Source organism: Astatotilapia calliptera, chromosome 6, assembly GCF_900246225.1.
Source record: "Astatotilapia calliptera chromosome 6, fAstCal1.2, whole genome shotgun sequence".
Classification (NCBI taxonomy): domain Eukaryota; kingdom Metazoa; phylum Chordata; class Actinopteri; order Cichliformes; family Cichlidae; genus Astatotilapia; species Astatotilapia calliptera.
Window position 1 is genome coordinate 23,323,183 of NC_039307.1, and position 72,089 is coordinate 23,395,271.

A 72,089-nucleotide genomic window follows, 5' to 3' on the forward strand; every position below is an offset into this window, starting at 1 on the left:
ATCATTTAGCCAAACTGTCCATTCTTGTTCAACAGTAACTGGCAACACATCATCCCAACCCCAATGACTTCTGCATAGTTTCTGAAGGATCAACTTAGCAGGCAGCACCACAGGTGCCAAAAACCCTAATGGATCGTAGATTGAGCTCACAAGGGACAATATCCCTCTCCTTGTTGGAGGTTTGTTTTTCAGTGTGATCTTAAACTTGAACGTATCCGATTGGATACACCACTGTACACCCAGTACTCTCTCTACCGGTAACACATCACTATCCAAATCCAGATCCTTCATCTCCTTGGATCGCTCCTGTTGAGGTATAGCAGCAAGCACTGCTCTTCTGTTGCTAACCCACTTTGTGAGCTTAAAGCCTCCTTTAGCACAAAGAGCAACAAGTTCCTGATAGAGCCTCACTGCCTCCTCTTCAGAACCAACAGAGATAAGGCAATCATCCACATAGAAGCTATGTAAAACATTGTTGACAACCTCTAGTCTAAAATGATCTCTGTTGTCCTCTGCACATTTCCTCAAGGCAAAATTCGCACAACTTGGGGATGAAGTAGCTCCGAAGAGGTGTACTTTCATTCTATATTCCACCAGATCCTGACTATGATCTCCGTCCGGCCACCACAGAAACCTTAACAGATCTAAGTCATCTCTTTGTACTCTGACCTGATAAAACATGGATTCAATATCTGCCATGAGCACCACATGTTCTTTTCGGAATCTGGTTATGACCCCGACTAGCAAGCTAGTGAGAACTGGGCCTTCCAGAAGTTGTCCATTCAGAGACACTCCCTGAAACGAAGCACCACAATCAAAGACAACTCGTAACTTCTTCTTCTGTGGGTGATACACCCCATGATGTGGAATATACCATAATCCTCCATCACAGCGATCGAACTCTTCAACAGGCACCTTCTCTGCATACCCTTTAGAAATGACTTCAGTCATAAAACTGGTGTATTCGTCATGAAATGAACCATTCCTAATAAACTTTCGTTTAAGGCTCAGAGCTCGCTGTTCTACAGCCTTCCTATTATTTGGCATGTTTACCTGATTGCATCTAAAAGGCAAACCAATGGTGTAATGACCATCAACCAACTTAGCAGAATCCATCACTGACTCCATAAACTGCTGGTCTTCTCTAGACAAAGCCAACTGCTCATCTTGAATACATTCTGGAAAGTCAGTCTTCATTTGACGTTTCCACAGTTCATCCAATCTTGCTACGGAAATCCTATTAACACTCACATCAAAAATGTCAGTATTACAATCCTCTCTGAGAGGACCATTCACCGTCCAACCCAGCATAGTTTTTACTGCATAGGGACCTCCATCTTGACTTCTAATAACATCCCATGGCTCCAAAGCCTTGGGCACATTGGTCCCGATCAACAGGTCTACCCCGGAATTTATCTCCAGTATGTTAATATGGCGCAAATGTGGCCATCTTTCGAGATCTTCCTGTCGGGGAATATTACGTTGATGAACAGGCATGCTTTTTTGAGTAAATAAGTCAGGCAAATCACAGTAATTATCTAAACCCAAACCAGCTACTTCCAAATCTGAAACCACATAGCTACTGACTATTTTCTCCTGACCCATTGTCCGCAAAAGAATGCCAGTTTTCCTTCCTGAAAGATTTAGCCTATTCATGAGTGCTTCCGTACAAAATGAAGCTGAACTCCCAGGATCCAGAAAAGCATAGGTTACCAATGACTGAGTACCTTTCTTAGACTTCACTCTAACTGGTATTACGGACAGAGCACTATTTTGCTCACCGGCCCCAGTAACACCACTGCTTTGCACAGCACAAGAAGGACCTTCATCTGATGGTTCTCTCCCTCCTATAGTTTGCACTGCGACACTTTCCCTCCGCTTGGAGTGAATATGTAAGAGTGTGGGGTGTTTCTGATTACAAACTTTACACAAGAGACGTTTCCTACAGTCTCTGCTTCTGTGCCCAATGCGCAGACAACCATAACACACACCATTCTCTTTCAAAAAAGATAATCTTTCACAGTGTAACTTTCTTTCAAATGAAGGACACAAATCCAACATATGCCCTGCTCCACAAAACAAGCAAGCCTTCGTCACAACTGAACCATTTTCTCGCCTCAGTGCTGGCTCAATCTTCCCTTCCACCTTGGCCACTGTAGTAGCAAAACTACTCCGCTTAGCCTTGGGGTACAACTGAGGCTTACTATTCCTCGCATCTTTTCTGGTGGCTGTCGGAGGATCCTGTATATCTCCAAACAATGGATCACTTGCAATCTTAACTTGCCTTTCAACAAACTCAACGACATCGCAAAAAGACACTTTACGTCGAAATCTCTCCTGTAGATCGCAGACAACATTCCTCCACTTATCCCTGAGCTTGTAAGGCAACTTTTTTATAACTGCTTGCATATTAGCAGAGACATCCAACTCATGCAAGGACTCAACGTCCCCCATTGCATTGCAACATTGCCTTAACAAAAACCCATATTCCTGCAAAGCCTTCACATCATCAGATTTTATAGACGGCCATTTACTGACCCTTTCGACGTAGGCAGCAGCAATTTTCAGCGAATTGCCAAAGTTCTCTTGGAGCAAAGATTTAGCTTTAGCATATCCATACTCAGCAGGCATATAATGACAGCTTCTGACCATTTCTCTTGGATGGCCTCTAGTGTATTGCTCGAGAAAATATAAACAATCCTTAGCACTGTGAGCTTGACTCTCCACCATGTGCTCAAAAGCTCTCATAAATGTTTGATATTGCAAAGGATCGCCATCAAATAACTGAATGTCACGTCTTGGTAACAAAAACAGAGACTGCTGCTCAGCTAATAAAGTTGTAATTTCATTTTGTTTCTTCAAAACTGTGACTAAATGATCATGACCCTCACCACCTTGCCCTGTATGTGTGAGAGGTTTTGATTGTGCGTGGGACTGTGAAATCATCTGAGTAGTTGAAACTGCACCTGGAAATACTTGATGCAACTTAGTCTCTGCCCTTTCCAACGAAACGACCTTGGGTTGAAAAGTATTTTTAAACTTGGGCCTTACATCCAATACCTGTGCTTGATGATCACTAGCATCCACACCCTGATATGGTTGTTCTGGTAACACAGGTTTGAACGTCGGAGCATTAGGATTTAAAACGGCTAAACGCCCCTGCTCTCGTTCTAAATACGAATTCATTCCATCGGATTTAACATTAGCAGCACTTGAGACTCGGGACATTTCAGAAGTTTTTAAAACATTCACCTTTGCTGCTGAGGCTGCTATTTCAGTTTCCAAGTCAAGCAGCTCCTTTCTTTTCTTAAGCTGTATTTCTTGTTCTTCCAAAGCATGCTTTTCTTTCAACAACCTCTGTCGAACAAGAAGGGCAGCCATGTCAGCCTCTGCCTTTATGCGTGCTGACAAGGCAGATGAAACCATTGAGCCACTGAGTGATGATCTGCTTTTCCTACTTTTGTTTCCAACATTAGAGATGCTATCACTTGGATTAACATCATCTATCGCAGCACCTTTACCAACATTCCCGGTCTGCCTAGAAACACCAGAACCATTTCCAGCAGGTAATGGATCAGAGGAATCAACACCAGGTGGATTTAAATCTGGCAAATCAAGCTCAGACACCTGATTTTTGCTCTGAGGGTTTCCCTTTGCATCATGAAGCCATTTCTTTATCTCCTCCATAAACTCAGTATTATGTGCTCGCACACTTATGAACCAAGCAGTTTGTTTTTCTTGCTCTGCTTGAGGAAGCAAAGGAAGCAAGGTTTCATGCAGATGAGTCGCCTCTTTAAGCAACACAGACAAATTCTCTAACTGAGCCTGAACAGTTGAAACATTATCCTCATATTGCTTTAACTCTTTAATAATTTTTATGACCTTTTTAATTTTATTAATCTTAGTGTGACGTTCTGTTTGCAGTCTTTCAATCTGATTCTCCAAAGCCTTAGCAGTCGGTTTTGGCTGTCTTTTCTTTCCATCCACATCACCATATTGTGTTAATTGGTGTGTCTCCATTTTTCTTCAAAACATTACGAAATCCAAACGCTGAACTGCACCTATGCCACACAGCCTCATTCCAACACCTCAACTTGATGACGTTCACTTCATAAACCCTGGCCATACACAATTGACAGGAGCAATATCCCCCACTAACTGCCTATTAAACCTAACTAACTTAACCTAGTCTTCCGTACATACTAGCGGTGGGTATTTATGTACCTCCATACCGTCAGCTGTGAGGAAGACAAACTGTCTTAAACACAAACTGCGGCGGTACTCCCAAGCCAATGGCTTCAGCCGCCTGATGCACAAATACTAGAAAGCAAATCAGTACAACGCCTTGTGCAGCTGTACTGCTAAAACCTAACAGGGGAACAAAACTCCTGAACAAAATGCGCTAGTGTAGCCAAAGGCTTAATCTAAAAGCGGGTGGACAAAGGCAACAGCAAACTACAAAACTATCATCAATAAAACTCAGCTCTTCATAAATAATCCAATAAAACCTAAAAAGAGAACTTTCTGTTGACATTTGTTGCGGCTACTCCAACCAATGGCCGCGGCAGGCTAAACATGAGGACACCTGATGACGCGCAACAATTAACGCACAAAACACTTCTGTAACATTTGCTTCTTTATTTACACATGCAACCGTCCAATATATACACATCGGCACATAGGATTAAATATCAAACAAACGCACAGATTGCACAAACAAATAACTACAACTCGTCGATAACTGTACTAACCATTATGTCCAATTACAACCTGGTTTATGGCATTAATTAGTACTCCGATATACAAACACCATCAAGTTCCAGTTAAAATACAACAAAATCATTCAAGTTACGCTCAAGTTGTGCTCTGTTGCGCTCTGTTGCGGTATGTTGCGGTATGTTGCGGTCAACAGAAAGTTTTGCCTCGTGCTCACCCTACCTTCTGCTCATCACATCAGGTGCTGTGTACAAGTGAGTGCAACCACCTTCACCTTATACCACACCCATGAGACACGCCCCACACCCATGCACCAATACAGTGAGTCCACTTAAACCAACCCATTTAGTCAGACGGAAACAACTCATATGGCTCCTACATTGTTCATCCCTTTTCCAATTTTACTCTTGATGAACTTTAACTTTTAACATGGCAGTTAAGTGTGTAGTGTAGTCCCTGTAGAAAAGTAGATGATTTTTTAACCTCATAGGACCTGGTGTCCACATATGTGGACATCACATTTTGGGTTATTTAGACCAAAATACTCAATTTTGCTCTACAAAGCCCTGATATTCACTTACAAGGACATTATACTGCTACTGTTCTATCGAAAATTTAAACGAATATCCTCATATATGGCTCTCATTTTTCTTAGAAAAAAAAAATCAGGTAATTCTTTGTTTTTACATTCACCAGGTCTCAGTATGCCCAAATATCAAAGAGAAATTAAAAATGCATGCCATGGAAGGTCTTAGGAAGTTAAAATAATCTCTCCGAGCACTGCATGTTCTGAGCTTGGGTGTAGCCTTTGACGTTCACTCCTATGAATACTGGGACTTTTTTAACATACGCCTGAATGGTCCAGACCAGCAAACTACCAAAAACAGAGGCGCTCATATTTGCTGACGAGTGCCTACTTGTTAATCAACTGCGTTTGATTAGCAATACCTGGCTGCTACTTACTCTCTTAATTCGTATGGAAACAGTAAGGGTGTACTTAGTTTTTCACAGGACGGCAACTTAGGGTTGCCAACCGTCCCTTAAAATACGGAATCGTCCCGTATTTAGAAACAAAAGTACACGTCCCGTATTGAGCTAATAAGGGACGCACTTTGTCCCGTAATACAGTGAGAATCAAAAGTAGTCTATAAATGTTTATGGAATTAACACTTTGTTTGAAAACATAATTCCCAGCCCCTCTCCTGCTTTGTGACCAATGAGCTGACAGCACGCTCATCTCATTGGTCAAGGAAAGGTCGCTTACGGAGAAAATACCGGAAGACAACAGATGACCACAACAAGAAGCATGGCCAACAGGGAAACAAACGCCGACACTGCGGTGCAAGTCTCGGACGACAGTACACCTAAAGCTGGGCAAACACTGTGCGATTTTTTCAGTCACGTTATTCAGCTCCTGCTCAAACTGCACGATTGACTCGCAGGGGTTAGAAGTTGGTAGGTCACGATGCAGGGTCTCACACTATACCGCCCGATGCTCTGATGCGACCTGAGTGCTCACACTGTGCCTCCATAACATGAAGGTTATAACAGAAAATCTGTCGCGCTCTCTCTCTCCGTCTTTCACTCACACACCACCACCATCAACTTTGCTAAATTGCTAATGAAAAACATTGATCGGGCAGCTGTGATTGAGCAGCAATGTAAATCCAACTATTTTCACGGTTGTGTGCCTCCATTGCTTGTGTCCAGATCACACGCTGCACAGCCGTGCTGCTCCGTCTTTTACACCAACGTTTACGTGTTTGCGCGCGAGCAGTGTGAGCGGCTGTGGTGACACCCTCACGAGCGATTGATGATCGGGAGCTGGTCGTGAGGTGTTAATCACTTCTCGTTACCCCACGTATACTACACGATGAAGGCCAGAGGCGGAGCCAGACATTTGAAACACCCGGGGCTTAGCCCAAAGAGTAGTATGCATGTGGGATTTTTTTTTTTTTTGGGGGGGGGGGGGGGGGGTGTAGAAATGACTGAAAGATTAATAGGCTCTGTTCAAAAAAGAATGACTTCATATAGGGAAAAATATATATCACATGTGCAGGACACCTTAAACTAGTTTTTTAATTAAGCAGCAAGGCAGAACAAGGTCAGGGCTGTATCAAGACATGAGGACTAAACCCCAATTCAACCAGACCCAGAACTGATCCAGAATTAAAACAGGACTACAACAGTTCAAAATCAGGACTACTGAGGACTTAACCAAGACAGAACCAGAATCAGAACTAGATGATAGCACTAAAAATCATCATAGACCTGCACTACACTTATTTTTTTAATTCTACCAAAGTCCACTATTTAGATTGAGAAAAGTTTATATAATTATTTAGCCTTGTTGTGCAAACAAGCCTGCAGAACTTAATAAATACAGAATTTGAAAAATAACAAACCTAAAAAGAAACACTAGGTACGAGATACATGAGGACCTGTGATACGGTGATACTTCTGGTAAACAACCATTTGACTAACATGTGTGTCTCACCTGCTCTTGTTCCCTCTCTGTTCTGTCCTCGTTCTCCTCTCTCTCCCTCTTTGTGCTGACAATCATCAAATATACAGTTGAAACCAGATATTTACTCTTCAGATAAAAACACTTTTTTAATTGTAACATCAAATCAGACTAAATGTTTATTTCTTTAGATTGATAAATATAAAAACATATTTGTTAACTTTAAGAGTAAAGAGAGAAACTATCTGTATTTCTTAATAGCAAATGGCACCAAATTGTATTCAAACTGAGCCACACTTATGGAGCTCCACAGTTCTTTTCCTGGTGTTTTGGTTGATATCTCTTGATTTTCCCATGTCAAAGAAACAGGCTCTGTGTTTTGCCTTATATGCATCCACAGCTGTGCCACCAGTTTACTCACATGGACTCTACTAACCTATCAGAAGCTTCTTCAGCTCAGAATGGAATCGTCTGGAGTTTTCTTATTAATTAACAATAAATTTAGTGTACATGTACTCCTAAATTTGATGAAAGTGATAAAAATAGCTCTGTCTCTCTTTATTCTGACATTTAACTAATTCAAAATATATTTCAATATTTATCTAAAACAAAAATTTACTCTAAATTGATGTTGTACAGTAAAAATGTTTTATGTTTTCTCCCTAAAGTGTAAATGTCTGGTTACAAATGTGAATATCCTGCTGTGTACTGAAATCCCTCTTGTTTTGCATAGAAATATACTGAACAACATACAAAGCATAATATATAAAATAACATTTACCTGAGTTTTTTCTTTGAAAGAACCCTCGAATGTCCATTCTTATGTTTCAGTACATAACTGAAACCGATTTAGTCGGGGAGGGTAAGAACTGAAAATATGAAATAAACACACGTAAGCTAAGACTCTAAAAAAAATAGCATTTGTTCGGCTTTTCATTTTGCCATTTGTTGATTCACTTGAAGAGCAAGTAAAATAATATTGGTCAAGTGATCAGTTTCATATCAATCTTTCGTGATGCACCGTCATATTTACATTATTTGTACGGTACGAATGATTTGCTTTGGTACCTGGTCAAACTTAAGCTCTCCTTAGTATGGCTGGCTCCGTCTCTCCAACAGCGCACTCACGGGCAGCAGCTGCCCCGCCCCCTCGCTCAGTCGCTTAGTGCCTGAGCTTGGATCATACCAATATCAGGGGGGGATTCACGCACAGTCGTAAATTCCCACAGTGTGCACTATGTGCTTCGAATATTGTGTGTACTTTTTGTTTTATACAGTTGTCAGCCAGGCATCTAACTATGAAAAAATTACACTCCAAAATACCCCGGGCTTCTGACAAAACAACCCGGGCTTAAGCCCCGTAAGCCACCCCCCCGCTCCGCCCCTGATGAAGGCCAAAATCGGTCCGATCACTCAAAAATCGGCTCAAAATGGGCCTAAAACCGCACAGTGTGAGCCCAGCGTTAGAGCAGCAATGTTTGTTCAGAGAAAGGGAAAAATGGGAAAAGGAAAACACCTGGCTGGAAAAAGTTAATATGGGCATGTGCAGTGAATATCAGCGCTATGTGGCCAGAAGTGTGATAATATAACTTATTTTGTGTAATAAACAACTGTAAGGATAGGTGATTACAACAAATTGATGACTAATACATAAAAGTAATACATAGATGAATAATGATGATGAGTTAAGATGCGTAATCATGGGAACAAGCGGGTTTACAAACAGGAGCAGCTGATTAGCATTAAGCCAATTGTACTAAATGCACTAAATGTGCACTGTTACAAGAATGTTTTTCTTTCTATTGTTTTCTATTATTTTAAGTTAAGCAGGACAGAGTTCTTTTAAAGAAAGATTTACTTATATTCTCAAAAGTTAAGCATGACAGGCTTCTGTTTAAGAAGGAGACCTGTTTTATTGTGTTAATGTTGTCATTTTGAGCTAAAAAATAAATGGCTAAATGATCATTTGTTTCACATGTGTTCATATCACAAAGAATACACATCTACTTAAATCAAATTCAAGTCAAATGGTTAAAAAAATAATTTCACACACAAAAAAAGAGCTAGAAAATTCACCACACTGGGAAGGGTGAAGACAACTGGGCCGCCCGGCCCTGGCCACAAGGTGTCCCTTATTTATTTTTCAGGGAGTTGGCAACCCTAATGACAGTACACCTAAAGCTGGGCAAACACTGTGCGATTTTTTTCAGTCACGTTATTCAGCTCCTGCTCAAACTGCACGATTGACTCGCAGGGGTTAGAAGTTGGTAGGTCACGATGCAGGGTCTCACACTATACCGCCCGATGCTCTGATGCGACCTGAGTGCTCACACTGTGCCTCCATAACATGAAGGTTATAACAGAAAATCTGTCGCTCGCTCTGTCTTTCACTCACACAGACACACACACCACCACCATCAACTTTGCTAAATTGCTAATGAAAAACATTGATCAGGCAGCTGTGATTGAGCAGCAGTGTAAATCCAACTATTTTCACGGTTGTTGTGGTCGTGATCATTTTGTGATGCCACATCGAAAAGGCTCGGATGAGCTTTCCAAAGTTCTACAAGTGCCTCCATCGCTTGTGTCCAGATCACACGCTGCACAGCCGTGCTGCGCCGTCTTTTTCACCAACGTTTACGTTTACGTTTGCGCGCGATCATCAATCGCTCGTGAGTGCCACGAGCGATTGATGATCGGGAGCTGGTCGTGAGGTGTTAATCACTTCTCGTTACCCCACGTATACTACACGACGCACGATGAAGGCCAAAATCGGTCCGATCACTCAAAAATCGGCTCAAAATGGGCCAAAAATCGCACAATCAACTTCAAGTCAAATGGTTAAAAAAATAATTTCACACACAAAAAAGAGCTAGAAAATTCACCACACTGGGAAGGGTGAAGACAACTGGGTCGCCCGGCCCTGGCCACGAGGTGTCCCTTATTTATTTTTCAGGGAGTTGGCAACCCTAACGGCAACTGTTGGTAAACCATAAGATATGTAAATATGAAACCAAAATGAAAGTTAAGCGAGGAAATAATATTTTACTAAATGGTTGTATACTCAGTGAACAAAATCTTGCATACCAACTTTTCATTATATACCTGACTTGTTTCTTTAATGTTGCACTGGACGTTTGACGTGGTCATATATAGATGTAAATTGTTTTGCTGAATACAATCATACGATTACTTCATTACTTGTTTTCTTTTTAATTGTGCATTTAAATATATAAACATCATGACCAGAACAAACATTACTATAACAGGGATGTTTTATACATAAAAATAATCAAACGTTGCTTTGCTTTTATTTTGGAAAAAAACCCCAAACAAACAGGAAGAGGAATTTGATGTCCCGCTTCCTTTCGGATGTATAAAAGCCGGAATTTGTCTAGCTCTACTGTTAACAGCAAGAAAACTGTCGTTATGGCATCCGCTGTACCTATTAAGGTATTAACATTTACTTTAATATCGTTTTAGTGATTGAATGCTGTGTGTTTGTCTTTGACAGAGGAGAAACATCCATGAAAAATGTAACTTAAAGGCTGCTGGGGCGCCGTTAGGTATGCCAGGAGAAGCCCTTAACCGTTAGCACCGTGTTAGCAAAGCTTTACAAGTCTGTAAAGTACGCTCCCTGCCTTAATAATACAAGATAAAATTCAGGTGCTAACGTACTGATTTCTGTTAAGGTGTCGTACTGTTAAAAGAAGCTAAAGAGTGATTATGTCAGGTACAGCTGGTATGGCACGTGGCCAGAGTAAGTGCACGCGGCTGCTGTACTGTTACAGCTGTCAGCAGGGTATCAAAAAATGTGTAAAACTTTGCAGGTCATAAAAGCTCAGTACAAGAAGCATGTTAAAACATTGCATAACTACACTTCTTATCAGAAAGATGAAGTGGGGAATGAAATTGATTGCTGTGTTTGTGCAAGCAGCTTTTCAACTGCTCATTAACACAAATGTGTAATTAGCAATCTAATGGAAGCAAGTCCATGCAGATGGATGTTCAAGATGACCTGCTGAGCACCAGAATATGGAAGATTGGGGGGATTTCAGTGACTTTGAACGTGACATTGTGTTAGTGCCACACAGGCTGGTCTACTGGGATTTTCCTCCACAGTTTACAGAGAGTTGTCTGAGAAAGAGAAATTATCCAGTGAGCAGCATTTCTCTGGGAAAAGGTGCCTTGTTAATGCTACAGGTCAGAGGAAAAAGACCAATCTACTTCGAGGTGATGGGAACAAGCTCACCAAAATGAACCATAGAGAACTGGAGAACCGTTGCCTGGTCTGCGTATTGATTTTTGCTCCAGCATTCAGATGATAGGATAGAATGTGGTGTAAACAACAAAAGCATGGATTCAGGTGCTGCTGGTGGTGTAATGTGATGGATATTTTCTTGGCACACTTTGGCCCGCTTAGTACTTAACTGAGCATCGTTTAAACACCACAATCTACATGAGTATCCGTAGTTTTCAAGTGAAATCGGAGGTACTGGGACACACCCATCAACATGCCTGTAGCTGTTCATACTTTGAAACCACAGATCCTGGCAGCAGTGTAAGGTGATCAATTCTCTACAAGTTGCAAGTAGATGTCACTGAACTGGAGCTTTGGGAGAGGCATTGCCACTTTCAACGATTTAACTAGAGCTGCTGAGGCACAATATGGAGTTTCTCTTCATATCTTTGTTTTTCATCCATGGATAGATGATCCAAGCAGAAACAGGTGTTCCCCCCTCCTTGTCTTGCGGTACATCTAACTGTCCGCTATTGGTTGTCACGACAAGGTATGTTTTGCCCTGTAGGGTAGTGAGTCACATACTTGGTTCATGGCGCAGCTGTGGGGCAGATAGACACACCTGAGCTCAATCAGCTCATCACGCCTCCCTATTAAACGCGCCGGGACCTGAAGAGTTGGTTGTTGTTGTGTGTAGGACGCAGCTGGAAAGCTGCGGGCTTGTTTTAAGGAAAACGACAACCGGAATAAACATGTATTTAAGAGCGAATATGTGGTCAGGTCTGTCCTTACTGCCACAATGACTTAAAACTATGGAATGTTAATGACCATGTCTATCCCTTTATGACCAGAGAGCAGCCACCAAATATGCAACAATAGTATTTATGCTGCAGGAGTTGCTGCACTAGCTATGACAGTGTACTGGTGTGTGCTAAGCAGTTGTGAAGTATATTCAGTTCTTGGTTGAAACTGATAGAGGGATGTTGTGTCAACCCTATGATTGTTTTGGACTATGTAGTTAGTAGGGGTGCAACGATACACGGTTCGGTTCAATACTTTGGTGTCACGGTTCGATATTTTTTTCGATACAAAAAAGGTTAATGCCTTTTTGATTTGTCATTTATTAAAATTATAAATATATATTTTAACTCAAAAGTACAGTTCACTACACTATACGCTTCTTCTGGGCTATATTCTCAGCAGCATATTAAACATATCAGGTCCCCATAAGGAGAATCATGTGCTAACGGCTGTCTAAATAACTCAGGTAAAGTTTGTAGCATGCCTGCTTGTTGTTTTTGTCTGCTTCCACTTGTCTTTGCACTAGGATGATGTCGGAGTAAATGTGCAGTCATATTCGTTGTGTTCCCACTAGTGCTGTCAGAGTTAATCTCGTCAAAATGACGTTAACGCCACAACACGGCTCGTTCTCCGTTAACGAGCTACCGCGGATCGCCCTGTGTGTCAGGCTGGACGACGTCAACGCGTTAACGAGCAAACTGCGCTAACGCACTAGTTCCCACCAATGTAATTGAGCATTGCACGGCACATCGACATACTGTTTTACTTTTGTCCATGACGCGCTTACCTTCAGGGTCATACGTCACATGAAAACCAAAATAGTTCCAAACGCCAGATCTGAATGAGGGTGGGGGAGGTTCAACTTGCCATGTTCCAACAAGAGCTTAACTTCTGTCTTGCTCGGTGAATCTGCGTTCGACTACTCCGCCTAGGCTGCACTGTCGAGCACAGATCCACTGAGCGCTCAACACAGACAGCATCGTCAGAAGGAAAGTTGATAAAATAAATTAAAAATGTTGTATTGTTCGATACATATGCATATCGAACCGAAAGCACTGTATCGAACGGTTCAATATCGATACGATACAACAATACGTTGCACCCCTAGTAGTTAGTGACATTCTTAAAATATTTCACTTATTTACATTTAAACATTTTCTAGACAAAAATTATAAATGAGCCACGAAATAAGCTGTTGGATGGAGTTTTTCTCCTATTAAAATATAGTGAAAGGTTAAGTATAAATTAAATCATTTAATAAATGGCAAATTTGGCACTATTGTTGGCGGCTCCTTTCTTTCGTTTTTTTGTTCTTTTTCCTTTTTTTTTTTTTTCTGCATCAATTCTGTGGTCTTCCTTTCAACATCCTTTGTCCAATATATCTTCTGTACTTCCATTCTTCACATGTATGATAGTAAATATGTAATTAGCTGCTTTGAGGTTTTGTTTTGTTTTTTTATTTTGAAACGTCTTTTAAGAAACGTGTTTCAAGAGATTCATTCTATAGACTGAAGTTATGAACTGTTCTCATATCTTTCAGATTGGAATAATCGGGGGTTCAGGTCTTGATGATCCAGATATCTTGGAGGGAAGAACTGAGCGCTATGTTGAAACACCATATGGGAAGGTTAGTTGTATCTTTTGAAGTCGTGCTCCAGGTGAAGTAGTATAAATATTAGACTCTATTTGGGTTATGCCCTGTCTTACTTGTGAAATATTGTACTGCCTTGACAATGAAGTTTGTGTGTGTATATATAAATTATCCTGGTCCTCCTTTAAACAGCCATCAGATGCCCTGATATTGGGGAAAATAAAAAATGTGGACTGTGTCCTCCTAGCAAGGTAATGTGTTCTTTTTTTTTTTTTTTTTTTTTTTTTCCCAATTGTGAAAATTTCCTCTCCTTTTTCTCCATCTAGTGGACAACTGTATTATTTGCACATACTAGTTATTTCATGTGTGTGTGGATAGATTTTTTTTTTTTTAAATTACACGTATTAAATGTTGAATTGTGCTATTCATAGGCACGGGAGACAACACACCATAATGCCATCCAATGTCAACTATCGAGCCAACATTTGGGCCCTGAGAGAAGAAGGCTGTACACATCTGCTGGTTACCACTGCCTGTGGCTCCCTCCGGGAGGAGATCCAGCCAGGAGATATTGTCATCATAGATCAGTTCATTGACAGGTTAGTTCTGCGAGTCCATTAGTAGGTTAAGATTCAGACATACGTTTTCTGACACATCATGAAACTAGGTTCTTTCAGGAAAAGTAGAGCATTAAGTGTAGGCGGTGTCCCGTTTTTGTAGGTGGAGTAAAAACCTGGTGATAATTCCTATGAACACTTCCTGTATAGAGTGTGGAGCTGATCAACAGTTCAGTACAGGGATGGCAAAAAAAGAATAGGGAAAATTGTTTTGATATTTTTTTATTTTCTTAGATAAACAAAGACCTCTACTATTCAAATATGAAAAAGGAGCTCTGCACCACACTCAGGACTTTCAATCAAACATGTAGATTAAACTCTTAACCCAACATTTTCATTCTTGCATGGCTAGGTGTATCTACTAAAACTCTCAGATGAGTTTGAATCCTCGTGACCTCAAGCTCCAGGTCAGATGTGAAGTTTCTGAAAATCTTGTGAATGCGATAACTCAAGGAAGTCTAAAAGATTAATATGGTGTGACAGCGCATTCATAGTTTCTGTGTACTGATTGAACTAAACTAGCAGAACAGATTTGTCTTTTGAGTATATAGACAGACCAGTTTTTGCTAAATGTTTATTTTTGTTCCTATATCTAGACTGACTCTGTCAGAAGTCATTATTAGTGGTTATCCTGTGAGTCTGTTGTGCATCCTCCCACATATCGCAGGGATTACTGCTACTGGTAATCCCTGTGATTGGGTTTTCTAATTATGAAATTAACTTCATGCTTGCAGAATTCTGTTGCGGAATACCATGTTTACATTGTATTCACATTAACACATTGGCCAGGTTACTGGATAAGCCTAGTTAAATGTTAGTCTAGTCTGCCACAAGTCTTACAATCGTCTTCATTATAACGTTCACATTAGAGCAGGGGTGTCAAACTCAAATACACAGTGGGCCAAAATTCAAAATGGAACAAGGTCGCGGGCTAACGTTAATATTTATTGAAAAAAAAAATCTTCCTCCAGATATAAGAATGAATCTTTTCTTATAGACTCAAACAAGTTTAGCTGAAAAACTGAATATGGAACAGCAAAGCTTAATACTAAACAATATATATATTAGCTGTATAATACCAGTAGGCCAGCTCTAATAGTAATTTGGTATGGCTTCGTGGGCCAAATGTAATGAGGCTGCGGGCCAAATTTGGCCTGCGGGCCAGAGTTTGACACCAATGCATTAGAGCATGGTGAGAGTGGTGTTTGAATTTGTTTTTCTTCAATTTAGAGCTTGCAGTTAGGAGGGAGAGGGAGAGATAAGTGGTTTTTTTTTTATTTTTTATTTATTTTTATTTTTTTTAAAACAAAATTAAGTGCATAACATGCTATATTTCAACCACATCCACAGTATCCCATTCAGGGTTCTCAAGCCTGTGGCTCTGTAGCAACTATTGAGGTTTTTGCCTGTTGCTTTGGCAAAAACTTGATGGAGATGGAAATGAACAATTGTTATATTTAAATATTTTTATTTCTATGTATCACTGCTGTAATTGACTCATGCTTGCTATGGCTTCCAAATTCAAAAATAGGTCACTGAGGAAACTAATGAATTTACAAGTGCTCGTGCTGATGCCTTTTAAAACTGGTCTTTTTCAAAATCTTATGTATTTATTTACACTTTTTTTTTAAAAGCAATTGGACCACTTTGTTTTTTTTTTTTATTAAAGTAGACTATTTCAAATTTGATTTATTTGCACACATAAATAGGCATCATGGTGGTAATTGGCCTAACCCTAAAAATATTTTTCTTCTGCCTCACAACACCGTTTTATAATTTATAAAAACTAAGAAAAAATAGAAAAAATAGTTCTGTAATTACATTGATGCTACAAAAACATTGGATCACTGTAATGAAAATGCAACTACAGCAAGCATGTTGGAAAGATTTTAATTATTTATTAATAACCTATACTTATGAGTATACAGGCTTCTAAGGTACACATGTTTTGCTGAGGGTTGTTTTACTATCAAAAGAGTGATTTTTGACAAAATTTTAAAACTTCTGACCTATAGACAGTTGATTACATTAAAATAAATAAAGAGTTCATATTTGTTTAACCATGACTAACGACATATTAATGAAGTTTGCTGTTTTGGCTTGGTCTGTAGTCTCCACACTAAGCTGTGGCCACCTACGGCACAATGTTCCAATTTTCCAATAGAAAGCATTAAAGTCTACCACAGGAAGCTGTCCTCGTAGTGCTGCAGACCACAGTGACAAGCACCTGGGGAGCCTCTCAAATGGACTGTTTGACTGTCCCCATCACTGCCTAAACAAAACTAATAACTGTCATTAAAGAAATTTCCTGTTTGAGTTCACCGGCGTTCATGATAAGCACAAATGTGCATTCTTATAGTATCAGATATTTCAGGCACCAGTCTCATTTATGCATATGACAACCCAGCTTTATCTGTTCATGAAGCCAGGTGACACCCACCATTTAAAGAGATGTGAAGCCCTGGATGACCTCTAATTTCCTAAATCTAAATCCAGGTAAAACTCAGGTAATTGTACTCGGCCCTATTACTATTATTACTCAGGATTATCATGTTGTCCTAAAAACTCTCTGTAAAGCCTTCAGTTGATCAAGAATGCCACAGAATAAGTATTGACAGGGACTAGAAAGGGAGACCGCATTTCTCCCATATTGCTTTTCTTTATTGGCATCCTGTTAAATCCAGAATCAAATAATAGTAGGATAATGGTAATGTTGTGGGTGCAGTGTTCCTTGACCTAAAAAAGGCTTTTGACACTGTCAGCCATGACATACTTCTTTCCAAGTTGATAAAATTTGACTTTTCAAAGCAAGCAGTTGATTGGTTTGAGTCCTATCTTCACAAAAGAGAGCAGTGTGTGAGGGTTGATAAAGATAAGTCGTTCATGTTGGAAAACAGAATGGGTATTCCCCAAGGATGTGTTCTTGGCCCATTGCTATTTAGTTTGTTTATAAATGATTTGCCTGCCAGTTGTCCAAAAGCTAACTGCCAACTTGATGCAGTTATACACGTACCAGCTAAGTCACCTGGCGAGGCAGCAGACACCTTAATGGTACATCTAAATGATGTCCAAAAATGGCTGGAACAAAATCATCTTGTATTGAATTAAAAACAAAAAACTGTTTGTTCTATTAGGAAACGAAGTTCATCTAATGATTTTAAAATCAAGTTAGGGAACGAAGAAATAAAGGAAGTCAAAGATTTTAAGTTTTTAGGAATAATTTTAGATTCACATCTTAAATTTGACATGTAAAGAAGATTTCTAAGACGGTCAAGGCTAATCTGAATTGTTTTAAGTTAATTCGGCACTATACCCACTTAGCAGCTCAGTTATTTATGCATTCCATGACATTCTCTCATTTGTCATATTGTATGACAGTTTGGACCCAAGCAGCACCATCTACAATTCAGTCTGTGGTATCCTTATATAACCAGTCTTTAAAAATAATGGATAAAAAAAATCTGTTCGGTGGCATCACTGTCACATTTTAAAGAAATATAATCTACTTAGTTTTAAGAGTTTTAATCATTTGTTTTCTTAAATTAGTTTTTAAATGTATAAATACGATGGCCCCAGAGTGTCTCAATAGATGCATCCAGAGACAAGATGGTAATTGTATTACTAGGAGCAAGGTGAACGGCAACTGCAAGATATTATATTGCAGATCGACATTCGGTCAGTCAGCTTTTTCCATAAAGGCTTGCCATCTGTGGAACACACTTCCAACCGAAATCAAATTGATTACAGACATCAGATCCTTTACATTGAAGGTTAATGTTTGGTTAAAGGGAAATCAGAGATGTAGTCATTTTAACTGATGATTTTTAATTTAATTTAAATTTATTTTCTATTAATTGTAATTGTATTTATGATGTAATTTGGTTTTATAAAAATGTATGTTTTATTGCTAAATGTACCTATTTTGATTGTAAGCCCAACAAGGGACAATTGTTGAAAATTAGCAATAGCTATAAACCTATGGGCGTTAGTTCAAGTACAAAACTGATGTATGTTAAACTTCACTGTCCCTTTTTAAATAACAAAATAAACAAACACATTTGAAGTCCTATTCCAAACAAACAAGCTCTTGAATAATCAGGTAGTACTGTTTTACCCCAGCAGAGCGCTTTGCTCTCAGACTGCAGGTTTACTTGTGGTTCCAAGAGTTTCTAAAAGTAGAATGGGAGGCAGAGCTTAAAATCAAAACCAAATCAAAATTTATTTCTATAGCACATAATAATACAACAAAGTTGACCAAAGTGCTTCACAGTCGGTCAGAGCAATAGCATAAGACAGAATAAAAAGAAACAGTTAAAAGGAGGGCAGGAAACGACACGGATTAAAAAAAAAACCAAAAACATAACTAGCCACGAAATAACATACTAGTTTGAATCAAAAGCCAGGCTAAAATAAGTTTTAAGACGCAATCTAAAAGACTGGATGGACTCAGAGGAACGAATATAAGGAGGGAGGTTATTCCAGAGTCTGGGAGCTACGACAGCAAAGACCTCGGTTGCGTCAGGAGCATTTAATTGGAAGATCCAAGTGCCTTATTAGGGATATACAAATGGAGGCATTCGCATAGATAACTGGAAGCCAAATTGTTTAAAATTTTAAAGGTAAGCAAGAGAATTTTGAAATTTATACAATATTCTACAGGGAGCCAATGTATGTTGGCTAAAACTGGTGTGATGTGGGCATAATTTCTAGTACCAGTTAGGAGAGGTGCAGCTGCGTTTTAAACTGGAGCCGGTGAATAGAGGAAGATGGGAGGCCCGAGTAGAGGGAATTACAGTAGTCTAACTTGAAAGTGATAAGAGTGTGAATAAACTTTTTTCCTACGAAGGGAGGTATGGCTTTGTCTTAAATATCTGACGCAGCTGGTAGAAACAGGGTTGTTTTTTTTTTTTTTTTTTTTTTTTTTTTTTTTTTTTTAAATTTATTTTTTCCCAACGACAGAGGAGATCTGTTTCTCGGGTTTGAAAGAGCTGTCCAGGAAAACACAAAGGTTTCTAACAGTGGGCGAGAGATGGCTACCAAGGGGACCTAACGCATCAGTTAGTTGTTCCAGCAGGGTGTGACTATCAAACACTACAACTTCTGTCTTATCCTCCTTCTGGCCTCTCTTCTGGGGAACCAGCTCCTAGTTTGGATTCAGGACATAAACTTCCTCTCTACCTTTTAAGATTAGCCCTAAAACCTTTGTGTTTTTTTCTTCTTTTTTTTTTTTTCTTTTTGATAAAGAATATAGTTAGGGCTGGATTAGGTGATTAGGCATTAAGCCCACACCTGCTCTAAGTTCAGACCCACAATGAACGAAAACATTCTGTGCATATCAGAGATACAAACTTTAGTGTGTGTGTGTGTGTGTGTGTGTGTGTGTGTGTGTGTGTGTGTGTGTGTGTGTGTGTGTGTGTGTGTGTGTGTGTGTGTGTGTGTGTGTGTGTGTGTGTGTGTGTGTGTGTGTGTGTGTGTGCGCTGCAGGGTTTCAGATGGAGGGTTTAAAATGACCGGGAAGCGCATCTAGTACATGTGGAGTGGGTGCAAAAAAATTGGCGGAGTGCAACAGCAAGTACAACACAAATTTTGGGCAATTTGCTCCAGCTAGCGGTTAGCACAGCAAATGCCGGATGCTGCTGTGTGAATGGGCCTTGACTCTAAAAGTGAGTCAGTCCCCCATAGACTCAATGTTAACTGTAACTCAAGTTTAGAACAAAAATAAGCTGATTTCCATCTGCTTCCAACTTTGTCAATGAGGTGGAGAATATATAAATGGGTTTTTGTGATAGTTCTTCAGTTAATTCATCCTTAGTTAACAAAGCGTGTGGGAGGTGGAGGAAGAGAACCGCATTGTGCTCTAGTTGCATGATTCATAAAATTGGCAGTGAGCAAATAAAAAGCAGTCTCCATTTTCATCTGGTGGAGCTACAGGTATGAAATTGATGTGATGATGGCACTAGAATTTAGATGGAATCATATATCATAGAGAGATCTCTCTATCTATAGACAGACTGAAAGGAATGTTTAGTATCCGTGCAACAATTACCGGTAGTAACAGGACAAGTGACTGAACACTGATCGTTGGCTTTTTAAAGACAGACTGGTATGTGCAGTAAATATTCATGGGAACAGGTTGAATTGGTTTATAACCTGTCAGTTTCCTTCTTGTCAACAGAGTCAAAGTGTGACTCAGAGTAACCTTGTTGACATAAGGATGACTCTTTTTAAGTGTCTCTGTCCGTGCACTGAAAATACTTGACTAAAAGAAATCATCTCCAAGTAATAAACTAATAAAGATCCAGTATTTTGAGGATTTTATAGATGTAAACATGCAAATAAATACACTCATATATGCACTTTGATATTTAGTGTCAAACCACTTTCTAAAACAAAAAAAAAAAAACTGAGTCTAGTATTGTTTTATCCCTCAAAATCCACAAGAATTTGCAGCTTCATCTTTAATGCTCATTATTTTGTATTGTATGGAAAAAATCCTACTTGAGAGAGAAAACAGCCTCTGGTTAGGAAGCACTTGGTGACGGTGGGGAGGAAGGGGCAGCCATGTTCTACAGTATTTTATTTATTTTTCAGGTGAAGGGAAAGAGCAGAGGGAGAACAAGCATTGAGATACGATGATATATGACAAAACAAACCGGGGGGACGTAGATAAAAGGGTTATGGCTTGCAAGTGATCGCTGGTATTGTATGGCTGTGGTTAAAACTGTAGCACGCGACTGAGTTCTTGCTTAAACACACTTGCTGGTAAACCTTGATAATTTCTTTCTGTTTCATGGAGGGGGGAAAAAATAGCTTGTCAGCTGTTTCTGACCTCAAGGCATACACACATACTTCTGCTGTAGCGTACCAAGAGCACGACCTTGTGGGAGTGTTGTTCTCTCAGTTAGCTGACAGCAGAGATTTTATTAAATGGCACAATATGTGCATTGAGAGGTGTAAAAAGGATTCCTTATGACTCATGAGTTGGCATGCATCTAGCTGAATTGAGGTAAGTTGTAGTCTGCCTTCCCTAATTTATGTCAGTGTGTTCTATTATGAATTTCAACATGAGTGAGTTTGCATGTGGGTTTGCCTGTTTTGTTGAAGTCGATAAACTACTAGTATCAAGAACAAACAAGATCTGTTTATCGGAAATGAGGAAGTTGCTTGTTGGGACATGCACAGACTTGTCCCACAGCATGTGACAGCATGCTGTGCTGCTGAAGGCTTTACTTCATGCCATCACCTCTGCTTATTTGTTGTGTGCAAACCACATGGTCACTATAAGAGCTTACTTTGTCAGATTCTAATCATGGCTAACACTGTGCTAAATTGTACTTTTAAAATGCATCTACGGACTGTCAGGTTCTAAGTTTAGCCTTTACAACAAATGCTTTTGCTTTTGGATGCAGCTCGTCTTATATTGCTTTATGCGCGCTCAATAATCCAGGAAAAAAGTTTATGTAGTTCATGTAGATTCAGTGTTTTCAGCACAATAAGTGTTTCATCACTGATCCAAACAACTTTTTTTTTGTTTTTGTTTAAACTAACTGCAGGTTTTCCCAGCCACATGAACAATTCCGTTGCATTATGGCCGACATTGGCACCATTACCTAATAATGGGCCACAAGATCGGTGCCATGACTGAAGAAATTAAAATTACCCTTTACTGCTTTATTTATTTTTTGTTCTTCTTTGGCCACTTATGAGTTTGGGTTGCAGGGTCAGTCTAAGCAATAATGTCCAGACCTGTCTCCGTCTGGCCACCTCATCAATCTCTATCCATCGGACATTTCTGACCTAATAAACAGATGGAATCTCTTCAGTTGTTCCTGGCTGTACCCTGGAATCTCCTTCCAGTTGGAAATGCCTTAAATGCCTCATCTAGGAGGCGTCCAGGCAACATCCTAGTCAGATTCCTGAACCATCTCAACTGGTTCCTCTTGATGGGTTCGGAGCAATGTTCCCTCTAATTTTTCACGTGTCTGAGCGAACACACAAACTCCCTGAGCGGTCCCTTGGACCACTCTGAACGACATCAGACGTGTGCACTGTGGTCGCGCCGGCATCTAATCCATCCAAGTTACATGGTTTATTAAAATAATCAAATTACAGCATTTACATTTATGTTAGACTTCTTTTAATTAACTGCTTTAGCCCACTTACAATGAAAATGTAAAAAATTCTAGTCATTCACCTGTGCAGTATGTTAACACTATTGGAAGTACAAATAACTAATCCAATTTCGAAAACACAACTTAATTTTTTTATTTTTTATTTATATTATAAAGCTCTGACTTGTATTATGAGTCTGTGGTCTGGGAGACAGTCCTGTAACTCTGTCTGCAAAATATAGTATATAATGACTAGGGATGGGTATCGAAACCCGGTTCCCACTGTTTCAATTCCTTGGAATTGTTTGCCATTTTTGCAAACGATTCCCTTATCGATTCCAGTTGAGGGCAACTTGCAAAGTAGATATTTCATTTAAGGGAGGAAACACTACGAATATGCAAAAGCATTTGCTCACAAAACACGCGATGACCTTAAATGAATGTCGTATTTTTAATTCCGCTCCGGACTCGTGAATCTCAACCCAGCAGCAGCGGTAACGTTTGCACGTCCTCTCCCGTTAATGCGGCAGGTAAATAATCAACTAACAGTGCATATTATGTTAACGCGATCTGCCTTATTACAAAACCTGCCATTACTGTGCATTTAGGTGACCATGATGAGAGAGACAGAGTCTGGCTCAGATGCTGGCAGTTCTCGCTGCAGTCTCCTTTCAGGCCAGGATAGACGAATGTCACCGAGCAGTGACTAAGTTTGTGGTAAAAGGCTGCCGCAGCAGATGCCCCCGATTTTCAGTAAGTGAATGTGTTTAATTGTAGGCAGGGACATTACTGGATATTCTTGTGTAATTGCTACAGAATAATTTATGTTATACTTTTTATTGCTACAGAAGAATATTTATTTTATTTTACATTTACAATGTTTTTTCCTGGGGACCCTGTGACACCCCATTGAAGAGCCGTAGGCTGGATCTCTTAAGGTCTCACTGCTGGGTTTGTAAATGGACTGTAGTTATATAGCGCTTTACTAGTCCCTAAGGACCCCAAAGTGCTTTACATATCCAGTCATCCACACACACATTCACACACTAGTGATGGCAAGCTACATTGTAGCCACAGCTGCCCTGGGGCGCACTGACAGAGGCGAGGCTGCCAACCTTCCGATTACAAGGCGAACTCCCAACTCTTGAGCCACGATCGCCATGTTACTCCTAAATTTCTATCTTGTTCAAAGAGAAGATATAAAACAAAGTTCTAAGCTAATCGACCTTAGTGTTCTCCTTTTTCAAAAATAAGAATCGATAAGAGACTCGATAAAGAATTGAATCGTTAAACAGAATCGAAAATGGAATCGGAATCGTGAAAATCTTATCAATACCCATCCCTAATAATGACCAATACTGGGCAATTAATTATATAGTTACTACTTCAAAAAGGTTACTCAGTTTGGCAAACAAAGATTTTTGCAGCTATGTTGTTTTTTTGTTTTGTTTTTTTTTTTTTTTGGGGGGGGGGGGGGGGGGTTTAATGCAGCCAAGGCAGTTTTAAATAAACATTTCAAACTATTTACAGAACAATCAGCTGTTCTGCATCAAATCTGATGCCACACAAATTATTTGTGCCACTTCAAAAAATAATTTCTGTCCACTATGAGATAAAGGAGAACAACAGCCTGGTACCTGCAGGCCTGACAACAGAAGATGTATCACTGCTGTAACACGTGTAACATTCAGCAGTCGCCTCATTGTTCTGACACACACAACAAAACTACACTACACACTAACTACATAAGATTTGCGCTAAACGTCTCACATCTCAAAGCACCGCCGTCACTCCTAAAACTTCCCCCCGTTTCTTAACAACTAGATGTCACGTTGCCATATCAGTTTTTTGATTGGTCGACATGGTACTTTTTTGGACGAATAGGAAAGGGAGAGAGGGGTGGAGTTTGTTTTTGCTCACAGGCGGAGAGCGCTTTCAAGCATTTTTCTCATAAAACGCCGTTTTTACAGTTTCTTCCCGCAGTAAATATAAACAACGATAGTATTCAGCAAGGAAACCAAACATTGCAGATATTTTTTTTTTTATCATAACTCTGGTTTTACGTGGCCCATCAACACGATTTATTAAAAAAAAAAAAAAACTCCACTTTTTCTGTCAGTAGTTCTGTCTGTCCTGCTCACATCTACAATGGTTGTCCACGTTGTCATTAACGTGGCTTCACTTCACATCAGCCACGCCGCTTTGTTAGCTAAAACACCGGTGTCGGCACATAAGGACGCTGTCATAGCCTGTCAACGACGTTGATTAGCTGCGTATATAAGAATGTAAATCGCATTATTGGCTGGACTATGGGATAAGGTGGCATCGTTCTAATCCCATACGGGCGCAGACAGTCACTCACTGACTAACACTGCAAAACAGAATTGTTAAAGTATTAATTTTAATTTCAATTCGGGTTAGAGATTTTTTTTTTTTTTTTTTTTTTTTTTTTTTTTTTTTTTGTGCGCAACGCACATTTTCTGTGCGCAGAGACCGTGCCAGCAGTGCGCAATTGCGCACATGCGCAGCTTAGAGGGAACATTGGTTCGGAGCCCATTACTGAGAACTATCCCAAAGGACTGAGCTCCTCACCCTGTTTGAGAGCCCCTACACCCTTCATCCATTCTTATACTTCAGATATGTTTGTACAGGAAATATTCAGGTGCAGGGTAACTGGTTAAATTGCTTTGGAACCTGATTGTTATCACTGTTCAAACTGACTCAAGTAGGGACTTTGGTTTGAACCTGAGGATGAACCCAGAAAAGGGATCAAACAACATTCTTTGTATAGTTTTGAAGTAATTATACTGTTTGATAATTACAGGGTGTGTGTGCCATTTTCTACAACGGCAATTGTGAAGTGAAAAATGGTAATGAAACACCAGACCATAATAACTAGATTTTTTTTTTTTTTGTAGCCTTGTGCATTGTACTAATCTCCTTGTTTATCCAGCACATCATTGTTTAATGGTTTTAAACTGAGACACAGATTTCTGGAGCTCTTTTCAAACACTGATTTTTATTCTTCCACTGCCAGGGTTATGAGTAAGAGATGGGGTTGGGCATCAGCTTAAAAGATTTCTGACAGTAGCATTCATATTTTGGATCTCTAAGATAATTATTTTAGGATTTGGTAATCCCCAAGGGGGGGGGGGGGGGGAAGGAACAAATAAGCTGTGCCATGAGTCAGCTGTATATAAAAAGACATTACAACTATTAAATGCCACATCTGGATTTATGCACAGAGTAAAAAATGAGTATTAGAAGGCGTAAAGGTGGGTGGGGTTTTTTTTTTTTTTTTTTTGTTTGTTTTTTTTTTTTTTTCTTCTCCTCTCATTCTTCAAAGCTGATGGTGTTTTGGTTTCTGCAATGTAGAACTCACAGCAATCCTCTGTGTATACACCATATATTTCTTTGTTTGTGCTGGGGTATCAGAACCTTTGGCTGGACGAGTTTTTGGCATAGCTTGAAAGTCAGATTTTTGCTATCATAAAAGCTCTGCACACACTCTTCTCTCAAACGGCTTCATAAGGCCATCACCTGGAGCATTTAAGAGACTTTTCATGCTCAGCATTTTTTCTTGCTTTTTATTTATTCTGTGGTCCAATTAGGCTCAAGTCTCAGGATCCCTATTAAGCACTCCTTTATTGGGATCCGTCAGGTGTAGCACTCTAATTCTCCTCCTTTAGTTCTTACACAGGCTGTAGGTGTGTTTTATGCTAATGTCCTGCTGAAGTAGTAACGAGATGGAAGTGTTCATTCACTTGTTCATTGAAGTGTTGAGATCTGAAATGAATTGCCAGCAATGTCACCAGCACGGCCCAAAGAACAATCACACCCACTTCAACTAAAACTACTCTTGCAGATGTCAACATTTCACCTTTAACTGCATTTTGTTAGAAACAACATTATGGCTTATTTGACCAACATACAGGTCTCCACTATTCATTGTGTTCCTTGTCCCAAACATGTCTTTCCTTATTATTCCGTGTAACAGTTAAAACAGTCACACAGCCTTCTCTGAACAATTGATGCGTCTACTTAAATCTTGGGAAGCACTGACATTAGCTCTAGTCATGCATGTTGAAAACAAAACCAATGATCTGCAGCCGAGGCAACTCTGTCTTCCATTTCATGATTTGTTTTTTTTTTTCCAAGTATGAGATTTCTCTTAAGGTGCAAAGCACACTGAGGCAAAGCAATGTGGAGTGTGTGCTGATACGTGAATCATCAGATTTGATGCATGGCTGGAATTCCCCTCTTTATTTTAAAAACAAGTGCTGGTGTCCCATTGACGAGCGCGTCATTTCATGCTGCATACCTTTTTGATTGGTTATTTGGTCAGTATCTTTCATTGCAAGTGTATTGCTGTATAATGCAGGACCACTGCTTGAAGCCACCATCAATGTATCATCACAATTCTTTCACTTACGTAATCTTTCACCTTTTGGATTACTAAAGTAGTCAGATGGGTCTGTTTGGTATATACCAGCAGAACCTCAGCATGATGCAGCTAATGCTTTTGAATACAGTTAAAAAGGAAATCATGTGAATGTGCACAAAGTCACTTCTGGCAAGCTGTACAAGACAAGTGCAAAGTGGCCATGAAGGCAAACAGTGGCTACTTTGGTAAATCAGTAATATGAAGTAAATTTCTTCTACATTGAAGAACATGGCTTTGTCCAAACTGCATCCACACAGAATTCCCTTTATACAAAAGAAGCTAAGAGGCTACATGGAGCACAGAAATCCTGATGTTTTCAGGTCACTTGGATAAGTGAATCAGCCTTTTGTGCAATCCTGACCTATTGCCATGAAGAACCATGGGGACACAGGCTGGCACTTTGCCTCTTGCAACAGCACTGACTCAGCGGAAGGGAAAACTTTAGGTCGGTTGTTATAGCGAAGCTTGAGACCTTCTTCCATTCTGTTGATGTTTATAGTCCTGACTGCTGTGAAACTGGTCATGCCACAAAAATTTGCAGATTTCTGAGCCAAATAGTCCTGATTATGAAATGAATGATTTCTGTACCTCATTCATGTCGACATGTTGTCTAGAATGATTTTGATGGCCATTCCCAGTATTTCTGCAGTTATTCCTCATATCTTTTCACACTTTTTCTCAACTTTAGGTCAGATAAACTCATTAAAAAGAAACAAAGTTATTAATCTTACATCTTTAAGTGTTTTTATATTTTTGTCATTGAAACAAATCTGCTTTTTTTTTTTTTTTCTGTTTTGTTTGTTTGGTAGGACAACCAAGAGGTCTCAAACACTCTACGATGGTCAGCCCACCAGTCCCCCAGGTGTCTGTCATATCCCCATGGCTGAGCCTTTCTGCAACAAAACTAGAGAGGTAAGTCTATAAATCTAAACACGTCCTACGTCAAACTTGTTATTTTGTAACTGACATGTAATTTTGCTCAGTACAGTGGTCCCTTGCTATAACACGGTTCACCTTTTGAGAGCCTCGCTGTTTCGCAGATTTTTTTTTTTTCTTTTTAAAATAGTGCATTGTGTTCTGAGTCCTGATCAGCTGTAGACCATTGTCAGTCAATCTCCTTCATGCCGTGTCTCCTGTACAGTACAGAATGCGTTCAGCTTGTCAAATTTACATAAATCTTCGATCGCTAGCAGTGTGTGACTGAAGTGCTGCACTGTGTGTTTTCTCTCCCCAACAAACACAATGTCGACAAAACGTTTTGCACCATCAAAAGCACCCGTGATAACACCCAAAAGGCAGAGGAAGATGCTAATCATCGCACAAAAAGTTGGACTTCTGGACATGCTAAAGGAAGGTAGAAGTTACCATATTTTCCGGACCATAAGGTACACCGGACTATAGGGCGCATTAAGCGAAACAAAACAGTCAGATAAGTCAAACTTTACTCATCTCATTGTTATTGCTTCCTCTACTTCCGTACCATTGATTCATTAATGTTGAATTCTCTGGCGGCTGCTCTATTCCCATGTTCTGGACCTGAGAATAGTGTCTGATCTTTGGTTTCATTCTATAATGCTGGACTTATTTTTCTACGAAGGTTTGAACTTTGAGTGTTTAAACAAGAGAAAATGTGAGTGTTCATGCCTGTCTGAGAAAAGTGTATAAAGTGTGTAGTGAGGGGTTTTACAGCCTTAAAATCTATAATAATTGTAAAAAAAATAAAGTTGACTACTTTGCGGATTTCACCTATCGCAGGTTATTTTTAGAACGCAACTCTCGCGATAAACGAGGGACCACTGTATACTAAATTCTCCTAAAGTGATTATTTTCATTCAGTGTAAGTATTGATAGCATAAAGTGCACATCACTGTGGGTCTTTTTGTCTGACAACGTAAAGGAGGTTTTTTGTGATGCTTTTCTAGACGTTACATGACTGAGGTGCATATGAGAGCACAAATATCCGATGCAGTCAAACTGGACATTAAATGGTCTTTAACCTGCCAGCTCTCTAGCACCAAGTCTAAGCGATGTCCTGTTGGATGGGAAAGTAATACAGGTAATTTGGTGGTGAGTTGTGTGTCCTGTCCTCTGCGGGCTCTGCTGTGGCAGCACCCTCGACTGAACCAACGTACCATTCTAACAAATATTAACCCCGCATCATTTCCAGAAATGGGAACCTCGACTAACGTGGGATATCTGCTGCTGTGTGCTGATGGAAAGGCTTTACTGTCTGATTGCTGGTTACCTACTGTTTGTTGTTTTGTTTTCGGGCCACAGAATGCACCAGGTTGAATAAAACCATAATTGTCTTTAAGTTTCCAATATTGACATGAAAAACTTCTCCTGGTCAAGAAAAATAATGGACCTTCAGAGACAGTGTTTTCATGGGGGTAGCGTCTGTGTTTAGAATGAATGTCTGCTTATCTGCAGTAGACTGAAACGGCATACAGATAAGCAGTTGCCACCCCACCTTGGGGGTTAGTGATTTATTCCAGAATGACGGTGATATTCCCTGCAGGTTTTGGTGGAGGTGGCGCGGAGTCTGGGGGTCAAATGTCATGTGCGAGGGACCATGCTGACTATCGAGGGGCCTCGGTTTTCTTCGCGGGCAGAGAGCCTGATGTTCCGCCAGTGGGGTGCTGACGTCATCAATATGACCACCGTGCCAGAGGCGGTCCTCGCCAAGGAGGCTGGCTTGTGCTATGCCAGCATTGCCATGGCAACAGACTATGACTGTTGGAAGGAGCACGAGGAAGCAGTGAGTGGCGGGCCAGAGGTCCTAACTGTCGTTTTTATTACTTTGATGTTTCAAGCTTTTATTTGTCTTGTGAGTCAGTGGCAGTGGATGATGCCCTGTTAAAGTGGGTCAGTTAACGGTGCATCGTGCCTCTTCCCTGGCCCACTGCACAACAAACGCCAACCTAAACATTTTAATTTTACACGACGAAATTAAAGAGCATTATTTAAGAGCTGAATGAATATGACTGATTTTAAGTGTAAGCTTTTTGATATTAGGCCTGAAGATAATTGCACAACTTTAAGAAAAGGGTAGCATAAAGCTAATGGCATTAGGTTGCATTTATATCATTTATTTGCAGCCTAATCATCATGTTTGTTCTGCAATCCTCAAACTGGCTCCCTTACTTTATCTTTGCTAAGCTGTGATCAGCAGAGTTTGCAGGTGAAGTTCTCTGTTTTTTGGCTTTGAAAAAATAAATCACTTTTTAACATTAATTTCTTAACAATACACTTATTTTTGGGAGATTAAGGAATATGCATATCATTCTCCTATGCCAAAGCTTAAAGACACAAATCGCACCTCAAAGTATGTAGATTCATAATACTGTGACTAAATGTCAACAAGCGCAGCAGACTGTTTTGGAGTTTACCTTTCAAACCCTCCTAAACGACAGTCACCCTGTTCAGCCTGATCCAGCACATGCCCTGATGACTTGTGTTGATACATTTAAAAAACAAAACAAAGACGACACTAGCAAGCTAAGTATTGCTTATCATAACATCTTTTTACGCATTGCAGACATGGTTTTGTTTCTTTACAATGGAAAACAAAATTTACCAACAAATAGAAAACTGCCTTATACCACAACATCAGCTCTGGGAACTTTCCTGCTGGCTGGCCGACCAGGTAGAATCAATGACAACCTTTTAACTCCATGGTGCTCTTCAGAAGCTCATTCAAAGGCCATCTTGGCAAGCTGTGCGAGGTCAGCCTTGGCCAGGTCACGAGTTCCCTCAGTTGCTTTTGTGCAACACAATTTAAACGCACGTCCACTTCTTGCGTCAAATAGCGCACTAAAATAATTTCAGTGCAATTATATCCAGTCCTCCCAGATTACCTCTGAGATAACAAAGTCTGATATGTTTATGATGCCAAAGCAATAAACACTCGTTTCGTACAGAAACATGTTGTCACGTCTGCAGTGTTCAGCTCTGGGAACAAAATTAGTCTTGCCTTTTTGTAATTAGAGTTAATGGGTTAGTTTTAAGCCATTTAATTTTAGTCATTCGATTCAATTAAAGTAAAAAAAAAAAAAAAAATGATATGGCCAGTTAAGTAGCAGAGGGCACTGTTTATCAGTCTCAGCTGCTTTGGCATTAATGAAATTAACAGGTGCACTAGAGGGACAACAGTGAGACAACTCTTAAAAGGGGAATGGTTTTACAGGTGAAGGCCACCGATTTTTTTGATTTTATTATTTTTTTTAACCTCATCTTTTCTGATTGTTTTTGCACTAGTTTTGCATTTGGCTAGCATGAGGCCTGGATATCTGGATCCTAAAGAGGTTGCACAGGTGGGCCAACTCCAGGATGGCACATTGATGCGTGCTATTGCCAGAAGGTTTGCTCAAGGAGAGCTGAACAGGGCTGTAGAAAGTCAAATCCATCAGAAGGACCAGTATCTGCTCATTTGTGCAGGGAAGAACAGGACAAGAACGGCCAGAGCTCCAAAGTGACCTCCAGCAGGATACTGGTGTGAATGCCTCTGATTAGCTAGAGAGCGTCACCCTAGCTGTCATTAGGCATCAGTTGTGTTTCATTTCAGGCTGTTCATGAGCCAAGTGATCTGGGAGATCCCCCAAGACACCATCCATTGTCCCATTAGGAGCATGGTCCAACATCGCTGGGCAAGCATGTGGGGGCCAAACTGAGTACCAGTGTGAATTACAGTAATGAAATGTCAGCAAAATGGACTAGTCCGCTGCTTTTGATCTTCAGGATGCCTTTGAATTCAGCTCTCTGTAGGTTGATACTTTTCAAATTGATCATTTCCAAATTATGTGGCATCCTTTCATTCCTCACACACTACCCAGTCCGTATCAGTATAGATGTCCAGTATTATTTTTTTTTTCCCCCACACTGAAATCTAATAAATGATGGGTTAGAGGTTTTTAACATCTGTGCTCCATAAGTAGATAAAAGTATCTGTGGCTTCTTATGGCTTCCGAGTGACCTGGCCTCTGTCAGGCGCTCTGGATTATGCAGTTGATCTACTGCGTGTGGGCGAGCGCCGGCTTATGTAGAACTGATCCAGCCCAACTCACAACTCCACTTCCGAGTTCCTGCAGCTGACCTCTTCCCCCTCCTGTTAGAGAATGCTCGCCACATCCTTCCGCCCCCCCCCCCCCCCCCCCCTCTCACTCCCTCGCAGCTTGATACTACCTCCTGGCCTCCCCCCCCCCCCCCCCCCTCCTTGTCCCTCTCCAACCAGTCGGCTTGTTTGCCAGTCTCCGGTGGAAGCCCTGCCAGAGGAGGTTGAGTCACACTGAGTCATCAGCTACACTGTCTTCATCCTGACAAATACCACAAAAACATGAACCTAATCATTGAGTGTGACATAAAAACAAGCACTCAAGGGAAGGGTTAATGAAGGTTACAGGAGGTACACAGGATGGAAGTAATGTTGTGCAACTTACTGTAATGTACACTGTAGTTGTGGCTGAATGAATTTCAGAATGGATTATGAACTAATACTTCACTGCATTTATACAAGAATATGGGAATGAGAACTCCACGTTTGTGCGGTATAACTGCTTATTTCACCGTTTTGATTTTTAGTTCCTCCATTGTATTGCATTAGCCACGTGAGTAAAGTGATTGCTAGTGTCGTATACATGGTTCAGTAGGCTCGAAACTGAACCATGTAATGAGTCACTAAATTTCAGAGCACAGGTGATGGTTGTAAAATGTACGCAGCAATCCCAGTACAGGTGCAAAGAGCAAAATATTGTTTTTCCACCTACTGCTGTGACTCACTCACAGGTCCTGACGTGACTGATTTGGTTAAGCCGGTACTTTCACAATCAACTGCTCTCCGTGTTGTCCAGTAGCTTTGTTTCTGCTGCACTCGTACATGAATGTTTTAATTCTTTTTTTTTTTTTTTTTTTTTTTTTTTTTTTTTTTTTTTTTTTAAATATGGTTTTACTAAACCAGTGCTATTAAGATCATATTCACATACCTTTTTTCCACCAGCACAGTGAAGGTGCAGTCAGTTGTGCCTTGGTGCCAGATTGAAGGTTTTATCAATTTATTTTTAAAGGATAACATTACAGGGAAGACAAGCATGTGCTCCATTTGCCAGACATTTGTGAATTTCTCACACACACGACTCTGGTTTTGGTGGTTCTTAGCTCAGCAATTTTGTGTTGCCCTACTGATGCCGGCTTTTTAGCATCACTTCCAGTCATTTGTGGAAATGCACTAAACTGGTTCCACATTGGGGGACTGAGTACTGTTCACAATAATCTTGTAAATTATAGCCACACACCACCTTAGTAATGCAGAAAGTATTTTCACACTAAAGATCATCGGTTTTTGTTTTCAAATTGGTAAAAATTACACCTGTAATGCATAGCTGCAAAAGAAATTATGTGTTGTTGCATGTAGAATATGAAAGTGTATCTTTCTTGAGAAAGCGGACATCTACATTAACCGCACTGGCCTTTTACGGGAGGAGTGGGTGGTGTCATTTTTCAGCTGAGTGGATTTTATTCACCATTATGTTGAACTGGTTATTGGCGTTTTTGTGCAATTGTGACTTGAGTAAAGAGGAGGCCACATTATGTGTGTTACATCTTAGCGACTGTGAGTTCACACTGTCGTTCTTTTAAAGTGTATACATAATCTATTCATAATAGCTCTGATTTTACAAGATGGTGCCTGTCTTTACATCATGCTCTGCTTTCAAGAATTGTTCACAGAGGAGTGTTTACTTCACTCAAAGTAGACAAAATAAAAATACACACCAAGATGGTTATTTTCGAAATGCGTGGCTGTGACATTTTAAAGGAAGTGAAATTTGCACCATTGCAAGTGATTCCTCTTAAATGGCTGCTATACATTTTTTTCTCTTTTCTTCTTCTCGTCCTAGGTCTGTGTTGACAATGTACTGAAGACGATGAAGGAGAATGCAAACAAAGCTAGCAGTATCCTGTTAACAGCAATACCCCAGATTAGTCAGATGGACTGGGCTCAGACAATAAATACATTGAAAGTAAGCCGTCAGCTTTATGATGATTCATTTCCATTCTGCAAGTTGTGAAAGAGGGTCTGTTTGCTTTCTATCTGGTTATCGTGAACTTTGATCTCACTTATTTCTCTCAGCATTTCTAAAGAATAACAAAACCTGATGGTGCATGGCTTTTTTTTTTTTTTTTTTTTTTTTTTTTTTTTTGGGGGGGGGGGGAGCCTATTAACAAGATGATTTTCTAAAAGGGGGGGCTCACTCAGACAATAGGACACATTGTGCTATGTTGGATCTCTTGCAGTACTTGCACCATGATAAACATGTATTAATTAAAATTTTGAAAAACACTCTGTATCCCAGTGTTTTTTGCACAGACTGCCTGAATTTCCTTAGTTTTCTCTTCAAAACTTTCTTTAATGACAGTGCTAACGTTTGATGAAAAATGAGTACTTTCTTAAAGACAATGTTGACAACGACTTTTCCTAAATATAGAAAAGGCTCCTTCACTCTGTGTCAGTGACACACTTTGGTAATAACATATTTTCTTTCTTCCAGTCGATGGCTCAGTCTTCAGTAATGATACCGAAGCACTAAACGCAGAGGAAACTACTAGAAAGGATAAAGAGACCAGACAACCACCCACACGGAGTCAAACACCGACTGCAAACTCAACCCTGCCCGTCCAATCATCATCAGTGAATCACAACAAAGTGCCTCACATTAAATAATCCACTTTTTTTTGGGGGGGGGGGGGGGGGGTCTTTATTTAGTTGGATGTTCAGTGTTTTGTGTTTACTCTTGACTCTGATTCAGAGATCACTCATTTATGTCTGGAGCATGTTTTCCTCTCACACAGTGTTAGGTGGGAGGGCCCTTCCACTCTAGCTGTAGTTGAGGAAATGGATGTTTGTTACAGTTACCACATTTGGGTCTAAACATTCTAAGGTTTTAAGTATTCAGTATTTTGTGGACACATTTGTGTATGTGTTTGCTGGTTGTAAGCCACTGGTGTCTTAGTTTCTGGTTATATGAAGATGATTTTTAAAGCTTTGCAAGTTTAGCACACAAAGACTATATTACTGCCTTAGTTGCATTTAAGCTTCTACTCTTCGAGCTTGAATCTATTGTCAGCATGAGAATGACTGAACGTCTACATGTTACTTCAATCTGGCCACTCTTGTGGTCTTTACGGAATCATTTCATTTTTATTTTATTTATGACTGTTTAATGACTAGAGAAACATCTCATTTTGAATGGCATGCTGCTCTGTACCTGCAAATACCGTAACCAAGTCAGTGAAAAGCTGTCAAATCGGCAGTAAACCTGTACCAACAGTGGTAGTGGCGGGGAAACACCCAAATTATTTGCTATACTGACAGTTATTTTTTTTTTTTGTTTTTTTTTTTCTCCCCCCAAAGCATGGATTGAAATGGGAATTTCGTCATGTTGCATCATATTGTAGTCATTTGAGATTTTTCTTGTTTAGATTTTCTTAACTTGAACTTACTCTGTACATTGCACAGCATATTTAGTAGCCTCTTCTTCAGCAGCCTGTTTTTCTGTAGTATGAATAATTTGTCTCAATAAAAGTTAGACTTTGACTAATCCAAGTTGAGTTTGTGGTTAATTGAGTTACTTGGACTTGCAGTGAATATTTTCTCAGTTGGTTTGCGGCATGTGTTCATATCCTAAGGGGAACAATTTAGGGTTGTGTTTTTTTTTGTTTTTGTTTTTTGTTGTTTTTGTTTTTTTTGCTGCTCTTGAAACAGGAGTGTGCTGGAAATCACTGATTTAATCTTAAAGATACTTTTGTCCGACAGGATGAATTAAATCTTATTTGAAAGGGTTTACTATTGTTACAGTTTATGACAATTTAAAAGCAGCAAACACTAGAACTATGGAGTGGATTTCTGTATGTTGTAGAATACACCTTTGGTTATTGGTGAACTTAAGCCATCCTCATGTTTAACATAGCTTTATACAATTTATTATTTTCTTTAATATCTTTTCAGATTTTTATTTTTTAATGAGTCAGTAATGTACCACTATAAAAGTAATTCTGACCCAAAACGCTACTAAAGCACCGTTAGGCGAGCTCAGTAAACGTCAGTTCTTCACTGAATAAATAAACATTTGCACAAATACTGGCATGATAATAATCCTTACCATGCGCTGTATGCAGTCTGTATCGGCTCAAAACCGCTTGGTTGTATTTTTATTTTCATGTTTGAAATAGAGCAATTAAAATAAGCAACACAAGTAAAGCAGGTGAACAAAGAACAGGCGCAGCGGGTTGCCTCCAACTCCGTACCCGTCAATTTACACGCTGGAAAAGGAAGCGGGACGGAGCAGTTACAAACTTGTCTACGGTAATCCTACCCCAATTTAAGAAAAGTTTAATTTATTCAAAAGCTCCTTTGGGATAATTAAACTACTGAGTTCAGAGTTACGTATTTCATGTATTTTCCATTTGTTTTTAATTCTCCAGTACGCATCCTAGAGCAGTCCAGCCCTCAAACCAGTGTTACAGTTTACATCAAGGTGCAGAATATCAGTATTAGGTAATAATGAGATTAGACCTCAGTAGTGTGCATCCTGGATTTAAAAAAAAAAAAAAAAAGTTCACAAACTTCGCAAACTTTCCAATTTCTTTCTAAAATATCTCTTGTATTATTTAGTTAAATATCTGATATGCAAACAATATAATTGGGTAAAACTGTACATTATATTTACAAGGAAAAATGTTTAAAAAGTGAAAATAAACACTTGGAAAAACCCCCCCAAAAAATAAAACAAAACATAAAACGTATTCTTAAATTAACAAAAGTTGCGATGTTGTTGTGTGAAAATGTGGCCTACATTTTTACACAGACCCATCGACAACCCTGATTTCGTTAGAAATAAAATAATGATACACACCGAAAGTGAATAAATAAAGAGCAATACTGCATTTTACAGCAAAACTTCAAGTGTGTAATTTCGGCTGAAGGCCTTTTTAGGCCCCTGCTCTGCAAAGTCCACCTTCAGAACCGGCTGCAAGGAGTTAAAAAAATAAAAATAAGACATCACAGCGTTAGGGATTTTGCAGACTCTCCAGGAAATCAACAACATCTCTATGGCCGTGCTGTCTGGCTAAATCGACAGGCAGACGGTTTAACTTGTCCCTGGCCTGTGGGTCTGCGTGGTGCTGCACTAAAAGGTGCACAGTGTCCAGAAAGCCCGCCCGAGCAGCGTCGTGCAGCGGGCTTGCCCCGGTGCTTGAGTCCCCCACGTTGGAATTCGCTCCATGCTCGAGTAACAGCTGAGCCACCGACGTGCTCCCCATCATCATTACCTACACACACACAAAAAAACATGACCGGGAATCATATTAACCGATTTAACTGAATCCGATTATTTTACTCTGAAGCACAAAAACTATTTCATGTAAGCCCACCGTCACTCACTAATATAGGCGCACATTAAGCACAAGTACAGCGCCAGTTAATTATTTTTGCACTATTTGCACAGACACTTAACCCTGTGCGTTTATTTATTCATGTATTTATTATCATGCGGCTGACTTTAGTGTTGACTTTCATTTTACTTGAACCCGAGTCTTCTACACCCAACCAAAACAGGCCTGCTGTGACTGACGCGACAGGTTTTTTAAAAAGCTCCAAAGAATGTAGATAAGATGGATTATTGTAGTTGTTGTAGTGCAACAACTGAAGAGGCATTTCACTACCGATCAGCGCAACATGTGGGCCATGAATTCAAATATATATGTGTGTGTGTGTGTGTGTGTGTGTGTGTGTGTGTGTGTGTGTGTATATATATATAAAGAATGCGTAAAAATATATTATGATGCTTTATATTGTTAAAGTATTTTTGTGCCACATATATTGCAATGCAGCCTAGTTTTTTAGGCCAATCCAAAGGCAAGAAACAATATTATAGTTTCATTTCACTATTGATGCCGTTACAGCTTTTACAATAAACCAAAGGGATCCGGGATTGTTGCTTTTCCTCAATAAAAATACGCGACTTCCATAAACACAACAAAGCGCGTCACTTTCAGACCCGTCGTTTCTTTCTTTCTTAATGATTATTATTATTATTACTGACATGTATAAATCTCTAATAGCTAATAGTTGTAAAAAATAATAGAAATAATAAGGATTTATGCCTGCGTTTGCCATTTGGAAACTTTGAGTTACCCCGCCTGATGAGACCCGTGTAAGTGGGAGAAAGTGGGCTGTTACTGACGGCACTGACCTGCAGAGCTGTTCGTCCAAAACTGTTCGTCCCGTTAACTTGAGCCCCTCTCTCCAGAAGAGCCTCCACCGCTGCCGTGTTTCCCTTCGCCGCGGCTGTGGTCAGTTCATCCTGGAGAGTCATTGTCACGTCCATAAAAACCTGCTGCGATAAGCTCCGTGTCAGGCTGCTCTGACAGGTAGCCCGGTGATGCTTATACGAGGAACAAAAAACGGCACTTAAACGCAACACGGTACCCGTCGAATAGTCCCGGCTCCTCGCTGGTGTGGTCTACGGTGTGGTCTTCAACCGTCCCCGGCTCAACAGTTTTTTTGGATCCCCCGGTTGCCTGGGTCGAATCAGCAACGCCGCTCATCGCCTACCGGTGTGTGTCCGGGCTTGCCTATCGCTTGAATTGAGTGACGTCACCGTCTAGCTGTGACTGCAGAGCCGTTGCAGTGGTGCGACTGTGCGCATGCGCCTCAGAAAATTCGTTTGAAAGAACACGTCCTGCCCCCGGTGCTTAACCGGGTTTTTACTGTGAGGGGATGCTGGAAATGAGCTTTTACGGACAAATGTGACAAACCTCGACTAAACAGAATTGTTTGGGAGTTTTTCGTGATTTAATTAAAAAACGCAGCGGATTAAAGTAACTAGGTAGGCTGCATTTTTATCAAGTAGTGCTGTAGAATCCTCTTTGAGGAAGGCCTATTTATAATTTTGTCTACGAGTTAGCTAAATGTAAGTGTTCTGCTGCTTTATATTTTCACAGCATTTCAGTGTAAAAATATTGTACTTTTTACTGTTTTTACTCCAGTGCAGTTTTTAAACTTCTATTTTCTATTTAGTGACAAAGTGGGCAGGTTAATTTATTACTGCTACTATGCTGCTAGTTATATGTAAAGTTACAACATAAAGCAGTAATGACATTTTGCATAATTACTGCTTTTTCAGGGTGACCATTTATAATATGGTAATGTTAAGAAGCAAATCAATCTAGCTGGCTGTGAATATATCCAATCAATATTGTGACTTACTTTGTGCAGTTCACATTTGAGCATTAAAAACAGAATATGACTAAGCAGTCTCACCCATCTATATATTATAGCTGTGCCAGAGTTTTCAGTATCACATTATCTTCATTAGGGTAGAAATCTGTGTTCAGATAACATTAAATAGATGACAATACTCCGAGAAAAGGAGACTTGAGGTTCCACAGCTCGATGGTAATTGACTAGCAGCAGTAACTGTATAATTAATGGTTTCCTTATGTCTGATATATTTGATTATCTAAGCCAAAACAGATAAAAGTAATTGTTTAAACTTTGCTTTTTTCATAATGGTAACTGGTGTCATAGTGAAACTGCAATGCTGTGTTTCTTCATTTTTAAACCAGTTTTACCACATCTGGGCTTGTTCTACCTGTCAGATGACAAAATCTTTTTCATAACCTCTTTCCCGTCATGTTCATTCACTCAACCAAGCTGCTCTGCTGTTCACTGCTCCCCACTTCCTTCTGGCGTCTAACCTCTAACCCTTTAGAAATACAAAATCTATAATCCTTTATTATGCATTCCTCAGCCACCATCTTCCCCTGGCCACTGTCCGTTGTACCTAACCATGTTTTTATAACCTCTAATCCACAGGTGTCGAACTCCAGGCCTCGAGGGCCGGTGTCCTGCAGGTTTTAGATGTGTCCTTGATCCAACACAGCTGATTTAAATGGCTAAATTGCCTCCTCAACATGTCTTGAAGTTCTCCAGAGGCTTGGTAATAAACGAATCATTTGATTCAGTTCAGGGTGAGATCTAAAACCTGCAGGACACCGGCCCTCGAGGCCTGGAGTTCGACACCCCTGCTCTAATCAGATCTGGGTACTGTGTCACACACCTCACCTGCATAATCTTAAATTTCTCCTTAAAAGGGGAGAACCTCAATGTGCAGTTGTTTCCTTAGACGACAATGCTCCTCAAGGTCAGGTTTACTTTTAATCTTGACCTTGTGATCAGCATATGAACGGCCATAATGGAGGAGACGCAAACACAGACAAACAAACAACCTCTGTAAATGATGTTAATTGTTAGCGTCACCTCTCTGTAAAAAAAAAAAAAAAAAAAAAATACACCACATTATTTGCTGAAATAATTCTGGGTTTAGACTTGAAATATAGTTTCTACACCTACAGCATATGTCCAGGATTTTTGAAGCCTGAACTGGGAAGGTGTGGTCTGTGTTGCTGCCTGTTGTCACGCCATTCACCATCTTATTTTGAGTTTCTTAGGAATAAAAAGTTTTGAAACTGGCTTTCGCAGCATGCCACGCATAGCAAGTCTTGTGATTTGACGTATGGTTAGTAATATGATTAGTAATAGTTTTAGGATGATGGCTAGTCAGCATACATGTGGGCAGTAAGCAGTTCCTGATTTCATTCTTTGGATGAATCGTTTTGAGCGATGCTGCATTCAGATTGAAATAAAACAACAAGACAGACTTACTTTAAGGCACTTTATTTAACGTGTGTAAGTATTCAGGCATCTGTAAAGAAAAGTATTTTAGCTTTCTTTGGGTTTTAAACTTCGCTTTTCCAGTGAAAAACCTCTGCTTAACCCATTAAGCTCCAGTGTCTTACTTCCTTGTCGCTGTGTACACTTTATACTCACATAATCGCAACTGAAGAGTCTCCCTTCCGGGTTTATATTTTTTCTTTTGCCTGAAAACAGAGCTCAGAAGAGGTGTGGGCGTCTTTGTCGTGTGCAGAACAACTGAATTGCCAAATTGTGTGTCACAGTTGTTTCAGCTCAATCCTGGTTTCAATCTTTGAATGAAGTGTGTTGAGCAATGCTTCATTCAGGCTGATTTATCACACTCAAATTAAGACAGAAAGTTGAAGTGGTCATGTAGGAAACCAGACGCCTTTCAAAGCAGAGCTCAGGGCAATAAAATGCATGTAAATTGAATACCAAATTTTGAATTTCTCAGCTAAGACTGGGATCACTCTCAAGACCAGGAGAAGAAAGTATCCTACCTTTTGACCACAAGAGTCTGTTTTAAATCTTTTTTTTTTACATTAAGTTATTGAAGTGATTTCATTATGTAGTACACTGGCCTCTTTTTAGTATTATTACATTTGTTGATATCATGGCTGTTGTGTTTTGCCTATATGTTTGTGCACTGTATGCTGGGTAGTTTACAGGAAATAAAGTTCTCATTTTTATAACAGGCTCATACACTTTGCAAGCACAATTTTGCCTTCTCTGTGAAAATTCTATATTTGGTTGATATTTGAATTGAGGTGACATTGAGTAAAGTAGGTAGACCCTGTGCACCAGATATACACTAAAAAGGAACCGTTCTTTAAATATTTAATGCATGCAGTCATGACTTCAACAGTTTCTCCTCACGGCTATTTCTTAATGACCTTTTGGATGATGGGGAATTTCAAGCTGAAGATACATGGAATTCTTTGGCAACACTAGACTGCTAATAGATGAAAAAATTCCTAAAGACAATTTTTAGCTCAGTCAGCTGAACTGAGGTCATCCTTTGTACGTGCCTCCACGTTTTACAACAATGGCTTCCGCTTCAGGATTGGACGGAATTCAATCAAGCTCACACAAACACGCAGTCAACTGATGGGTCTTTACCCAAACTGTGCTCAAGGACAAAGTCAAATCAATTGTTTCATGTTTTTTTATGGTCGTGGTTACTATTGACCATTCCGTTATAATAGCCCTGAAGTCATAAACTTTAATTTGGGGGTGTTTTGACATTTTTTGAGTCTGCCTGACTTCACATTGGACTTAAATTATTTTTAGTTAGTGCAATACAGCCAACCAATGACAGCAAATCTTTCTTAACTGTACTTTACACATTACAGTAACCTGTGAAGTGTAACCGACTGACCACGTCCGGCTGACCTGTTGCACAAGACCTGAAAGGTCAATAGTGGCGTAAGGAGTTAACTTAGGTTCCAATAATGTGCAAGGATTTTCCAAGCTGTAACCTTTGCACATGTTAGCAGTTACCATGTTAGTTTAAATAGTAAAAACAAAAAACTTGCATAAACACTTGAATAAAAGCTTCTTTTTTAATTTTTGGCTGCAGGTTTTTTTTCTCCTTTTCAAAAGTAGTAGTTTGCCGAGGATGACTGTGCAGCTGTTTGGTATGTAGGGCATTTTCTTCTCTCTTTTTAAAAAACAGTAATAATTATGGTGCACATAATGTAGTGTAAAAGCAAGGACATACGGATGCAGTGTGTCACTGCTTAGTTTAAATACCGTTGAGTGTGGGTGTAGGTGTGTTGGCCTGGAAGTCCCCTGTATGCACGCACTCGTGTATATGTGTCTGTGTTTGGTTTAAGAAAAGGGCACAGTGACTGAACAGCTTATGCACCAGTTTAAAGTATGAAAAAATAAACAGGTCACTATTTAAAAAAAAGGAAGAAAAAGGGCATTTAAAGTTAGCTTTATAATAATAACAAACCGATTCATCAAAACACGTCTTGTTCAGCGGTTTTTCTTTGTAGGGATTAACTTTGTGACATCACTGCAGTTGGAATGTCCTTCTGGTCAGAAAAATGCTCTGAGAAGAAAGGCCTCCTTTTCAGAGGTAAATTTAGCAACTTAGTTTGGGGGAAAACCAGTCAATAGTGATGTGGGCATCATTGTAATCTGCTAATTATACATAGAACTATATGGTGTTTCCCACAGAGCCTCTTCCAAGTTATATTCCTCGGTTTAGGAATTTTGTGCTCCGTTTGATGTTTGCTCTCGATGGCTTCTGAATGTGAACAAAACCTTTTAACGATTCGGATCTTCAGTTTTTGTTTTTTATCTCTCACCATTCGCACTTTGCTCTGTGCCTGCCGCCGTCCTAACCACAGTCCTCGAGAAGGGGAATACCTTCGCTCTGATTCCCGGCGAATGAAATCACCTCCTGCTGACTCTTCGTTTGAAATCCCCCTTTTTTTTCTATTGTCTGTTTTGACCTGAGTCTCGGCTGCCTGCTAATTAATTTAATATAAATATTCTGATGCTGCTCGTCGTTAGTTTGCAGAGGCAGGCCTGTCTTGTTTATCTAGGTCTGTTTATATTCTTCCTCAAAGCAAAAAAAGCAAGTTCAGCAGTTCAACTTAAAAAGTATGCTTTTATGTCAACCTCTTCAAACACACATAGGCATGTTTACAAAGTTATATTCCACCTTCATTTTGCCTCCACCCAGTGGCATCAGCACACCGTGGAGCTGTGTTTTCTTCCTAAAACCACACTTCTATTGATAGCTGCTAAGCAGTTCTGCACAATCTGTGGTATTTCGCCATGCTGTGATGAATCCCTGCCCTGCCCACCCACCAGGCTTTCTAATTATTTCCCTTTATTGCATCATCTCGATGTTACTGGTAACTTAATTCTTTCTCGCACGTCCCTGAAAATTAATTTCTTATGTAAACTGTTGTCAGGCTTTCATTGGATCGGTGACTTCTCGGTGACTTGTGTACCTAGAGAGGACATACCGGCTGATCCAGCCTTTCTCCCAATATTTGCAGACCGCACATGACATCAAAGACACATCAAAAACCGAGACTAAGGTTAAGCACACATAATTCAGTAAACTGTATTGCTGATAAAGTCCTTGTTATGTCTGTGTTTTTGCTTTGAAGTCTGTGCACGAGCTGAGGAGTAATAACCAGACAGAGGGAGGCTTTGTTGTGTATTTAGGTTACTTTTTTAACAACTCTATAAGTCATCCATTCATTAGATACGTATTTGGTTAGTCTTTCAGTCTTTTTTGCTGACTAATCACCATCTTCATTCATCATCAGTGAGCTAATAACACTATTCTAGACATTAAACTCCTTTTAGATCTTTTTTTTCAGTCGGCTGTATCTGCAAGGATTTGTTTTAATTCATACATATATTGTATTATACAGTACATTTATATATTTAGATATATATTTAGTTGAGCACAGTTAATTATATTAATGCTTACTAAACTTAAAGGCCTCCAGTATATATTTTATGGATTAATATATAAAGAGTGGAAAATACTCACGGTTATCTGCCTGTGGAGTACTATTTTGTATTTCTGATACATAGTGTGAACTGTTCAGGTCTAAATAACACAATTATCCTCTACTATATATTGTTGGACACTTGGCAGTTTAGAGTGATGCTTTAATAGCTTTTTGTAAATCAGCTTGAAAAGTTAGTTTATGTTGGTTAAAAATGACACTGATACACTCACCATCTACTGTGGACAATAAATAATACAGTGTTTGTTGTTCTAGCTTACACCGATTGACTCCCAGTAAAATCCAGAAATGCTTCCCATAGTTTTCGAAACGAGAACTGGAGGCAGAGCCAATGGAAGCAGCTCTCGGTTCAGGCTGAAGGGACCGACGCCCTCTTTATTTTTCAGATTAGACTGAAAATGGGCTTGTTCTTATATAGCACTTTTCTACTCTGCATGAGCAGTAAAAGCACTTTATATGACATGCCTCATTCACCCAATCACATAAACTCTTATATAGAAAGCACTTATAGGTGCTTTCTATCCAACATTCGCACACAACTTGGAGTTTGGTATCTCACCCTCCTGAGCTAGTCCCCTCAAAAGTTTCCCTTTTAATAAAGCTTATAGTTAAAAGTGGATCATGTGACCCTAAACCATCCCTTAGTTATGCTGCTAAGGGCTAATGCTACCCACTCTTTCACTCTTTAATGAGCTTATATGCTACTATTGCACGCCATTACCTTCATGTTGTTTGTGTCCTTCGTAGCTCTTTTGTCTTTCCCCTCTGAGACCGGTCCCAGCACATAGCTGCACCCTGCCTGAGCCTGGATCTGCTGGAGGTTTCTTGCTGTTTAAAGGGGAGTTTATGTTCGCTACACAGTTGCAGACATTCTTGCTTATAGGAGTTTATTGAGATGCTCTCTATACTACTCAAGATGAGTATTGTTAGGCTCCAAATGTCAAGCACAAAGAAAAGGTTATCCGTCTTCTCTTTAAATACTAGATAATACACTCGTAGTGACTTGGTTGCCTTACATTTCTGTGTCACAATATATTTATTCCCGATGTTAATTTGTTTAAAAATCTTCTAAATGCATCTTTTTAATCCAAAATTCTCCTGAAGTTTTACGTGGGTATTAATTCATGGTTTTAACAAATAGTGTGGGTAGAGCACTCCACCCTTGATCTTATTTCGTCACACACACACACACACACACACACACACACACACACACACACACACACACACACACACACACACACACACACACACACACACACACACACACACACACGGTATCAGACTGTTTGTTAGAGGCATGTAAGGTCGCCAGTTTTCAGGGACTCCAGATTGAGAGTAGAGCGTGAAGAGAGGGAAGGATTTCCTTCCACTGACATTTTCTCATTGTGCCAGTCACACACATACTGAGCAGCCACCCGCCCACATATGTACGACTGCACCGAGCCGCTGGGCCACCCTAATAATAATGCTGAAATAGATAGAGACATGGTAAGTGTGAGAAGCCATATTGACTGTCAGAAGGCTAACATGTGGTTCTTTTACAATGTTTAAACAGTCGACTACTCTAACAAGGAGTCAATTGTGCACTGATACTGGAGATATTGAAATGTTCTGCATAGTCTGCTCATAGATGTGTGTTTCTCCAGATTTGGACTTGAGGGAGTAATAAAGGCAGCATTGCTTCCATTGTTGGTTAGTGATTAACAAGAAAGGTGACATCATTCCCCCTTATTATGACAGTGATTACTGGCAGCACCTGAAGATATGCTTACACAAACGAAACCAATGGCTTTATGAACTCTTTATAACCTGGTGGAAGCACGTCGACGAGCTCTTTCTAATGTTTCATCAATATAATAATAATAAAAGTGTTGTTTTTGTGAGGCTAAGGTTGTAGCTCTTTAATTTTTTTTGTGTGTGTTTTTTTTCAATAATGCCGAAAAATGCCACACACTTAGTTGTGGCATCTTTGCAGGCTTTTCTAAAGTTAATTTTAGGACACACTCCTGCGCAATGTAATTATGTAAACAGAAAAGGATACAGGCTTGATGTGACCTTTTAAAAAAATCTACTCAAATGTTCCCAGCAAGTTTTGTTAGTCTTATAACTAGTATACAACATGGTAAAAATTAAAAAAAGAAGAAAAAGACAAAAAAAGGTTTTCCTAATTTTTGTCAGAGGTTTTTCCAAACTCAGAATTTGGATTTTCTACCACAGTCCCACAGAAGTAAAAGCATCTTGAGGTTTTTTGTATACCGTTACATCAACCCTTCCCCTCAATGAGTTCCTGCCAAAGATAGTCATGTCCGCTCTCAGAGTTGTGTGGGTGGCCTGAGTGACTGCATGTTTGGCTCAGAGGCAGCTTTATGGAAATGTGTCATATTTATATAAAATGGAGATCCACGAAGATTCAGGGAAAGCTGCGAGAAATTTTATGAAGAGGGAAGTTTGGGGGAGGAAAATATGTGACAATAATTATGTGGAAATTATGTGGTTTTCAGGTAATTATTATTTGCACTTCCCAAACTCCCTCTAGGAACACCCTTGCTTATTTCTGCATTCCCAGATTAAAGCGTAATGAGATAATAGCTTTGTTAAAAGGTGGGGTCCAGTAAAGGTGTTTGCTCTGTGGCAAGGGTGTGTTAGGCAGCTGTCTCCACCCAGTGTTTAACCCTCCATCAGGATTTCTACTGTACTCTTCATTCGTCCATAAGCAATGAGTGTGAAGTAAACATATCTCTGTCTCAGATTTTTGTCCACGCTTTCTCCAAGAAATCTAGTTCCCTGTGCTCACTTCCTGTGTGTTTGCGGAGGCGTTTAGTCAGTGGAGATAGAGCATGGTTTGATTAAGGCTGAACCATTACCTAAAAATGATATCAGACACGGAGGAAGTGAATATATTCGGTTTACAGACACCATGAATAAACACGATTTAAGATAAATATGCCAGACATGAATAGTGTAGGTATTGATTTACCTCATAATTAAACAGCTGAATAAATGAGCAGTGATGGTGGGGAGTATTAATAGTCTCCTGCTTAGCTAATCTATAAATACAACATTCATAGGCATGACTTCTTTAGATATTTACAAGTGAGGGACCACTCACAACAATACTCACTAATCAAACTGTCTCTAAATGTGAAAAGCAGATATTTCAACTTCTATAAAAATTTGTTATGGCCTGTTAACAGAATTTGGGGTCACTGACACAACCAATTTGAAGAGGACTTGGGAAAAGGAATTAAATATAGAGATCAGTGACGAGGTATGGGACAAAGTTTGGGAGAATGCTAAATCTCTGAGCGTCTGTAATAAAGTTAAGGCAATCCAAATTAAAATCCTACACAGAGCTCACATATCACCTTCTCAACGCCATAAATACAATTCAGACCTTTCTCTGCTGTGCCCTAAATGTAAAATAGAGGTGGGCAACCTCACGCACTGTCTATGGTCCTGCCGCAAAATACAACAATTCTGGTTCCTCATAAAGTGTGAACTGGATAAGATCTTCACCACTGAAACTGAATGCAATCCACTGTTGTTGTTTTGGTTATTTGTTTGTTTGTTTAATTTTGGTGTCAGTGTAAAGTTTAAAACTCAATAAACACACAGTTAAAAAAAAATAGTCTCCTGCTTTTTTGTGCAAGGGTGACTTGTAAGATGAACCGAAAGAGAAACCTATCGCTCTAAAAAAAGTAGCGTCACATGATAAACCAGTCCTAGGATTCAAGGGTGCAATCACTCGTACTTTTCATGACCTTTGCTTTACGATAAGAGATAACTATTTAGATGAGTATGTAGTGTCCTTAGTAACAGTTATTGCATTTTAAATGCCAATTATCTTTTATGGTCATTATTTTACAATCAGCCAACCTTAGATTACCCTTTCACTATTATAGTTGACTGAGGATTTTTTAAAACATTTTGTCACTAGGGGGCAGAATAGTGACACTCATTTACAGTGAAGGTGCTCAGTTGAGCTCTGAAAAGGTCATTGGATGGTGAAAAGTGCACTGGTTTTTGCTGTGCACAGTCTGCCTCGAGGACCAGCCATGCTTCTAGGCTGCTGATTATCTAATTGATCTTTCTGGAAGATAAATCACTTCACTATTGTCTCTGAGTACAGTCAACTCAGTGCCGTGTTCGGAAAACCAGTTTGAGATAATTTGAACTTTGTGATGTGGTGTTTTGTCATGCTGGAAGCAGGCATCAGAAGATGGGCGCCCTTGGATGGATATGGTCAGCAACAATACTTGGGTGTTTAAGCAATGCACATGCGATTATATGGCACCCGAAGTCTGCCAAGAAAATGTCCTGCACACCATTGCACCACCACATCCTCAGTCAATAATGCAAGGAAGTGAAGTTTGGAGTGGAAGCCAGTGTGGTTCTTTGCTGCTCATCTGCATTCAGAGATGCTCTTCTGCATACCTCGGTTGTACCAAGTACTGAGAGAAGTTGTTGACCTCTTATCAGGTTGAAGCAGTCTGGCCATTCTCCTCTAACCTCCGGCATCAACAAGAAAACTGCTGCTCGCTGGAGATTTTTTTCAGTTTTCAGACCATTTGCTGTAAACTCTAGAGATGATTGTGCTGTTTTCTGGCATGTCTAGCACCAACAACCACATCACATTGAGAGTCACTTAAATCGCTTTTCTTTCCAAGTTCTTCATCAAGTTGCCTTGACCGTGTCTGCATGTCTAAATGCAACGAGTTGCTTCAGTATGATTGGCTGCTTAGATAATTGTGTTGATGAGACTGCTGCTGTGGTGATTTGGCGCTACGTATATAAAAATGAATCAAACGTGTGTACCTAATAAAATGGCAAGTGGTGTCTAGGAAAAGTAAAATGCACTAATGAAACCAGTCTCATGTGGCTATGAAAGCCTATTTTCTAAATCTGTCATGTTGCTCAGAGGTGCCTCCTCACTCATCTTGTCTCGGCGAATAATCGATTTATCGGCCACCAAAACGAACAATTCACGCTGCGGCGTGAACAAAAGCAACGCGAGATTACTGGGCCCAAATGTTAGATGTTGAAGTCAGCAGAGAGGAGATAGAGGCTACGGCAGTGCGGTTTGAGCTCTTCTCAGACAGATAATGTGTGTAGTCACCCACCCTTTCTCCCTCCCCCGCCTCCCACATCATCACCATCCCTCCGGGCAATATGAGACGTCTGGGAGAGCAGAGGGGTGAAACTGGAGAGATGCCGCAGTCACTGGCCCATGTAATAGAACGATAGAGGAGGGTGTGGACACACACACACACACACACACACACACACACACACACACACACACACACACACACACACACACACACACACTCACACTTTTGTATGTTATAGTGAATATCCTGAGCATTTTGATTTGGTTGTGTTTAGACAGCAGGCTAACCAGCAGTCCAGTTTTGGTACCTCTTGTTTTCCTTCTTTTAGTGTTGGTAAGAACAAAAAACTGCAGACACTCAGGGGTGGTGGATTGGGGAGAGGCTAATAATTGTTTTTTTTTCTATTCAGATATTGTTATTCTTTCCAGTTGTACATATATTCTATGAAAAGGTCGAAAACACAGTGAAAAATGCCCATCAATAGTCTAACAATGCACACACGCATTACACATTATCCCTGCTGAAAATGTGTATCACAAGAGAAGCTAAACCATTTAATGAGAAATGACAATGTCTCTATTCTCTCTCTCACTTGTATGAAGCAGGCCCCACAGTACAGGAGCTTGCTTAAACTCATTAAAAGTAATGATTAAAGCCGTTTTTGTGCAAGTTAGGCAGGCTTTATGCGTGCTAGAGCTGGATTTGGAAAGTGCAAATGTGCACAGAACAAAGTCTGTCAGACAGGCTTTGCAGAATTATAGCTTAATAGAATTAGGGCCTTTATGGACTATTGATTGAAATTTGTAATATGTGCTCATAGTCATCCATCCAGTTTCTTAACCACTTGTTGAGCTTATTCCATCTGTCACTGGATGACTTGGATAAGTTGCCAGTCTGTGACAATTAAATGTAAAATATGTTTTTTATTTAGCTGTGGTGTCTGATGAAATGTGAACAAACACTGTCCACACTAACGTGTACTTCCTTCATATGCACCAATAAATAATTTCCATGGGTACACACCATGACGTTAGCAAAACACAAGCTTTGTTTATACATTAACACATACCTGTAGATTTACAGTAAATGCCCTGAGAGATTATTTGCCTGCCCGCAGGGTGGGAGTAATTCTGTTTATCACAGGCCCAACAGCTTTAACAGCTTCCTGTCATGTGATCTGCCTGGCTCCAAGAGGTCTGGACAAACCACCTGTCATATGGATGCAAAGAGTGAAGGCCGGTATCTCTGTTCAGGAGGTACGATCACAATACAGCAAACACGTGAAAACGAGCTTTAAGAGACACTATGTATGTGTGTGTGGCATCTATCTGTGTCTCCTGCCGTCTGTGGTAAACGGAAGTATCTAATTTCCTAATTGAAATGTTGTAAATTATAAGCAGTCAGCAGGAAAATCATTAAAATCAGGTGGCCATATCAGCTCAGAAACCACGCGATGACAATGAACAAATGCCCGATTGTCTGGCGGTAAATGTGACAGCTATACCGCAGGAAGTGCCAATGGGAAACAATCACATGAGAAATTCCACTCGCAGGCGGTGAAGAATATCCCATAAATCATCGTTAACTTCTAATTTGATCCCTATTTATTCCACAACTGTCCACCTGAGGATTAGGCTTCCCATTTATTATTGCACCACTAGATGGCACTGTGCCAACGACTATTACCCCCTCTCAGAGCACACTGACCTTATTCCCTATCTATCTAATTACACATTAGACCGGTAATATGCCATTCCACATCCATGGGTCTCAGATGAATGGTTTCCCCCTCCCTTCCTCTTTTCATCTCTCTCTCCTCCCATCCTTCCCCTTTCGCCCCCCACCCTCCCCACTCTGTTCCAGCCAGCTTCCCTCAATTACTGTCACGGGCAGGCCACAACATCAGGGGAGGCTGTGTGGATGGATGGGAGGGTGGGGTGTGGAAGAGGAGGGAGCAGAAGGAAAATGTGTATTATGGATGTGATGAGAGGAGGAGACAGTTGCTGACATACCAGCACACGGTATATGTTTACAGGTGTGTTATACGTGTGCGTGTGTGCGTATGTGTGTGTGCCTGTGCAGCTGTGTGTTTGTGTGATATGCCCATGTGGCAATCGCTTGCCACACGCCGTTGCTGTTGTAGCAACGATGCTGTGGCAACAACAGTTTGACATTTGTGAAGGATAAATATATTCCACTTAGACGAGAGCTATTACCCTCCACTAGTTGTGGTGGAAATACAAAAAAAAAAGCTGAGCAGCTGCAGTGATTGTTCAGCCATGTTTCATTTGCAGCATTTCACTGTCAAAATTAGGCAGACCGCTTTTTGTTAAAGGTTGTTTTTCTCATATTTTATACCTTGCAGTACACCAATGGACATTTCAGATCTGGTATTCAAAGTAAACATTTTTTTGACAATTTGAACCTAGTATCAAATCTAAGCATCTAACATTATTTTTCAGCTTTTTTTTTTTTTTACATAACTTTTGTGTTTCTGTTTGCCTTTAAATATTAAATACTCGTCAGTAAGTATTTAATGCTCCTGGCCTGCAGTGTTTAGTGCACTAACCGACATCTCATGCATGAAGTGTGCCTCCAAAGCATGAATGTGAGTTACACCCACAAGCCCGATGTTGTAAATTAGTTATCACGTGCAGGTACAGTGCCGTGAAAAAATATTTGCGCCCTTCCTGATTTCTTAGTTTTTTCCATATTTGTCGCTTACATATTTCAGATCATCAAACAAATTATTAAAAGATGGTAACCCGAGTAAATATAACATGTAGTTTTTAAATTATTTCAATTGTTTAGGGAAAACATTATCCTAATCGACCATATCCGGTGTGAAAAAGTAACTGCTCCCCCTTGTTAAATCATGAATTAACTGTGATTTACCATTTTCACTAACCCCGCCCAGGTCTGATTACTGCCAGACCTGTTGATTCAAGAAATCACTTAAATAGAAGCTGTTTGACAAAGAGAAGCAGACTAAAATATCTCAAAAACAATATATCAGGCTGCAATTCGAAGGAACAGCTGAGAAACAAAGTCAATGACATCTATCTGTCTGTAAAAGGTTACAAAACCACTTCTAAGGCTCTGAGACTTCAATGAACCACAGTAAGGGTCATTATCCACAAATGGAGAAAACTTGGAGCAGTGGGGAACCTTCCCAGGACTGGCCGACGTACTAGAATTACTCAATCACTCATCCAGGAGGTCACAAAAGACCCCAGAAAAACATCTAAAGAACTGCATGTGTCACTTATCTCATTTAAGTTTACAGTTCATGATTCAACACAAAGAAAGAGACCTAGCAAAAAGGCATCCATGGGAGAGTTCAAGGAGAAAACCACTGCTGACCAAAAAGAACAAAAGCTCGTCTCACATTCCCCACAAAACACTGATGACTTTTGGGAAGATATTCTGTAGATTAAGAAGACAAAAACGTAAGATTTCAAAGGCTTAAATCCGGTTGCATTTAGAATAAAATCAAACACGGTTGTGGTTCACGCCCAGAAGCCATGAAACGTGTAGGTGTGACAAATGTGAAAAAACGCAAGAAATAGTTTTTCGCAGCACTGTAAATATATTGATTTTGAACTTTCCTCTGTGATTTTTATGTTTGAGTCAATCCCCTAGTTTATGACTGCAAAATCTTTATGTACACCATTTTTGTCCCCACTACAGACATACAGTATAAAATAATTTCATTTTCTGCTGGAACTGTTCAAATGTTATGGACGAGAAATCTGAAAAGCACTTATTAGCCCTTAAAGAATAGCTACGTTTTGCAATCTGTTGCTGAATAGTCGATGAAGATCTACACCAGAGGAGGACAGACATTGTTGTTTGTGCCAGTGGAACTAAAAATAACCTAACAACGAAGGTTTGAATTATTATTTCGTTTCAAAATGAGTTGCTTAGAAGCTAACAAAACTCTGTCAAAAGATGTGCGTCTTAGGTGTGGATCAGGCAAAATAGGTTTTAGATACATATGTGATGTTGAAACTTACAGAAAAGCCTTGAAGCAGCCGTTCTGACTCTAATGGATCTTTATATTCTTTATTTTCTTTCAGCGTTACTGCTGTTACATACAAACCCTTCCCAGTGGCTTAGCTGGAGCGATTTAAAATTTGTGTCATCTAAAAATGCTGGGAATTTTCACATTTTTTTTCATGAGAGATAAAATTGTCAAACAAAGGAATATTATACATTTTTCCCATCAAAGTTCAGCCTGAATACATATAACAGCGGACCTATGGTTCTTTCTTAAATTTACATCATAGTGGCTGCTGGTTTAGCTTGCTGGGTAGATCAGGTGACCCATAGATCATAAGGCTAACTCTGAGGTTAACCATTGTTTATCCCAGCTTGCCTGTTTCTCCACCGTTTGGTCACAATAGCACCTAAAAACATAGGCTGCAGACTTGAGACTCCAGAAGGGCACGATGAGCTGCGATGCCATTTGCAGCTGACATAAAGGCAGCGTTTAATGTGCTTGGATGAGAATGGGTTGGCCCAGAGTGCAGATGATGATGTATGTGTTAACAATCAGATTTCCAGTGTTCCTCCGTCTTGCTCTCCACACACTTCCAATATCTGGCAAACCCTGGAAAAAATGGTGTCAAACACAAAGCCATTCTCTAGGTTTCTGCTCAGCTCCACTGCAAACCAGAGCATAATGCATTCGTGTTTATATGCCTGAGATATTCGTCTGCCTGTTTTCGGTGCAATTATTTGTATGTGTTTTTACATGTTGCCTGAGGGTCTATGGTTCAGGAAGCAGTATTTCTCCCATTCCTTAGATATCTTCTTTATGAACCCAGGCAAATCCGCTTCATTAAGAAGCCTTTTCACACCTCTACCCCTGCAAAACACTTCATACATAAAATCCCTAATTTCCTGTCTGGGTGAGTGTAAGTAATTGAATCATTTCACACAGAAGAAAGATCAGTATCACACTGCTGGAGGTGTCCACACAGACTCAGGGACACTGTGGCCACAGATGTATACATGTTTGGTTAGATCAAGCATAGAGTTTTTAGGGCCTTGGTTTACTACATGTACTGTTATACCCGTTACATCTTTTTTATCCTGGTGGGGGATTTCCTTTCTTTTTGGGAGATCGCTGAGTACTCTTGGATGAATTGCGAGAGTTTAATAAATATGGTAATCGCCCCAGCTTTTCCTCTCATACGATCAAGTGCTTAACAATTTTATGTTTAGAAGAAACTGATGGATGGATGACCATAAGATTTGGTGCAAAATTGTCCAAAGACAACACACTTGCACTCCCCATTAGTTGCATACTGAAGGTTGGTAAGAACTCATTGGCAACACATTTTAATGCACTCAATACCCCTTTAGCCTTTTTTCTATGTGTAGTGTAGCATAAAAACAAACAAACAATAAAAAACCAGCAACTCCTCCCAGAAGAAAGAACTTCATCCTCTTTCACTAATAATGAAAATTCCTGCAAAGACTCAGGAACAGAACCCCTGTCTGTTAATGCAATTTGTCAATGCATCCATACGTTACAAAAACAAACATGGGATAAAGGTTTGGACAGCTCCTGTGAACTGATGAGACAAAGTTTTTTGGGAAATCATGGATACTTTGTCCTCTGGCACACTGGGGATTTAGATCTGTGCTACATCTACCCTGTAGGCACATTTTAACTGAAAACACATCTGAAATCCTACACCGTAGTCTACGCTGTAACCCGACATGCACCTCTCTAAGAATGTAACTACATGTCCCGTCGACATAGCCTGCACAAATATAAATGTGGGCAATGCATCACCACAAAGGGATGAAGGTTGGTTTGGTTAGCATATGGTTCAAAAGCCATGGTAGGGGTAAATTGCACATTCAGCATGTATTACAACAACACTGCTCTCTAGTCAAAGAGCTCAGCTACTGTTAAGTCCTGTCTGTGGTCCAAAACCCAATTGGGGCATTACAAATTGGAAAATATGACAATTTGTAATGTCATATTTGCTGCTAAAATCATACATCAAAAAACAACGGGACAGTGTTTTTCTTTCAAAGCGACAGCAAGTAGTTTCATAAGCTGCCTTGTTTCTTACTGTATGTGGCCTTTTTATTCACTGTACCAGGGAAAAATGACAACAGTCTTTTTTTTTGTGTGTTTTCAGTTTGGAAACACGCACAACAGTGAAGATGCGCAAGTGAGGGCATAGCTGACCAACCACAACAAACATCCAGAGTCCAGCAGTAACACAATGTACATACACACACTGGGCAGGCTGTCTGTACATTTTTAATTACGTGTGTTGGGTTTTAATCACAAATCTTTTTTGTGAGCAGATGTTTGCAAAACCAATAACATTTTCATCAATCTTTGAGCTAATTATAAAAGTTGATGTTTAGTACCATTGTGCCAAAGTACAGCCCCACAGAGGCACTAGAATAGCTAGTGCTAGTATTCAGCCATAGAAAGATTATTAGAGTGTAAAAAAACAGTGATTTGGTAAAAACTCACCTGATACATGGACTTATTTCACTAAGATGGGCGGGATAATGTTAAATTAATAGTTTACTACATTTTTGGACCTCTTGCTGCTACAAACACTAGTAACAATATAACAATAATACTTTCCTAAATAGGCTCCAGGAAAACTTTTCTTGTGCTCCTTTGTCGGTTTAGTTGTCCTCGTAATTTTAAAGCTAGCCACAGTGCGACGGCCCCGTAAACAGGACGACAGTCTGTCAATGAGCTGCTCCGTCAAAGCAGATGGGGGTTAAGTACTTTGCTGGAAGGTGAATGATGATGAAACTGTAGTTGCAGATAGTTTGTCATTTTCATCACCCTGTCCGCATTTTCACTATCAGTCCATGCACTTGAACTGAATGAGCCTGAGACCATTTGTCTTTAAGCATTTTTAACATGGTTGCTTTGGGTTGTCTCACTCAGAACTGGCTGCATTATGAAGTCGCAGTATTGACTTCAGTGTTCTCTTCAGGTTTAAATACACGTGTGTCGGGCTGTTTATTTTCAGCATCTTGCAACTAAGGTCTTTTTGCCAAATTAGCTCCAGATTGATAACTACAATTTACTAAAAATAATTCCCTTGCTCTCAACACTAATTCCTTTCCTAACTAATTCCTCTTACCTCAGTCCATCTAATGGCGCTACTGCAGACGAGGTTAGAAAGGGCTTTTCAGGGCTACGGGGAGGGGGTGAAAGGGTGAAGAGTGGGGTGAGTCTGTGGCGCTTTGCTGCACATTAATTGAATGGGCTTGGGTCCTGAATCCCTAATTAGGGACAATGGCTGTGACATGGGCAGTGCAGAAGCAGAGAGCTCTTCTGAGAGGTAAGTGGGGAATTGAAGGACAGCCACGGGAAAGCACCTCACGCTCTCATACAGCATCCTCCAAAAGCCTTAAGAGACTATTGTGCGAGTGTACAAGAGTGCACGCACACGCGTGAACAAGCAGACACACACACACACACACACACACACACACACACACACACACACACACACACACACACACACACACACACACACACACACACACACACACACACACAGATACAAATGAAAGAGAGGTAGAGTAGGGGATGGAAGCGAGATGGCGCTCCAGCAGCCTCTTTGCATCGCTTCCTTCTTCCAGCTCATTGACTGATGTCACAATAAGAGAGTGAGAGACGGGGGAGTGCATCATTTGTGGTTGGGGGTGGGGTGGGGAACGGGAGAATGACGTTAGAGCTGAAAAAAAAAAGAAAAAAGAAAGAAAATAAACATCTTACTAAGAAGCGTCAGACTGTGGCGGTGTGGATTGTTTGTGTAGGTTTTGCAGCACGTGCAACATGAAATAAATGTTTTCATGTGAGCATTTTGTTGACTAGTGGGTGTCTTTGCACCATATTTCAGCTTAGCAACGTCTTAGTACGTCTTCATGATGGACCATCAAAAAATCATTAAGAGAGTGCTGAATGACAGTTACGTACTAGTTCTGTTACATTAATTGATTTAGAAAGGCTCATTTCGATTCTTTTCAATTCTACCAGACATTTTCAGAGAATATTTTACTCAGAAATATTAAACTGGTGATTGGGGTTTGGTGTATTACTTAATGTCAGCAGCATATAAATCCTACTTCTGCAGCAGGTGTGATTTACACCTGAAAATCAGAGTAGAACAGTTGAAAACACAGCGTTGATGTACCTGCACTGCAACCCTAAACTTTTCTAGACATTGCTCAGAAAGACCTGTTTGTAAGAATGGAAATATTCAACTGAGGTAAATCAGCATTTGAACTGATTTTACCCTGCCCCTCTCTAGTGCAAAGTCTGAGTCATTTCCATTTGGGTTCAGGTGAGAACAAAGCAGGTAACTGTCTGTTGAATGAGTCAACCATGTCATGTGTCCTTTTCTTGCCCTGAGACCTGTCTGCTCTGCATGGGCTGCACCTTTATCAAACCTGACAAATTTAAAGAAAGTTAAATGTCAGTTTGCATATATACGTTTTAATTTGTGTTCGTGTTTGTGTTACATTCCTGCATTTTTATTGCTTAAAAGTGTAGCATGAAAAAAATCACATTGATATCAGATGTGATAAACTCTTCTTTTTTTTGTGTTAAAGGAGCTCAGCTGTGTATTTGATTATATTTGCATTTACAATAAACAACTTGAGGTAAAGCCTGGTAATAAAAGATTGTCTTAAGTCTACTGGTAGAGTGTCCTTTTATGTCCTTGGTTCTGAAGCTGTTTTTAAAAAATCTCTCAGGCTGAGGAACGTGCTTTTAGTCAAAGAGAAAGAAAAATAGGAATTAGAAAGCGTAACTTTAATATTAAGTAACGCTTAGCGTAACACTCGCCACTTTATGAATTTACGCAGCTCTAGATGTTCGACTTTACTGATTTGAGCTGTATTTACAAAATGCCTAAATACTTTCAATCAAATATTAGAGGGACCTCGCCCCGCTAACTCACCCATGTGATATCTGTACTGTCCTCTCCAAGTAACAACATGCTGGTATTTTAAAGTTTAGCAACCTCTAGTGGCATACACAAAGTGTAAGCAAAATGTTTTCTAGTGTCATCACCCTCACAGGGTCTGAACTTGTCAGCCTGCTAATGTAGAAAAGTTAACATGTCTTTAGCATCCTCCAGTAAATACAGACTACATTCCCATTTGTTAAATTTGTCTAACTCAAACAGATTTGCTGACCTCAGAAAAATTCCCTGAAATCATCTGACATGGCAGAGAGGCCAACTTCACACTAAGAGCTGATTATCCAGGCCAGTCTGAAGATTATGTGTAGAAACATCTTGAAACCATAATCCGCTGAGATTATATTTACCTTTGAAGGAGTTCCCGCCACATTATCTTGGTCAAGCAGTTTTCTTCCAGTGAGCCCTGGTACTATACTGCCCAGGGTAGCTAGCTCTTGTAGGAACTCCCAAGGCTCCCAACTGGTTCTGGGTGAGGGTCAGGCTAATTGCGATTCAGATGAGCCTTTTAAAGGTAAAATCTAAAAACCAAGTACTCTTACCGAAAATAGAGATACTGTGCTCCCATCCTGTGTCAAAATCCTCTATCCACCAGGTGCATGACAATGAGACCATCTAGCCTGGAGTTCTGGGAGTGAGCTGCTGGCCCAAGTCTAGGAGTCCAAGTGTCTCAGGCTCTTGTTCACAACTGAGAGAAGAAAGGAGCGGGAGACTGATGGATGGATTGGTGCAGAGGGTGTGCTCAGGGAAAGCTGAGCGTCAAAGTAAGGCTGTTGATTTACCCATCCTTCTATGTTGTTGTCCTTCATTAGTACAGACTGTAGAAATAATGAGATCCAGATACAAATGACAGAAATAATCTTCCTCTGTTGGGTGTCTGGGCTATTGGAAGTTATTCAAAAGTGGATCGGAGTTGAGCCGCTAAACCTTCACAACCAACTGAGCCAACAGAGATGCTGTTGAGATGCAGACGTGTCTGGAGTATGTCCATCAGGGAGGGGACTGCAGGGAAGCCCCTCAACACACTGGAGAAATTATGTCTCTTGACTTGGGGAGTACCTCAAAGTGCTTCAAGTAGGAAGCTGGGGAACGGCTATTTGGGCCATCTCGGCTCAGACTGCTGCCACAGTGACCCAGGCCCTGATAAGTGGCATAAAATGGGCACTGACTTTGTTAAATCTCTATTCCAGAGCTTTACAAAATCTGACAAGCTACCTTAAGTGGTGTCACATGAGCTGGCTTTGATTGTAGCAGAACACAATGCATTTGAAAAGAAAATCTTGCTGTGCAGTTAAAAAAAGACATTGGTTGTTCCATGTCTGTAGTTGATGGAAGAGGCATAAGCCACAGCTTCTACAATGCAACCATATCATCCCCTCACACTGTTGAGCTGAATAAGAATAAAAGCGAGATAACTAAAAGAGAAGATGTCTCTGTTTCTGCTGGTTTCTAGAACTTTGCCTGTGCCAAAAAATGAACTGAGCAAAATGCAGTGTGTTGAATTTGAAAAGACGAGTGTCATTAGCTTTTAGTTTCATTAACACAAAACGTTCACCTCAATTCCCTTTGTAGTTTCTAGGTGTTCCTCCAAACATCTTAACCTGTACTCATTCTGACTCTGCTAAATACTGCTGTTTTAACATCTTAGTCTCCTTTCCTGCCAGTCCCGCTTGTCTATTGCACTTGCACTTGGACTACAATCAGGTGACTTCGGTTCATGTACCAGATGAGCAAAATAATGGCAGTCTGCAGCATGAATATCGACATCACTTTTTTTTTTATTGCACAAAAGGACCAGAGTGGGATGGTAAAGTGCAAACTGCATCCAGGAGAGAAACAACTGCATTATAATGCTAACACAACTCTAGCTCTTTGCAAGCAGCTGCACAGACAGCATGCTAACCTAAACTAGGCAAAAACCCTAAATTATGTTAAAGTTGAGCAAATGCCGACCCCAGCCTATCGCTAAATTCTGATAAATTCCCATCCCTAGTTGGAAGTGGTTTCTGTCATTTGCTGTGAAATTGATTGCTAAGCCCCAGTCACGCAAGCCTAGAGACCAGTTAGCAACACCCCTCCGCCCCCAAGCCCAAGGTTACTAGCAAATTATCGGATTAAAATTAAAACCAGGTTGTTGGGGGTTTTTTTGGTGTTTTTTTTTTATGGCTTGAGGCATTGAACTTTATAATTGTATTTCCTTTTATGTCACTTTCTCCTGTAATTTGCATCAAATTTTATGCAAAAATGCTTAACCCTTCTTGGAACTTATTGGAAAGTTAACACATTTCCTGTCTCACCTTCAGCATGTGTTGCTTGCTGTTGTTAAGTGATTGCAAAGAGGGATACATTGTTGCACTCAAAACCTCTTTGCTATTGCTTTGGCTGCTAGCAGATTGTTGCTAACTCGCTAACTGCTCGCTAAGCATTTATAAAATACCACTCAGTTAGGTAGCAAGTGCTTCCAGAGAAGTCAACAACCAAAGCAATATCAAGGAGGTTTTTGGTTTAGCACCCTCTTTGGGACAACCGCTCGCCAATCAGTCAAGGAATACAAAATTTCTTTAGCTAGTCGAGGTGGCCTGGGGATTGCTGCTGGTTCTATAGTTCTGTGTTATTGACATCTAATACAGAGTTGATTAAAAGAACAGATTTACCTTTTCGGCTCCCTGTACTGCATCTCAAAACACCATTTCAAAACATACCTTGTAGATATTTCTCCACAAAGTGTATTCCTGACAGTAGTATCTGATGATATGAGATGACAACATGTTGCACATTTTTAAGGTTCTAAACAAATCACATGAACTTAGGCTACTAAAAAAAATTCCATCTGAAGCCCTCTGAGGACCACAACAAAACAAACTGTTTATTTCTTTACAGTAGTGGAAAAGTTAACTTGAGTGTAATGTGTGGACTGCTAGACAACAACACCCACTGTGCGCTGTAATAAAAAAATGGGAGACATTTAAACACCCGTCCAAACACATTCAAGACTCTAGTGATGTGTCGCAAACGAAGCGGCTCTTAGAGCCGGATCTTTGACGTGAACGACGCGAGCCGGCTCCTTATCGCGAGCCGTGGGGTTTTTTTTTCTTTTCTTTCTCTCACCCTCTCTCTCGCACTTTTTTTCCGCTTCACTCCGCATGTGAGCCTTGTGCTTTGCGCTGGGCAGAGGGAGGAGGGCGGTAGTTACACATGCAGTAGCGTAGGAACAGAGTGGGAGGGAGAGAGAGAGAGCCAGGGACAACAACGTCACATTAGAAAGGTATAGTAATCATCCACAACTATTTTCAGTTGCGGATGATAAAGGATTCAGAAAGTTTATTCATGCAGGCCCATATGACAGAGAATATGCATCTTCTTTTTGTTTTCATATTTTAATTTATATTTAATTGTGTTGTGGTTTGCAGTGTTTTGTGTTGTTTCATTTTAAATTTGTTTAAAAGGAAAAAACTGAACATTTAAATAGTTAAAAGTTGAACTGTGACTAGTTGGTTTTTGTATTATATGATTTATTTATTACATTTTATGTGGAGTGAATAAATAAAAGTATATTTACGGTGGCCCCAAGAGACAAAGCACGTACAAACTTCAAAACACGTCCAAAAGACAACAGAAGTGCTCCAGAATGCTAGGTGCAGTGTTGAGCTTTTGTTACCTAGAGGCTACACAAGCCAGCAAGTACCAACGACCGGATTTGGTGTGTGATAGTAACAGGTAAATGAACATTTTTCTTTTAATTATTTGAATATATATGAGTGCTTGTGTATAAATACACAAGCAATAAACATATGCTTTCAATTGTGTAATTTAAGTGATCTAGGTAGCTCTGTTTTGGAAGTTCAGTTAACGCTAGAAATGTGTTTTGGAGTTTGTACGTGCTTTGTCTCTAGGGGCAACCACATATATTCATATATAAACATATATAAATAAAACCACTTTTTTTTACATTAGTAATTCCTTTTGTGCATAATTTTATATTATTGTTAATAATAAATTAATTAAAGCAACAAAAAAACCTGAAGAGCCAGTTCAGAGCCAAGCCGAAAGAGCCGGTTCTCTAAAAAGAGTCACTACAAGACTCCCAGCAGCTGGTTTGCCCGGTCAGTCAATACCCTCCCTGATACTCTCTACCGTCGTCCAGGTGTGTAATGAAGATCAGCAGCAGAAGTGAGGATCTAGGCATGTGTGAATACATTTGTGTCCTACAGAGACACAGCTGGATACTTTAGGCCAAGTGTGTCAGCCAGCCGAACAACCTTCCAGGCTGTTCGGCTCCCTCTTCAACTCTTCTCCCCTGTCGCCCTCCCTTCCCTCCTTCCTACGGGTCTCATTATGAGAGGGAGAAAGCGCACAGATACCCTCTCCTCCCCCAACTCCTACTGCACCACACCACAGTGTGAGAGAGAGAGAGAGAGGTGGGGAAAACAACCACAGAAAAAACGAGTCAGGTGCTAAATGTGAACGTGGATTAGTTTCTATGCCAACGGCAGGAGGACGCACTCACGCAGCCAGCCAGCTAGGGTCCCTGCAAGACACTTGTTTTTGTCCCTCTTGTTTTCTCTCCTCGCCTGCCCTCCCTTCCCGCTCCCTTCTCTTCCTCTCTCTCTCTATCAGTGGGGGAGATAAGACCGGGCCCCGTGACTGGTATTAAACCTTATCTCTCCAGCTGGGGCTAAGGCCTGCTGGATTTGGCTACACAAGTGCTCCAGTTCAGCTCAAACATGCCTTTTTTTAATAGCCACCCATTAGCGTCACTTGTCACCAGGAAGCTTTATATGGCTCCAAATGGATCTGAGTTTTTTGCGTCTGTGTGTGTCCATCCTGCACATGCACAAGTCCTAGAATAGATACGCAATCTATATTTGAACTTTTATAAGCAGGTAAAAAATATTTTAATTGACTGATGACTTTTTACTATTCCGTTCACATCTCCTTCCCACTGGCGCTACATTCACGTTTCCTTTGTGTGATATTTCCTCCTGATGGTGCTGTCCCTCTCTCTGTAAGGGTTGAGAGAGAGAGGGAGAGTGAGAGACTAAGTGGGTGGAAGGGAGGGAGGGAGGAAGAAGAAGAGCGACAGACAGGAGAGAGGAGATAGACGGGGGAAAAGAGAGACAGAGGCACAGAAAGCTAGGGGAAAAGACAGGAGAAAGGAGACAGGAGAGAGAGAGGAGGTGGGGAGGTGGAGGAAGGTACACACACACACACACACACACACACACACACACACACACACACACACACACAGGCATGGAATCAGGCAGGAAGGGGTTAAGGTGAAAACAATAACAAGGGGAGCAGGGAGCGTGCGTCTATGTGCGGCTCCCTGGAAGTGTCAGGCTCTCTGTTCATTGACAGTGTCGTGCACCCGCCGCCCTGAGAGCGCCGGCAGCCTCACAAAGACAGACAGCTCGAATTAATCCCACGGGGGGAGTGCGTGACAGTTTGGCAGAGCGGAGAATTGAAAGGGAGGAGGATGCCGAGAATGGGGAAGGCGCGAGCATTTGTCAAATCATAATTAAATGATGAATCACTATTCCGTTATTAACGATATGCCCACCCGAACCTCCCTTGTTAGGAAAAAAAAGAAAGAAAAAAAGATGGAAATGGAGAAATGAACGACCAACAGCACTGTGGCCGCTGAAAAACAGACGATTTATTGCCAGCTCTGCTTGTTTTGTAGGTTTGCGGTCGCTGGTTTGCTGATGGTTGTCGGTGATGTTGACGCAGGCTTTTCTGCACTGAAATCAATACAGTTTGAAACCATACGCAACCAAACGTCGAGAGCATTTTTACAGTCATGCATAAATGCTACAGATGTTATTTTATTACTACATGCTGAAGGAAGCATTTCTGACCTATGTGACGTCTAATGGAACAAACTGGGGTATTATTGACTGCTTTTCACATCCATGCATTATCAGGCTAGGACATTAAAAACTATGATTTAATTCTGTTCAGTCTCATTTCTCTTTTATGTTCATATAAAAGACCAGCATCATGGTTAATGAGGAGTTCAGTGACTGTGAAACATGTTGAATCTTACCTTCTGTTGCATGGTGGACTTTTTGGCAAGTCCTCTGGACTTTAAATGGACTGGGTCTGGTTGCATAATGCTTTTCTCCTTTATTCATCCAGACAAAGGGCTTTCTTACTTCAAGCATTCACACAAACATGTACCTCAGGACTAGAGGACCTAGAGGATCAAACCACTAGAGGACATGCTCTTCCTGCCGAGCCCAAACCACCTACGTAATAGCAAATTAATTTTGGCGAATTCTACTTCAGAGTGATAGGAGCACTGACACTCAAGGTAAAAAAAATACAACGCTTGGCTGCCAGAAGCCAGTTATCCCTGTGGTAAGTTTTCTGACATCTCCTGCTTTAAACCCAAAAAGTCAGAAGGATTGCGAGGCCCTTCTTTCATGGTCTGTAGTCATACTGAAAACCAAGATCAAGCCAGCTTTTGCCCTTCTGCTCCACTGGAGATTTCTGTCCTTGCTGAGCACACCTTAGGACACCTGCAGGTGTATCGCTCCAGCCAAGCTCCCCCACCTGTCTTGTCCACCAGGTGCCGAGTCACCCCCCCGGCGAGTATCGGCACTTGACACCAGAAGCAAGAGTCTGCTCGATGCTGGGCTCCCCACATCACTGAGTAAAAGCAAAAAGTTGCACTAAGGTTTAGAACAGGGCCGTGCAGAGACCTTTAGAGGGGCAGATGCATGGGAGAAAAAAAAGATTTCCAATTGTTTGCATTCTGCAGACATAACAAAAAGTCACAGGCAATTAAAAAGGAACAGGCAGAGCCATGGTACAGAAGGCAAACAAGCCCAAAACTAGCAAAACAACAACAGCTGGAGAGCTACTGTCTACAGTTTAGCCTGCATGATTTTGAAGGTGATGCTGTGTAACACAAATACACCAGCATGTGACTGACACAGGTCCCAAAAACTATACTCTGAGCTCAGCATGGTGCACACAGTAATTTATTACATGGTATAAAGTAATCAATAATGCTGCAGTGTGTTTACGTTTGCATTCAGTTTTTCATCTGCTTTGCAAGCTATGAAGAAATTAGGCTAAAGGTCATCACGTGAGGCAAACTGGCTAAATATAGGTAGCCCCTTTCTTTTCTTACAGCTAGATTATTTTTGATTGTTAAATTGTTTTTTTTAAAAGAAGGATCACATGTATAAAATAGCCTTGGTAAAAAAAAATGTCCTTCAAAGCTCAGGAAATCTAAAGCAGAATGAAAAGCCAGTACTCTGGAAAGCCTTGAAATGAACTTTTCTTTGTTTGTTTTTTAGTAACCTTGTGTAAAAAAAACATCATGGCTGCCCATCAAACTAATAATTCTTGATGACAAAGTTAAGTTAGTTTCTGAACAAAATCACCAACACTAAAATCTCTCATGTACTAAACAATCAGATCGTTCGCTGTGGCAGTAAGAGTCAGGCTCGGTCATCGTATTATCAATTCTTGAGATGCGTTAAAAGTTTCGTACTTTAACTTGAATTCATTTAAGCTGCTTTTGGGGACTGATCGGAACATCCATCTGTCACTGGATATATAATATGATGTGCTGCTGGAAATCGAATGTGCAGTTACTGCTCAAGCGCTTTGTGCCAAAGCACACAAACATTTTTTTTTTAATTTCTTAGACTGAAGAGCAGATGTAGTGAACCAAAGTTTAAGTTATAAAATCAAACTTGTTGTAATACACAGATCAGTGTTTTCTGGTTCAGACATTTCTACTGTTTTTGTTTCCTTTGTTTGTTTCATTCTTTTGTTTTTGCGGTGTTCTGTTTCATTTTGTATTCAACCTTTTCAAGGACATATATGAAAAGATTTTTTTAGATTAATTGTTTGGAAATCAATATTATTTTATTTATTTATTCTGATTTGCAGATTCTGAGGTCGGGGTTTGTTGTGCAGCATCTATTATATTGTGTTAAATCTGTATATTTACATTTCCATTTGTTTTCACTACTACATATTGGTTTAATATTGTTATGCTTGGATAATCACAGTAAAGAGTCTTGAATCTTGAATCTTCCAGCATGAAGTTTTTTACAGAGTAAACTGCTGGATTTGGAGACTGAAATGTCAAATTTTCATACAGTGATTTACTGCAGCTGGAGGGTAATAGCAGGCTACTTAAAACCAAATCATATTTGTTCAGTTTTTAAAGGCTACCAAGTTGCAATCAAACCTCAGCACTGCTGCACACGTGTGCTGTAAAAATCACTTTTATTTGAAAAGTACTCACTGATGGCCGCCTGCTGTCAGCTGGACTTGGACCTGGATGTTGACTGGCTGCTAGATGAGTGCTGGAAGAAAGAACTGGACTAAATAATACTTAACACTAGCATTTTTAAATGAGCAAACGGCTGCTTAAACCTTTGTCAGGCATGGAAACATGAACTATATGGACAAAAGTGTTGTGCCACAACTCATAATTTTTGAATTCAGGTGTTTTCACTCCCACATCTTTATAAAAATCAGGCACCCAGCCATGTAGTCTGCCTTTCCAAACATGTGTGAAAGAAGGGGTCGTTCTAAAGAGCTCACTGAGTTCAAGCGTGGTTCTGTAAAAGAATGGCACCATTGAAAAAAGTCGGTGTGAGCCGTTTCTTCTGTTGTAGATATTTCACAGTGGCTAAGTTGGTATTACTCCAAAGTGGAAGTGTTTAGCAAACACACACATACAACTTACCAGCGCTCTGCTTGCTCAGTAACTGCAGCGATCCAAACCTCTCCTGGCATTAACATCAGCACAAAAACTAAGCGCCAGGAGCTTCATGTAGGTGTAATGTGTAGGTAACCACGCTTAATCTGTATCATGACGATGAAAGATAAAAAAAAAAATCCATGAAACTAAAAAAGTTACACTGTACAATTGAAATTTTATACAGGGTGTATCAAAAAGAATAATTCGATTTCAAAGTGTTCACTGTTAACGATTGAAACGCGTGCTGTTAGAAACAGGGCACTGGGGGCCTTCATGTGGTTGCCTGTATGTAGCATAACAATGGCAGAGGCTGCAGTGACCCCAGATTTTTTTTTAATACAACCTGTATTTTCAAGTATTTTAATAATGACGGGTAGAGGTTACAATGCTCCACAGCTCATTCTATTTATATGAATTAGAAATTAGTCAGAAGCTTGAATCAATAATAGGGGCTTTTTTTAAGCTACGGCTGTAAATATAAGCACCTCCACAACAAACATGCTTTGTATATAACATGGAGATGCCTGGATCTGGTTGTATGATATGTTAGTCAAGTGGATTCTTTGCTGCAGTTCCTCACTTATTGCTGCATAAAAATCCATCTGGAGTCCTGTGAATCATGTAATGTGAATGTTTTAAAAATGTTACAATTGTCATGTTCATTCATAATTTTAGAAAAATTCCTGCAACCCCAAATCCCTAAATCTACTAGAGATATGGCAGCAGTTATTTTACTATTGCTTTCACACAAGGTGACTCTTTTCAACACATAATAATGTGAGACTTGTTTCCCAAGGTCACACATACATGCCTTCACAGCCTGCATGGACCCCTGACTTTACGCTGGCTTATACAAAGTCATAGGCCAGCTGTACGTGCATGTACGTTTAAAAATTCTGTATATCGGTTCTTCTTTGCTCCTGATGTACGATCGCGCACCTCACTTTTTCTTTTTAGTTGAAAAGTGAAAATGTAAAGTAAAATGTAAAATGTTGTAAAGGAAAATACCTTTGTTCAAATAAATAGAAATAGTAAAATAAAATTAAAAAAGCATTCAATGTGGAAAAGCTTTGCTCTCCTGATCATGTTAGAGCCGTTGGCATGTCTGATAACTCACTGAGCTTATTTGCAGCTGTTGTGTACATCTGATACCAGAAGCTTGTGTAGAAATGATTTCCAATATCTGTCTGCATGGCAATCAATATCTGAAGAGGAGGGTGATTCTTGTTGCACATGCTGTTAAACCCACGGATTAGCATTTTACATGGACAACTTTAAACTCTGACCCTTAATGATTATATATATTTTATTTTTAGCTGATTATTAATTTTTTTGCTATGTCTCGTCAGTACGTGCTATATTGTCAGCTTGTGTTAGATTCTTAATGCCGTAATATCTACGGTTGATAATAACATCAAAAACAAAAACAGATATAAGTGCCACCTTATGCAAACCTTAACACTGGCTATAAGAGCTCTGCTGGATGGATGAGATGCCATTTCTCAGAAGATATTCCCTCATTTGGTGTTGATGGAAAAGTGGAATGCTGTCTGACATGGCAGCCCAAAATCTGCTGGGGCTCTGGTTGGTTTCAGATTTTGCAATTAAGAAGCAAACACCATATGATTCCCTTCTTGTACGCAGCTGTTAGACTGAAAGTCTGGGTATTCTCACTGTGTTGTAAAACTGAAACAGTACTTCAAAACAACTGGACAATACATTTAGAAGTTTTCATCTGCGATAGGTTTTTGTTTTTAGTGTCCATGCAATTGCATGCAACACATAAGCACGACTGTCCTGCTGTATCTATGAAACATTCAAAACCATGCTGTATAGATGTATGGGTGATGCCACCCATTTGGTTTCTGAAGTTCTGTTTCGAAGCTACTTTTTCTACTGTCTGCAGTTTGGTTGCAAAAAATGGGTATAAGGAGGAAGGGCGGGTTTGACTGTGAAACAGCAAACTCATTGGCTAATGGTTTGTTAGCCAATGAGCATGCGGTTAGTTACCAAGATTTACAAAACTGAATTCACCTTTTATTCAGTGTGACCCAAAGCAAGTGACTGAGCCCATAAACTCAGAAGGTAGGTGTTAACAGAGGCCGAGATGGAAAGCAGTTTTCCTATAGATTTTTTACAGGATCGGAAACCTTCCACTATCGCCATCTGGTGGCCTTCAGACAGAATGTGAATTTTTTGGCACTTCTGCATTGGCTTCAGGAGCTACATCCATTTTTTTACAGTCTTTGTTTAAAACTGTAGCCTCATACATTTTTAGCTCATCTGGCCAAAGGACCGACGAGCTAACGTGATGGCATTGTCTGTCACAAAGATCACTACTTCAGCTAGAGCATAGGTGTCAAACTCTGGCCCGCGGGCCAAATTTGGCCCGCAGCCTAATTACATTTGGCCCGCGAAGCCATACCAAATTACTATTAGAGCTGGCCTACTAGTATTATACAGCTAATATATATATTGTTTAGTATTAAGCTTTGCTTGTTCCATATTCAGTTTTCCAGCAAAACTTATTTGAGTCCATAAGAAAAGATTCATTCTTATATCTGGAGGAAGATTTTTTTTTTCAATAAATATTAACGTTAGCCCGCGACTTTGTTCCAGTTTTGAATTTCGGCCCACTGTGTATTTGAGTTTGACACCCCTGAGCTAGAGCAACTGAGATCAGTTTGTGCTACACGTGACAGTTTGTGAGCCTTCATGACTTGTAATTGGTTTTTACTGTTATTAGCAGTGTTGGGGAGTAACGGAATACATGTACCGCCGTTACGTATTTAAAATACAGAATATGAGTAACTGTATTCCGTTACAGTTACCGTTTAAAAAGGTGGTATTCAGAATACAGTTACTTTGTTGAAATTAATGGATTACACTGCGGTACTTTCCTGTTTCATATTGTCGCGGGTCAGGACTGTTTGGGTTTTGTTTGACAGCTACGTTCTGTTGTTCCAGGCGGCATCGTTACGGTTGCCATGGTTACAGGGCGACGCTCTCTCTCTCTCTCTCTGCGACTGTGTGTTTCCTGACTGGTGAGAGAGCGCCTTTTTGTTGTTGTTGTTGTGCTAAGCTAACAGGCAGAATGCTACAAGCATAGCTCTAAAGAATGTTGCATCATGGGCAGTATAGTCCGTGTTGCAGGGAGAATGGACTGCCATACACGTTATGGGTCTGTGAGCGCGAGGAGGGAGAAAAAGGCGAGTGGAAAGGTACGAGTTGTCGTCGAGGAAAAACGGGAGCTGGAAGCATGTAAATATAATAATAACCACTGCAGCCAAGAAGAGTGCCTGACGAGCCCAGTTGTAAGTAAGCTATTAAGACTCGACTGTACACCGTGTTCGTGTTTTCCTCCGAAAACAATAAGTTCCGTTGGAGCAGCCTTTCAACGCCTCTCTCTGTCTCTCGCAAGAAAAATTGACCCACACAACAAAGTAAAGCTAGTTTTCGGCTACGAGCCGACAGGGACCCCGACTTATTAGCCAGAGGTCCCTTTACTACAGTTCGGAGTCGCGGACCTTCAGTAATAGTAATAAATCACACAGCAATAGTACATTCACGTTGTTGTAAAAAGCATGATAATATATTAAGTAATCCAAAGTATTCAGGATACGTTACTGTCATTGAGTAACGTAACGGAATACGTTACAGAATACATTTTGGGGCATGTATTCTGTATTCTGTAATGGAATACATTTTAAAAGTAACCTTCCCAACACTGGTTATTAGTTTGTGCAACACCGCCAACTGATGACAACAATACACACCCCTTCCTACCTGTACTTCATGCATGACAATAACCAGTGGATTATGATCAGTCATAATGAGCTACTGTGTCATCGTAGTCCTGGTCCAAAAACTCCCCAAAATTTCAGTGACTCGTCATGTACAAATTATAATCTGTTTGAATTACTGCCATACAAGTCAAAAAAAGAAAAAAGAAAAATAGAGGAGAAACTGACTAAAGAACAGTTTCTGCCCCACGGCTACTAAAGAATTAAACACTTTAAATTGTTTTTAATTATTCCTGATGGGAACAGTGCAAAATCATAGACGCAGGGATGGTGTGCACATTTAGTTTTGTTTAGCTTGATTTATTTTTCCCTTTATTTATGGTATATATATATATATATATATATATATATATATATATACATACATATATATATATATATTATTTATATCCTTTTTAACAAGTAGTAAAGTGTTGCTCTGAATTTCATTGCGTTTGTATTGTATGAAGATGTTAGTAAAAGTATCACTCAGTAGTCTATGAAACATCTCACAGTCAAATTTGAAAATGAAAGTAAGTTTATAAAAATAACAAATCCTCATTATCATGCATGCACTGTAGCCTATGTGTTTGAATGTTTCAAATATCGCTCTTAACATTTATAATACATGCAGTAATGCATATTAATATGACGCCCCGTGCACACTACCTTACAGTAAGCCTCGCAGTAAAGTAAGATAGATCTTACATTTTTCCAGTGTAGCACACTGAATCATTGGTATCCCATTAGGATATCAAAGAATAAAGAAAATGTATATACAGTGACCTCTCCTTCTAATGGGACAAGTGGACCCAAATCATACCAACAAAATAAGAAAACCATGAGATCCCCTCACTGCAGGTTCAAGTGTTCTGGTTTTCCTTTAATTTGTCACCAGCCCGCATGTAACAGTTGATTCTACTGATGCATTTATGTCTATAGTGGCGGTAGCTTCGAGCGTGTGCACGGGTGATAGATGACCTGCCATGCTTCTCCGTGCTCTCTGCTTTATGACAGTTACGGACCTCCAGATAAGATAAACCTGGCTGTGAAAACCACAACAAAGGGCCTGCTGCATATTCCCCTTCTAAACACAGGCAGAGATATGGGCTTCTTACCGGCTAGATGCCGACTTTCACAAAATCACTTCACTGTGTTTCTGTGTGGGTGGGAAAACGTGCCAATGCATTTTATTGTTTTTAGGCCTTTTTGGTGAAAACATCAGTTTGTGAACCGTT

General features: G+C 40.1%; 2 protein-coding genes across 2 annotated transcripts; one reads left to right on the plus strand and one right to left on the minus strand.

The window, feature by feature from the left end:
- Positions 1 to 10,533: 10,533 nt before the first annotated feature.
- Positions 10,534 to 35,580, plus strand: mtap (methylthioadenosine phosphorylase). Its single transcript, XM_026171200.1, is given in 9 exon segments — positions 10,534 to 10,557; positions 10,559 to 10,633; positions 13,762 to 13,848; positions 14,005 to 14,063; positions 14,244 to 14,411; positions 27,794 to 27,896; positions 29,503 to 29,742; positions 33,875 to 33,997; positions 34,526 to 35,580. Coding segments are annotated over 9 exon segments (918 nt in total). The 3' UTR covers positions 34,565 to 35,580.
- A 1,169-nt stretch (positions 35,581 to 36,749) lies between these two features.
- Positions 36,750 to 38,679, minus strand: cdkn2a/b (cyclin-dependent kinase inhibitor 2A/B (p15, inhibits CDK4)). The gene is made up of 3 exons (XM_026171202.1): positions 38,464 to 38,679; positions 38,228 to 38,368; positions 36,750 to 37,304 (listed from the first exon to the last, which is right to left on the minus strand). The coding sequence occupies exons 2-3, from the start codon at positions 38,360 to 38,362 to the stop codon at positions 37,044 to 37,046; spliced, it is 396 nt and encodes a 131-aa protein (XP_026026987.1). The 5' UTR covers positions 38,363 to 38,368; positions 38,464 to 38,679; the 3' UTR covers positions 36,750 to 37,043.
- Between the last annotated feature and the right edge of the window lie 33,410 nt (positions 38,680 to 72,089).

Excerpts from the sequence above, each read along its gene's own strand:
- cdkn2a/b (XM_026171202.1), bottom strand. The coding sequence starts at position 38,362 with ATGGACGTGACAATGACTCTCCAGGATGAACTGACCACAGCCGCGGCG. Across the intron at positions 37,305-38,227 it reads TTGGACGAACAGCTCTGCAG|GTAATGATGATGGGGAGCAC; the intron begins GTCAGTGCCGTC and ends GTGTGTGTGTAG.